At 38.0% G+C, this 58,927-nt stretch overlaps 6 protein-coding genes and 1 long non-coding RNA gene across 12 annotated transcripts; 1 reads left to right on the forward strand and 6 right to left on the reverse strand.

Moving 5' to 3' along the window:
- Nucleotides 1–4,202: 4,202 nt before the first annotated feature.
- On the reverse strand, nt 4,203–7,493 carry LOC116213448. Its single transcript, XR_004158090.1, has 2 exons — nt 7,387–7,493; nt 4,203–4,463 (listed from the first exon to the last, which is right to left on the reverse strand). It is a non-coding gene; the product is annotated as an uncharacterized LOC116213448 (long non-coding RNA).
- Nucleotides 7,494–21,222: 13,729 nt separating this feature from the next.
- Nucleotides 21,223–31,101, reverse strand: LOC116213443 (disease resistance protein At4g27190-like). Of its 5 annotated transcripts, none has more exons than XM_031548391.1 (9): nt 30,833–31,101; nt 28,985–29,241; nt 28,444–28,611; nt 28,187–28,286; nt 24,006–28,017; nt 23,783–23,843; nt 22,902–23,521; nt 22,061–22,137; nt 21,223–21,615 (listed from the first exon to the last, which is right to left on the reverse strand). In XM_031548391.1, exon 5 carries the CDS (start codon nt 27,992–27,994, stop codon nt 24,041–24,043), a length of 3,954 nt encoding a protein of 1,317 aa, XP_031404251.1. In that variant the 5' UTR covers nt 27,995–28,017; nt 28,187–28,286; nt 28,444–28,611; nt 28,985–29,241; nt 30,833–31,101; the 3' UTR covers nt 21,223–21,615; nt 22,061–22,137; nt 22,902–23,521; nt 23,783–23,843; nt 24,006–24,040. The 5 variants fall into 5 exon arrangements, with proteins under 5 accessions (XP_031404251.1, XP_031404249.1, XP_031404246.1 ...); XM_031548389.1 differs by having other exon boundaries at nt 22,061–22,176; XM_031548386.1 differs by lacking the exon at nt 22,061–22,137.
- Nucleotides 31,102–38,217: 7,116 nt separating this feature from the next.
- LOC116213445 (protein AGENET DOMAIN (AGD)-CONTAINING P1) lies at nt 38,218–40,255 on the forward strand. The gene is made up of 3 exons (XM_031548393.1): nt 38,218–38,763; nt 39,326–39,778; nt 39,872–40,255. The coding sequence occupies exons 1-3, from the start codon at nt 38,293–38,295 to the stop codon at nt 39,884–39,886; spliced, it is 939 nt and encodes a 312-aa protein (XP_031404253.1). The 5' UTR covers nt 38,218–38,292; the 3' UTR covers nt 39,887–40,255.
- Nucleotides 40,256–40,386: 131 nt separating this feature from the next.
- Nucleotides 40,387–41,101, reverse strand: LOC116213447. The gene has a single exon (XM_031548395.1). It carries the CDS (start codon nt 41,040–41,042, stop codon nt 40,548–40,550), a length of 495 nt encoding a protein of 164 aa, XP_031404255.1. The 5' UTR covers nt 41,043–41,101; the 3' UTR covers nt 40,387–40,547.
- Nucleotides 41,102–43,280: 2,179 nt separating this feature from the next.
- Nucleotides 43,281–48,626, reverse strand: LOC116214732 (intermediate cleaving peptidase 55, mitochondrial). Of its 2 annotated transcripts, none has more exons than XM_031550170.1 (14): nt 48,332–48,623; nt 47,961–48,035; nt 47,600–47,863; nt 47,200–47,292; nt 46,825–47,031; nt 45,979–46,082; nt 45,762–45,828; nt 45,568–45,675; nt 45,255–45,347; nt 44,965–45,061; nt 44,746–44,816; nt 44,070–44,125; nt 43,850–43,910; nt 43,281–43,741 (listed from the first exon to the last, which is right to left on the reverse strand). In XM_031550170.1, the coding sequence occupies exons 1-14, from the start codon at nt 48,401–48,403 to the stop codon at nt 43,628–43,630; spliced, it is 1,482 nt and encodes a 493-aa protein (XP_031406030.1). In that variant the 5' UTR covers nt 48,404–48,623; the 3' UTR covers nt 43,281–43,627. The 2 variants fall into 2 exon arrangements, 1 of the variants encoding a protein (XP_031406030.1); XR_004158329.1 differs by having other exon boundaries at nt 43,719–43,741; nt 44,070–44,203; nt 48,332–48,626.
- A 304-nt stretch (nt 48,627–48,930) lies between these two features.
- Nucleotides 48,931–49,814, reverse strand: LOC116214733 (Werner Syndrome-like exonuclease). The gene is made up of 2 exons (XM_031550171.1): nt 49,406–49,814; nt 48,931–49,324 (listed from the first exon to the last, which is right to left on the reverse strand). Exons 1-2 carry the CDS (start codon nt 49,745–49,747, stop codon nt 49,043–49,045), a joined length of 624 nt encoding a protein of 207 aa, XP_031406031.1. The 5' UTR covers nt 49,748–49,814; the 3' UTR covers nt 48,931–49,042.
- A 4,594-nt stretch (nt 49,815–54,408) lies between these two features.
- On the reverse strand, nt 54,409–55,300 carry LOC116213206 (Werner Syndrome-like exonuclease). The gene is made up of 2 exons (XM_031548055.1): nt 54,886–55,300; nt 54,409–54,804 (listed from the first exon to the last, which is right to left on the reverse strand). Exons 1-2 carry the CDS (start codon nt 55,225–55,227, stop codon nt 54,523–54,525), a joined length of 624 nt encoding a protein of 207 aa, XP_031403915.1. The 5' UTR covers nt 55,228–55,300; the 3' UTR covers nt 54,409–54,522.
- Nucleotides 55,301–58,927: the final 3,627 nt, after the last annotated feature.

Here is a 58,927-nt window from a genome sequence, read left to right on the forward strand (position 1 = left end):
TAGTTTCGTAAAAGTTTTTAAGATATAGTATCAGTATGTAGTTTCCTATTAATAAAATAGAGTTTCCGCTATTAATATACATATGAAATATATTATTCACGATATTTTCGTCTATTATTAAATAGTTGTCTTGTAAGATTGTGAATATTTTAATTAGGTAACTATATAATTTAATTGTGAATATAACTTGTTATTGTTTATACAGTTGAAGATGAAATATTTCAGTAATTTAAAGAAATAGTATGCACAAAGTGTTTGATATTAATTATATTATCACATACAATTTTGCACAAATGAGAAACATGTATTATCACACATAGAGGGTTTTCCGTATTTAGAGGAATATGCAACATATATTATATGCCTATAGACATTATAATTTTTTAAACTTTACATGTTATTTAAATTAATTAAATATTTATAAAATTGAGAATAATAGGAACGTTTATCTGTGCAATATTACCCTCACGAAACGCAAATATAAGCATAAAGTATCACATCCAGCCAAAAAAAAAGCATAAAGTATCTCAATTTTTCGAAAAGGTGTCGTGTGTAATGGGTATATCATTTGGCATTATGTCATAAGACACATAAAATAAATTTATGTTTATCAACTGTAATTTTTTTTGGTAATATTATTAAAAATCAAGAGACACTGAGGAACTCTATTGACTTGTGAAATATAAGACTTTATCCAATTTTTCAAGGTAGTATCTCCGGCATTACAAAGTGAGATTAGATGAAGAGGTCTACGAATTCTTCTCAGCACTATTACACGCGCAGCAGTACTTATCCTCGGCTTCCCCGTCTTTTAATCTATCCGCGATCCACGAATATCCCAAGAGCAGCAAGTTTTAAGAATCAGATTCCAGAATTTCAGATTTTGGTTAGCGAACGTTATGGCGTGATGACTCGCGAACAAAACCTGAAATGGTTAGATTGTTCAATAATATATTGTCATATATATATATATATATATATATATGCATCGGCACTATTGTCTAGCTACTTCTTAACAGACTAGTAAATGGTATGCGACATACGAAAATGTCGGCATTCCTGCTTGTGCTCGGCAGAGAGAAGAAGGCATCATATTAGCCATTGATGATTGCAGAAGACATGAAAAATGAAAATCACCACATCGAAACTACTAAAATCAAATAAAAGATGGATGATGGAAGGGTCAGGACAGGAGTTCTCACCTAAATAGGCAATGTGATGATGATGCAATGTTATTCTTTGTTCGACTTGAATGAATCCACCTCCCTGCAGAGAATAACATAGTGTTATTGATTAATGGTATGGTCGACTATGAAGCCATTTTCTATATTAATTCCTTTGTTGCCTTACAAAAATAGTTACCTGGACTTGTACCACTATTCTGTTGGGTCCCGTTAAAACTGTAGACTACGACGCCATTCTTGAATATGGATTTTGGGGTGCCCCACATAGGATCTGATGGAGACAGGGGCAGAGCCAATGAAGGAGTAAGGGGGCAATTGCCCCCTCTAAACTTTGAAATTTTTAAATTTTACCTTAAAATTATGAGATTTTTTAATGTAAAATAATTACTTTGTCCCCCTTGAACTTTGAATTTTTTTAATTTTGCTCTAAAAGTATAAGTTTACCCCTTGGATAAAAATCTCGGCTCCACCCCTGGGTGGAGACATAAGGTAGGAGGGCAGTCTTGGCCCCAGGGTGGTCCCACCACAGAGATTCCCACAATTCTCCATTTCCATCTCCAATTAGTGGTATCTTAAGAGAAGGGGGAGGAGAAGCGAATATTCCATCTAGAATTTCAATCCTCTTCAGCTTCGGACAGTCGCTTATATCAATGACTGCATATGCTCTCAAGTTCTTCAAGGAAGTGCAATCTTAAGGTCAGCTGCCTTGCCCTTGATTGGTCAGCAGATGATGCATCGGGGAACAATAATAAGTTGCTGGTGTTGTTGTTTTCGACCATGGCTCCACCTCCCCGCTCTAATTCGTTGCCTATCACCTCCTTCATCCGTTTACAATTTTTAACAGTGATTTCCTGGAGGTTAGGGAGGAGCATGAATAACTCAAAAGTTATCACCCTCTTCATCTTAGGACATTGATCAACCCAAATGTTTGTAAGAAAAGGAAGGAGGACAGACGTGGCTGCAGGAAATGGTTGTGGGGATGGCATTACTATTATCTCCTCCATATTGGAGGCGAACCAAATTTCAACCCTCCGTAGATTTTGGAGACGAGGAAGCAATTGTGGCCCCACCACATTCGTCATCTTTGGACAATCCCTGATTTCAATTGATTCGAGCTGGGAGAAAGCGTTAGGTGATTCTCCTGCTGCTGCTTCTGCTCCTATTATACTCTCCATTTCCTAGCAACCAAAAATTTCGAGCGATCTTAATCAAAATAATCCTTCCCTTGTTGGATCAAGTCCTTCAATTCCTTCTTTCTCTCAGCATCATTCGAATCTCCATTTCCTGGAAAACCGGTAGAAGTTTCTCTAGTTCAATATACATATCGGGCAAATTCGCCCATAGGAAAAGTTGCACAAAACACATTTTGTTCATTTGATCTCCCCCGACAAATGAAACTTGGACAATGAGAACATGAACAAAAACAGAACAAAAGGTAGAAGAATGAATCTGATAGAACGACGGACTCATATCACACCAGAAAAGAAAAGATCGCCCAAGCAAGGATTAGTTCCGAGTTCTGGCCAATAGGCTGAGGACTCTGCACTTGAGGTAGAGCTCCCTAATGGGCATGGGCCAGGCTCTGTGGCCCAATATTTACGCGAACCCGGATTCGATACCGACTTGCTGGAGCTAGTTCTCTTCTTATTCACAGAGGGGAAAAGAGCGAATATGAAGCCACTCGAATCTCTTGTTTGGAGGTGTAAAAAACTTTAGTGTGTTTTGCAAGAACCTACTTTTGACAGAAAAAGTCTAATTTTTTATTATTAGTCCATCCGTGAAGTAAATTTAAAGCAAGATCGGTAAAGTCTGAGAATTTTCATCTCTGTCAATCAATATCACGATTATGTTGGAATACGGCCCATTTAGTTTGTATCGTGCCTTCTTAGATGGGTCACTGCTCACTAGTGCTAGAGATTCTAGACATGGAAGATACAGTTATGCACATCACGGGTACATGTCTGTGGACATGGAATTGTGTTGCTGGCCATGGTACATTTCGAGCGATCTTAGTCTCGTAAGGTGCAACACAAATCCTCAGAGGGAATTCTTTCCGACAAAATTCATCTTCCTCGCAGCGAGAGATCATTTGATGCCGAGAGATTTCTCCGATTCGACGCGATTTTGTCCGCTGAATAGCCCCTATCGGCTGTCGCGTCATGTGAAATGGATCCGAACCAGGTGAGTTGACTCGTCCCGCATTCCCCTGTTCGCCACAACTTCTTGTTATTGCCTCTTGATGCCGCGGAAGATCGATCTTGTCGCGTCATGCCTTTGTCTTGCGACTTTGCGTGGTTTTGATTGGTCTGAGCTGCGAGAGCTTGGCATAGGCGATTAGGAGATCGGCGTGTAGGTGGTGGCTGTTGGTCGGTGCTGAAGTAGCGGGCTTGCATTCTGTGTGATTTCGATGATACGGCTAGACAAGAGAGAATTGGAAACTTCTGTGCTAATATAGAGGCAAAAAAGATATCAGTTTCAGCTATATTCAGTAGAGCCAAGTAAAGCTAGAGATCCTTAATGATAATGCTTAGTCTATTGATGTGGGAACTAGATGTCTTGAGTTGATTGAGCTGGAGTTTGGGAATTACCTCGGTTTGTTGAATCGTTTAGTGCGTCTTATGGGCTTTGTCGTCCAAGAGATTGACTTAGAAACATGTTAAATATGGGGGGAAATGAGCTTGAATAACTCTTCCAGCATAAGACGCATGCATTTTGTTCAGCTAAACATAAAGATTGAAGCCATTGTATTTTTGCCCGTGATTGATATGTTTGTGAAAGAAGACTTGCAGATGGATTCTATAGTTCTCGTAATTGTTTTACCACTTCAGGAAGCTTAAGGGGCTTTATATGTAGCATTGAAGTTTTCATTAAATAGTCGTACGAAGAAATCATGCCTGCGCTGCTTAAAGGTTCATTTCCTAGCGCTTCTGCTTCTCTTATCATTTTGTCACGACCCGAAATTTCAATAGAACTTTTCCTAAATTTCAATAGAACTTTTCCTAAATTTCATCGAATCCATTATCACATAAAAACTTACTTCTCATAAATTTCCAAAGTATATAACCAATCCATCAACTCTAATAGGTATATACACTTATCCAAAGATTTCTTTTCCGCTCTCACATCAGTGATACAACTAAACAAAATCTTCAGGTCGGAACATTCTAAAGTCCATTCTATACAGAAAGGATATCTATTAAATAACTAAGGTTCCTACCAAGTCCTCCAAGCTGATCCCCGATATTAAAAAGTGGTTCCTCCGCGCAATTGGAAACTTATCTGGAAAATGTATGCAGTGTGTGAGCTGCATCTCAATGAATACTTAATTCCAAAGCAAAATGAATTATGATAAAATAAATATTTAATTGCAAACAATCTAATATTCAAATAATTAATACAATCACATCCAATTCAACTATCAACTCATCGCACACATATACGGTATATATATATATATATATAAACTATATTAATAATTACATCCAATATAGTAATTAAATTTAAGTCCTACTAACAAATTCACGCAACTCTTCCAACCATTTCTCTAATATCCAATCTCACATAAACATCAAATATCCATTTATTAGCAATCCATAGCAACTCACAACACAATGACTGGACAGATCAACTTTAGAAACAACACGGATTTCACAGAATAACTTCAGACAATCTCAGTAATCATCATATTTACAACAATCAAACCAAACAACAATAGACAACACAACCAACGTCAATATAGCCATAGGGTTGCATTTCCTCGCAACAGAGTTGTGACGGTACCGTGACCCCGCACATCTCATTCATATCATCCTCATCTCTCAATATTCATATCTCATAAGCGGGGGCCGCCTATTAACTTCTGGTGGTAAGAGTTGACCTCAATTTGTATTCCGCCGGGTCTTAGCGGCCGATCAAGTTCCTTTTTCTATTCCGCCGGGTCCAGCAGCCGATCAGGCCCCTGTTTATATTTCGCCGGGTCCAGCGGCCGATCATGCCCCTATTTATATTCCGCCGGGTCCAGCGGCCGATCAGGCCCTATTTGTATTCCGCTGGGTCCAGCGGCCGATCTGGCCCATTTTGTAATCCGCCAGGTCCAGCGGTCCCATGGCTATAGTCAAACCACAATCACAATCACGATCAATTGTAACCATACCATCTCACGTCATACATCATTATACCCAAGCATAATCCCAATCACATCACAATGGCAGCACATTACCATCACATATCTCATACACAACCAGTAAACACAATCACACCGCATTATCTCAAATCAAAGTGAAACATACAAGACAATACCTCTCAAATTCCATCACGGAACATAGCACGACCAATTCCTTAATCTAACTATCACAATATTCATTTTAACAATTTATATAATTAGAACGCATCATTTCACAAAGGACTAGAATATTCACATAACTCACATACATACTAATATATATATATATATATATATATATATATATATATCTATATATCATTTCACAATGGAATAAAGTACTCACCGATAACTCTCAAAAATAAATCACCAAGTTGAAGTCTTCGAGATACATGGCTTTGATATACTCTATCCTTGACAGGTATTAAATTTAACAAGAAACCAAAATTATAAGCCTATATCACACCACCAAGTAACTAATTAACCTCTTTGACGATACGTTTATTCTCCAAAAAATTATAGATTATACTGCAATCAAGTTCTTCATTTCAATGTAACTTTGAATAGTTTTTCATGAAAAGCAATCCAATATTAGTCTCTAGTATGCTCATCTAAAAATAAAAATAATGAAACTAGCACCTCATTAACCCCCAGTGATTCTCTTTATAATTTTATCGTAGATAACTCTACAGAATAATGCTTCATGGAATGGTACAAGTTAGTACCCAACCCTTCCTATTACTCAATCTACCCTTTGACGTCCTCAGAATTAATTCAAAAATCTGAAAATATTCCCAAACAAAACCAGATCAATAGTAAAATGTCCAAATTCATAACTAAAATATCAATAATCCTCTTGCAATTTTAAATCTTTGTTCCTTCCATCACTGGTGGATTTCTGGTAATCCTATTTGCAGTCCATTGTGCTAGATGTTTTAACTACTTAATCGCCGATCGATACCCTGATCCACAGAACGCATGGATTGGTGCAATAAACCCAACTTCAAAGAGGACTCTCTCTCTGAGACAGATATGTCACTCGTTGGGAATATGACAAACCTTTGTGGTCCACTGGACAAGCCGCACCAGAAACTTTGTATGGCCCCCTTCCAATCATTCATTACAATTTTACGTTAAAATGCAACTTGCTTGTTTTGATTAGCAACGAGTGAATTTCTCTCTATGTTTGTGCTATAATAAGAAAAATCTGTTGTCGCAGAGGGATACGGTCAGGGCTGTTTTACAGTTTGTAGCACGGAATCAATTGCCCCCTTGTATATAGGATCAGATGCTATCGCACCTTTGTCTTAAGTTGAAGACTGAAGGACTGAAGCGGCAAGAGACCTTAAATGGCCTCCCAAAAGCCATCCGTGCAAGCATACCACAGTATCTATTGTTCCCCATTGTTCAGAAAGCCTAACTATTCCAAAGGCCTTCTCATGACTTCCTATTCCAATTGGTAATGCTTGAAAATACCCTATCTAGGCATATCTTTCGACTTTTGATTCGTGTTCCAACAACATTTTAACAGATAATGTGACAATATAAAGTATCATTACTATATTATGCATCTCATGACGAAAGAAAAATAAAATAAAATAGATTGACTGCACTTAAAGTGCTCTTCCTTTTATCCTAGGTTCCACAGATGGAGGCAGAATATTTCCCACCAAAGCAGGATATGCTATTGCAGAACAAGGCCCCAACAGATATCTATTTACTAGTCTCAAGGACAGCGGTGAGGATCTAATTCTCTGTTTAGCATCCCTTGCATCCATGTAATTTGAAATCTGACTGTGCCTTGATCTAAAATAAACTTTTCAGGATGTAATATCTAAACATAACGGGCATGACTAGGTAAGAATGCAAAAGCTACCTCATTTTCCTTCTTTTTTTTTTTAAGTGTGCCTACGAAGATAGGCATCTAATGTATTAATTTTCTAAGCACATAAGTATGTAATGCACTCATGTAGGTTATTAACAAGACAATCAATCCAGATTTAGCAAATTGATAAAGTAAAGTTCCAGTCCAGTCCTTACCTTTGGGTGAACTCCAACCCGACTCTCGATCGAGTTCTCTATTTCCCTTTTCTCTAGCACATCCTCTCTCTGTCTCTCTATACCTCTCTTTCACTCTCGCTCTCCTCTCATCCCTCTCAGTTTCCTCTGTTCTTCCCTCCCCGAAACAGAACAGAGAAGAAAAGAAAGAAAAAAAAAAACAAATGAATGAAAGAAGGATAAGGCGGTGGAAGATGAGGGGAATAGCTTGGGGCCCCGTGGAGCCCATGGCTCCATTCCCTTCATTTATTTATTTATTTATTTATTTTTGCCCCAGCATCTTCTACATAATATATATATATATAAGCATATATATATATATATATGTATGCAATTACCGGGTTTGACGATCTCCCCTACTAGAAAAAATTTCGTCCTCAAAATTTGTTTGAAGGACCAGAAAAGATTAAAGGTTCATAGCACTCTTAGATTACTCAATAGAAACACGAGGTCATAAAAATGTGGCTTCAGTTGACTAAAGAAATATTAATTAGTCAAGCAAAAGGAATTTAAACGTAAGAACCAAACTAAACTATTCGCTCTAAACTTAAAAACAATTTTGGACTTCATGTCCACATTCATTGCATTCCGGACTTCGTGTCCGTGTTTACTGCATTCCGGACTTCGTGTCTTCATTTACTGCTTTCCGGTCTTCGTGTCCGCATTCACCGTATTTTGGACTTCGCGTCCGCATCTACTGCATTTTGGACTTCGTGTCCGCATTTACCGCATTTTGGACTTCGCGTCCGCATCTACTGCATTTTGGACTTCGTGTCCACATTCATTGCATTCAAGACTTTGTGTTCGTGTCTACTGCATTCTGGACTTCGGGTCCTCATTTATTGTTTTCCGAACTTCGTGTCCGCATTCACTGCAATATGGACTTCGCGTCCGCATCTATTGCATTTTGGACTTCGTGTCCACATTCATTGCATTCCGGACTTCATGTCCGAGTCTACTGCATTCCGGACTTTCGTGTCCTCATTTACTGCTTTCTGGGCTTCGTGTCCGCATTTAATGTCCTTCAAGTATGCGTCTACATTTACTAATTTATGGTTTGTACTATTTTGCAACAGGCCAAACGATCGTCAGGACCAAACGACGTGCTTCTCATAGTCTTTGGCTGCATCTTCTATCCGAGCACGCAACCAAAGAGGAGCAAGCAGTCAGCACCCAATTTCGGTCCATCGGCTCCAAGGGGGGGCAAAATTATCATTTTCCAATTTATCACCTTTTCTTAAAAAAAAATCAAGTCGGTCAGAACCGGTCAAAGCCGGTCTGACCGACAAGACGGATGGGCAGGGTCAGTCAGAACTGATCTGACCGACCGCTGCACCACCCCCCCCAAAAAAAAAAAAAAGAAAGTCAAACGAACCCTGTTCTTCTTCCTCCCCTTCCTCTTCTGCACTCCCGAAATTTCGTCTTCCAGTTGATTCTTCGAGGATTGGCCGGATTTCCCTCAACGGCCGAAAAGGAAAAAATAAACCCTAGCTCTCCCTCTCTCTATCTCGGATTGATATTTTAAGGAGGATCAGACTCGATCGGGATGGGAGGAGCTCACAGAAAAAAGAAAAAAAAATTTGAGCTGAAGGCCCCCCCGAAACCGCCAGCTCTCTTTCTCTCCCTTCAGCTCACGCATCCCTTTCGGTCAGCCCGAAATCCCGAGATCCGGAGCTGGTTCATCCTCCTCCACGGGCGCCTCCGATTCGCGATTCGCTCCTTGTCCGACACACAGACGCGGCTTGCTCCCGCCTCAGCCGCGTTCAGTGACCTTCCGGGATCGGGTGCAACCGCACCGCCACCCGAACCGCATCCCTTCTCTTCGGCTTACCTATCGGCACTAACCGGGTCGATTCATTTTTTTTTTCGGGTCGCATAGGCAACTCGGAACAGACACACCAGCCCTCAGTCGGTGTCCAGCAGCCCAACCGGCCCGGTAGCCGCGATCCAGCTCGGCCCAGTATACGCCATCCAGTCCGGCCCAGTTTCCGCGATCCAGCCCGGCCCACTAGTCGCTATCCAGTCAGGTCCAACAGCGGCCCATCGACCCATTCGGCTCAGCCCCAAATCTCAGTGGCCCACAGCACGGCCTGTCACGATTTGGCCCAGTCCGGCAATTTTTTTTTTTTAAAAAAAAATTTAATTTTTTTTATTTTACAGAGAAGCCCCTCAACTTTCCGGACTAGGTAAATTCTCGACTTAGTAGCATGATTTGGGCTCTTTCCTAAATATTATTGCTTGCTTGATGGATATAATGTGAAATGAGTGTTCTTGGGTCGCGTGGGTGATCGGATTTGTCCCAAACTCGATTTACGAACTTTCTGTTTTGTCACATTTTAGTCCCGGGACCATTTTATTTATTTATTTGTTTATTTTTTAGATCTGCCCCGAATTCTAAAAATTATTTCAATCAAGTCTCGGTCATTTTACTATTTTCTAATCAGTCCTTGGATTTTTCAGAATTTTCTAAGCATCCCAAAGAACTTTTCAAGTTGTTTCAGTTTAGTCCCGGGGCCATTTTTCACCCTTTTCAGATCTGCCCCGAATTTCAAAAATTCTCTCCAATCAAGTCCCAGTCATTTTACTATTTTCCATTCAGTTCTGGAATTCCCAGAATTTTTCAAGCATCCTAAGGAATTTTCCAAGTTGTTTCAGTTTAGTCCTGAGGCCTTTTTTTGTGTTTTCTGATCAGTCCAAATTTTCAAATTCATTTCAAATAAGTCCTAGGACATTTTCAGCAATTGTTTTTACACAGTCCCCAAATTTTAGAATTTTCAAATCAGTCCCCAATTTTTTTTATAATTTTCAAATCAGTCCCCATTTTTTTTTAGAATTTTCAAATCAGTCCTTGCCCTTTTAAAATCGTTCAATTCAGTCCCCTGGACATTTTTCAAAAATATTTGACCCTTTTCTACTTGGATCACCCACCGACAACGTATGTGCCCCATTTAAATATTTTATTTTGTAATTATATGTGATAAGGTCGGAAATTAGAGTTTATCGGGCGGTCAATTAATGGCTATTCTGACGACTCGAAATCCGTAGACTAAAGCATTCGGCAAATTTCTAATTAACCTAAAAGATTCCACTCACGGGGTAATTAAGACGATGAATTTGGCTAAGTTAAAATCATTTGACCTCTTTTAAGTGAATTGCACGAATCGGTTAATAATTTATAATCGCGTTGACAGTTCAAAAACTATAGTCATGCTCTTTTAAAATTCACAATTTCAAAAACACCGAGATACGTGTCACGTAATCTCGACTTTCCATACACACACATATTTTCCGTTTCAAGGGCATGATTACCGGTTCTTGATCTGTCATCACCCTAGGGTAGGTTTGTGCTTAGAATGGGTCAAAACACGAAAAAAAATTAATCACAAACTCGGCTTAATTAAATATGGGCAAATAGTTGAGCAAAAGGCTAGGATTCGGGTTTTAGACAAAAACACTGTAAAAGCTACATTGTCACAATACATAAAACTCTAAAAAAAACAACACACACATCCGAGACTTGATTACAAACATTGTGTTTGTCGAGTTCACAAAATAATACCGAATGCTACATCCCTTTTTTATCATCCTGTTTGCTTGTCTTAGGGTAGGATTTGCATGCCAAGATACCCCGGTTAATAATCGGTTAATTCACGTAAATTCGACAATAACAAAACCACATTGTCTGTTTATTTGTGCCCACTTGTTACATTCTCGCACTTGTTTGTTATGCGGATCGAGCCCGATCCTAAGATACGATTCACATGGGGTCCAACGCCCCAATCGTAGATTACGAGATCTAATCCCCTGAACACCGAGTGCACACCTTAATTTCAATTTCAGTCTTTTCAAACCACACGGTGAGCATGAGTGGAATAATGACCGAATGCGAATCGACCGGGATTCAATTGTTGTAATTTGTATTTCATTTATTTGAGAGGATAATGTAAGGATTTATGTTGTACATTTACTCATGTAAGAATTCCGGTCAGAGAGCGAACGGTCGGAGTGTTTCTTCGAATTTACGGTGTCAAAACGCGTAAGATGAGCGGAACTTAATTAAACGGCAATTAAATAAAAATGGCAAGCCTAGACAAGCTAGAGTACCGATATGGCATGCGAGATATAGGCTCGCATGTAACAGAACCCCCGAATTCGGAACCTCAGGTTTCGCAGACCATATGCCTTACTAATTAGGTGTACCCCGTACCCCTAGACCCGGGTAACTTGCCGGCCCTCGACCTTCGGGTCGTAAAATGGCAAGTGGCGACTCCTTCTCACGTGCGTCCGTCGCGCGTCCTTGGGAAGGCGGACACTCCCAAGCCGCGTTGCATAGGCACGCGCATGCGTGCCCCGACGAGATGAAAATTCGGGTGCGCACAGAGTTCTTTCAGACTCTTCCCCTTTTCTTTTCTTTTCTTTTGCATGTCTTCTTTTGTTTTCTTGAACATCATGTACTCCCTTCGGCCTATCATGGGCTAAGTTCCTGAATAAATCTTCCATGTTGATCTTATATTTATGTTGATATTCCTCGTATATCAGATTCTTATTCTTTCAGTACTCTATGGTTATCCATTACGATAGATCTTGGGTGTAAGTGGTATCAAAGCCAAGTGGGGATAGGATGTATAGTCACCATAATCCCTGGTGGGGTTATTGTTTTTGAAATATGGATTGGTTTAAAGCAAGCACTTTGAGTACATGCTCTTCTGAAAATAATTTCGATAATGATTCTGTTCTTAACAGAGAAGAGGTCAATTTGGAATGTTTTGATAAATCTATCGATGATTGGGAGATCCCAAGAATCGCTTCAAAACAGATTTATAAAAACTCAAAATTCCAAATATTTTCAAAAACAGATTACACCATAACCACTGAAGAGCGGGACATTCCCCTAAAAAACTCTTCACAAACCATAAGACTCTTGAACCAAGAGTCATTGAAAAAACATGAGGGAAAGAACAATTTCATCCATATAGGGCTTGTCCAAGTGGGCATAAAACCCCTAACCAGAGAAGGCTTAGATACCTTCGTACTCTTAGTACTTAGGGATGCTAGGCTTTTGAATTACCATGAATCCATCCTTGGGACAGTTGAGACTAGTCTGTGTGACGGACCAGTCTATTTTAATTGTTTCCCAAATTTCACCATGTCCCTCAAAGACCAAAACATAATTCATGGCTTAACATTGCAGATCAAAACGCATAATTACAAGATTGCTTTAGGCTCCATCCCTTTAGCCCTTGTATACCGAGTCCATTACAAGACGATGGTCTCAGCGTTTGCAACCAAAGCTTTCAACCATAGCCCCAGAGGAGAAACCCTCCTTTTCTAGACAGACATTGCCAGGTCAAACACTGTTGTCCCCAGACCAATTAGGAGGAATGAGGTTACTCTTCCTGAAGAATGGGTCTTAGAAGACGCAGTTGCCCCTGAAAAAATTCAAAATGAGGAACCTAGTTGAGTGAGTCAGTTCCAAGATGGGAGAGTTTCCATAAGCTTTCGCCATAGGAGATCAGTCGACTTACAGTCATCCTCGAACCCTTCGATAAGTTATTCCTTTGGAAGCCTCGAGCTGAGAAGGAGATCATTCAGTGTAGCCCCATCGGCAAACACTTTCCAAACAGCTACTGAAACCCTTCCTAGGTCTGCCAACCTTAGAGGAATAAGTAGTGTCGCCACCGATATATCTAGGCCAGTATACTCTGTCCCAAACACAGAAGAAACTGAGTCTTCACCCCCTTCACCAACATTTTCATCCATAACTGATGCCACCAGAATCAATCCTAACCCTGAGATCTATGTGATTGAGAAACCTTTCGCATTAGCGTCCAACAGCCTTAGGAATGATTTCTGCTCCAAAGAAAATGAAAATAGGAGGAATTGGCTGCATAATGTCTTTACAAAAAAATACGTAGAGACCATAATGCATGATCAGTGGATAAAATTCATGAAAACAAAAAGAAAAAGTGTCTTTTTCTGGGACTGGTTTAGCCAAGTCTACATGGAAGAAAAAGCCATCAAATTCACTGAAAAAATCATAACCTGGAAACTACCCTTCAATAGAACCATAGTTTCCCCAAAACCTCCTCCAAAATATGTTGAGCCAAAAGAACCTGAGCAAACCAAAAACCTTAGGTTACTCAACACAATGATCAAAAACACCCGCGCCTTAGAGCATGAAAACCGGGAAAGGGAGAGAAGACAAACAGAGTCAGAACTTCGCCAAAAACTCCATGAGTTGCAAAAAGAAGTCAAAACTCTAAAAAACGATGAAAAGCTGGTTCAGACTTTGGACAATGCTGAACCCAAACCTGAGTGTAAAAGCCAGGAATTCACCCATCAAAAATACCTCCTGAAACCCACAATAAGAGTACACGACTTCCAGATGGAAGCAACTGCCTTGTTGGACACAGGTGCAGACGCAAATTGTGTGAGGGAGGAATTAATCCCATTAAAATATTGTGAGAAAACCCAGGAATCATTACGATCTGCTAGCAATAACAAACTGAAAATCACCCATAAAATTGCAGAAGCAGAAGTCAAAAATGAAGATTCCACATACAAAACAGGATTCCTAGTTGTCCAAGACTTAAAAAATGAAGTCATACTAGGAACCCCATTCATTCAGCTCATCAAGCCCTTCCTCTTCACCAACTCTAGCATAAAGACGGTGTATTTAGGAAGCAAGACCATTTTCCCCTTCATCGCAAAACCTGTAACCAGAAATCTGGACATAATACAGGCAACTGAGAGGCAAATTGGTTGGGTAAAAGATGAGATCTCACACCATAATGTTGAAAATCTGCTCCAAAAACCAGATTTGAAACAAAAATCGAAAATCTCAACAGACTGATCCAGCAGTCAGCTTGCGGAGAAACCCCAAATGTTTTCTGGGATAGGAAGCAACATGTCATTGATCTACCTTATGAAAAGGATTTCGATGAAAAAAATATCCCAACAAATGCCAGGCCCATTCAAATGAATCAGGAGTTGGAAAACCACTGCAAAGTAGAAATCCAAGAACTCTTGAACAAAAAATTAATCAGACCTAGTAAGTCTCCTTGGAGTTGTTCAGCCTTCTACGTGAACAAAAACGCTGAACTTGAGAGAGGAGTCCCCAGGTAGTGATTAATTACAAGCCATTGAACCAAGCCTTACGGTGGATTAGGTACCCAATACCTAACAAAAAAGATTTGCTCCAAAAACTTCATGATTCAAAAATATTCTCAAAATTCGATATGAAGTCAGGTTTTTGGCAAATTCAAATCACCGAAAAGGACAAATACAAAACTGCATTCACAGTTCCGTTTGGCCAGTACGAATGGAATGTAATGCCTTTTGGGCTCAAAAATGCCCCATCAGAATTTCAGAAAATCATGAATGACATCTTTGGTGCATACTCTGATTTCATAATTGTATACATTGATGATGTCCTCATATTTTCCAAAACCATTGATTCTCATTTTAAACATGTGAAACATTTTATGAGAATCACATCAAAAAATGGCATGACTGTGTCTCCGACCAAAGTCTGCTTTTTTCAAACAAAAATTCGATTTTTAGGGCATAACATCAGCAGGGGCACCATAATCCCCATCAACGGGTCCATCCAGTTTGCTGATAGGTTCCCTGACCAAATCCATGATAAAAAGCAGCTGCAAAGGTTCTTAGGAAGTCTAAACTACGTTGTAGATTTCTTCCCTGGCCTAAGTAGACTCTGCAAACCCCTCCATAACAGGTTAAAGAATTCTCTTCCACCATGGACGGATGAACAAACCAACATTGTGAAGCAAATCAAGCTTCAAATCAAAACTCTGCCTTGTTTACACTTGGCAGACCCATTGGCAAAAAAGATTGTTGAAACGGACGCCTCTGAAGAAGGATACGGAGGAATCTTGAAACAATCCAAAAATGGACATGAACAGGTTGTTCAGTTCACTTCAAAACATTGGAACCCAACCCAGAAGAATTACTCAACCATTAAAAAAGAAATTTTTTCTGTGGTCCTTTGCATTTCGAAATTTCAATCTGATTTTTTAAACCAAAGGTTTTTACTTCGGATTGATTGTAAATCTGCAAAAGAGGTTTTTCAAAAAGATGTTCAAAACATTGCATCAAAACAGATTTTTGCCAGATGGCAAGCTATCTTGAGTGTATTTGATTTTGACATCGAATTCATAAAAGGTGAGACTAATAGTCTCCCTGATTTCCTGACAAGAGAATTCCTGCAGGTACCACCATGAGCATGAGGACTCGTTCCTCCACAAAAAGAGGTTTCGGCCTCAAAACAGCTGGCTCCTAATCAGTCAACTAAAAAAGAGGAGCAATCCTCACATCATAAGGCCTTTGGCCAACCCTCCATTGGACAGATCACCGTTTATAGCCAGATTAAAACCTATCGACAGACTCTCCAACAGGAGATCGATAAGCAGGGCGGTATGCAAACCCTGCCAGGTAAAATTCCTAAACCTAAAAAGGAGAAACAAACTCTTGAAAAACAGAGTTCATCTCCTCAAAATCTCGATAATGATGCCGTAGTCCAGGAATGGATTACAGTATTAAAAGATAAACCAGAATTAGCACAAGTGCTATCTGGGATATCTCCTCCTATGCTGGAGACTAGCAAGGGAGAGAGCTCTAGGCAAATCGCAAAAAGAGCAGAAAAAAGTCTCACAACTTTTTCTGATAAGGAAACCAGCTCTTCAAAAACAGCACCTTAGTTTCCAAAATCTTCATTTCAAACTGTTTTGATTATGGAAGAAGGTTTTTATCATGAAAACCCCTTCTTCGCAGCATCAAAATTGTTTCCTGAAAATTGGTATTTCCGGCCTATGGATATTTCAAAAACCCGGGAATATTATGAGAAAATTTTGAGTGATACAGGTTCAGTTGAGTTCAAACACAACATTGTCCCTGGATCCTCAAACACCATATCCCACTCTACAGCCAAAATACTGAGAGTGATCCTCCCAAGAGAATGGAATGATGGAAAACCATACCAAATCCATAAATTCCAAGGCAGATTCTCGTCTGATCTCCCCATAATGCCATGTATTCCTACTGGGATTACTAGCAAGCTTGGTACAATGCATTTTTGTACCAGAATCATGAGTTCAGACACACCTAGCTGATCTTTTTCCATTCCAAAACACCAGCCATATTCCCCTACTGGTTTGCCCATTGGTGGTCTATCTGGGGTCCAATTCCAGACATTCTACCCCCCATAATTCATGAGGCATACGTCATGTTTGCTTCTAGATTCAAACCTCAGGGGAATCAAACCATATTTCCTGTGTTTCTCCAATTCTACCAAATCTTTGGATTATCATGGGTTCATAATTGGTCTTTCGGATACAAGCCCGATCAACAGACAGGCTTGCAAACACTGGCCAGGATTTTCAAATGCAAATGGTGGGTTAAGTTGAAGGTAGACCATCTTGACTCACAATTTGTTCTCAATTGGTTCCGTAAAAATGCTCTTGTCTCAGACAAAGCACAAGTGGACCATCAAAGTTTCATCCAGGTCAAAGCCAGAGCTTCGTCCTTCCTTTCAGCAGCAAAAACTGATAAGGATTACATTGGACGGCTAAGCCAGGTTCTCCTGGAACTCAAAGATCTGAACACCACTGCCTCGTCGGCATCAGAATCCCACAGGGAAGACGACGGTAGTGACTCGTTTTCAGAATAATTGCTAGCCTCAGCACCCGAGAGCGTCCGCCCACAGTCTCGATACGTGGATCATTACCGGACAAAAAACCTTTCGGCTCACAGGCTATGCCCCACATAATCAGCGCAATCCCCGGAAGCGTCCCACCACTTTTCATAGTGGTACCATAACGGACAAAAAACCTTTCGGCGAGCGTGCCCGACATAAAGCAGCAATCTGTCACTATTTGCGACAAAAAAGCACTGTAGCTACAGTTCTTCCACTGGGCTCGACAGTACCCCGCATGTGAGTGTACAGTCCAAAGCTGCAGAGCGACAAGGCATCCACCACTACCTATAAGAAGGATTCTCCTCCAGCATCGAGGATAGGACATCATCCGCCACAATACTATCTTTCTCTCTTTCTTTTCTTCTCATATGTAAACATCCGGCTCCCATAACCCGGATCCTCCAACCCCCATTCTGTGTGTAAGTTCCAGTGTAAGCATGGGTTGAGTTCTTTCAGACTCTTCCCCTTTTCTTTTCTTTTGCATGTCTTCTTTTGTTTTCTTGAACATCATGTACTCCCTTCGGCTTATCATGGGCTAAGTTTCTGAATAAATCTTCCATGTTGATCTTATATTTATGTTGATATTCCTTTATATCAGATTCTAATTCTTTCAGTACTCAATGGTTATCCCTTACGATAGATCTTGGGTGTAAATGGTAGTAGGAATACATGGCATTATGGGGGAGATCATACGAGAATCTGGCTTGGAATTTATGGATTTGGTATGGTTAGCGTTTTTGTTCACGTAGAAGGCTGAACAACTCCAAGGAGACTTACTAGGTCTGATTAATTTTTTGTTCAAGAGTTCTTGGATTTCTACTTTGCAGTGGTTTTCCAACTCCTGATTCATCTGAATGGGCCTGGCTTTTGTTGGGATATTTTTTTCATCGAAATCCTTTTCATAAGGTAGATCAATGACATGTTGCTTCCTATCCCAGAAAGCATTTGGGGTTTCTCCGCAAACTGACTGCTGGATCAGTCTGTTGAGATTATCGATTTTTTGTTTCAAATCTGGTTTTTGGAGCAGATTTTCAACATTATGGTGTGAGATCTCATCTTTTACCCAACCAATTTGCCTCTCAGTTGCCTGTATTATGTCCAGATTTCTGGTTACAGGTTTTGTGATGAAGGGGAAAATGGTCTTGCTTCCTAAATACACCGTCTTTATGCCAGAGTTGGTGAAGAGGAAGGGCTTGATGAGCTGAATGAATGGGGTTCTTAGTATGACGTCATTTTGGACAACTAGGAATCCTGTTTTGTATGTGAAATCTTCATTTTTGACTTCTGCTTCTGCAATTTTATGGGTGATTTTCAGTTTGTTATTGCTAGCAGATCGTAATGATTCATGGGTTTTCTCACAATATTTTAATGGGATTAATCCCTCCCTCACACAATTTGCGTCTGCACTTGTGACCAACAAGGCAGTTGCTTCCATCTGGAAGTCGAGTACTCTTATTGTGGGTTTCAGGAGGTATTTTTGATGGGTGAATTCCTGGCTTTTACACTCAGATTTGGGTTCAGCATTGTCCAAAGTCTGAACCAGCTTTTCATCGTTTTTTAGAGTTTTGACTTCTTTTTGCAACTCATGGAGTTTTTGGCGAAGTTCTGACTCTGTTTGTCTTCTCTCCCTTTCCCGGTTTTCATGCTCTAAGGCGCGGGTGTTTTTGATCATTGTGTTGAGTAACCTAAGGTTTTTGGTTTGCTCAGGTTCTTTTGGCTCAACATATTTTGGAGGAGGTTTTGGGGAAACTATGGTTCTATTGAAGGGTAATTTCCAGGTTATGGTTTTTTCAGTGAATTTGATGGCTTTTTCTTCCATGTAGACTTGGCTAAACCAGTCCCAGAAAAAGACACTTTTTCTTTTTGTTTTCATGAATTTTATCCATTGATAATGCATTATGGTCTCTACGTATTTTTTTGTAAAGACATCATGCAGCCAATTCCTCCTATTTTCATTTTCTTTGGAGCAGAAATCATTCCTAAGGCTGTTGGACGCTAATGCGAAAGGTTTCTCAATCACATAGATCTCAGGGTTAGGATTGATTCTGGTGGCATCAGTTATGGATGAAAATGTCAGTGAAGGGGGTGAAGACTCAGTTTCTTCTGTGTTTGGGACAGAGTATACTGGCTTAGGGATATCGGTGACGACACTATTTATTCCTCTAAGGTTGGCAGACCTAGGAAGGGTTTCAGTAGTTGTTTGGAAAGTGTTTGCCGATGGGGCTACATTGAATGATCTCCTTCTCAGCTCGAGGCTTCTAAAGGAAGAACTTATCGAAGGGTTCGAAGATGACTGTAAGTCGACTGATCTCCTATGGCGAAAGCTTATGGAAACTCTCCCATCTTGGAACTGACTCAGTCGACTAGGTTCCTCATTTTGAATTTTTTTAGGGGCAACTGCGTCTTCTAAGACCCATTCTTCAGGAAGAGTAACCTCATTCCACCTAATTGGTCTGGGGACAACAGTGTTTGACCTGTCAATGTCTGTCTGGAAAAGGAGGGTTTCTCCTCTGGGGCTATGGTTGAAAGCTTTGGTTGCAAACGCTGAGACCATCGTCTTGTAATGGACTCGGTATACAAGGGCTAAAGGGATGGAGCCTAAAGCAATCTTGTAATTATGCGTTTTGATCTGCAATGTTAAGCCATGAATTATGTTTTGGTCTTTGAAGGACATGGTGAAATTTGGGAAACAATTAAAATAGACTGGTCCGTCACACAGACTAGTCTCAACTGTCCCAAGGATGGATTCATGGTAATTCAAAAGCCTAGCATCCCTAAGTACTAAGAGTACGGAGGTATCTAAGCCTTCTCTGGTTAGGGGTTTTATGCCCACTTGGACAAGCCCTATATGGATGAAATTGTACTTTCCCTCATGTTTTTTCAATGACTCTTGGTTCAAGAGTCTTATGGTTTGTGAAGAGTTTTTTAGGGGAATGTCCCGCTCTTCAGTGGTTATGGTGTAATCTGTTTTTGAAAATATTTGGAATTTTGAGTTTTTATAAATCTGTTTTGAAGCGATTCTTGGGATCTCCCAATCATCGATAAATTTATCAAAACATTCCAAATTGACCTCTTTTCTGTTGAGAACAGAATCATTATCGAAATTATTTTCAGAAGAGCATGTACTCGAAGAGCTTGCTTTAAACCAATCCATATTTCAAAAACAATAAATCTTCCAGTCTCTCAAATATTTATCAAGATATTCAAATAGCATATCAGTTCCTTACCTTTTCAGTACACTAACTATTCCTAGATGAAGTTTCTAGAGATCTATGAGACAATAGCTAAGTGGTTTGAAGATGCTACTCCGTATACAATTCTCCTACCCAGCTTCTCTCAAGATCAAGATCTAAGACATACCTGGACGAAAGGAAGAAGCCTCACACTGTGTTCATAGGAACCCGGGGGGAGTCTTAAGGTATTCTTGTTTTGTCCGTCTACTATTATTATTAAATCCAGGTATAGCAGTTGGGTAAGGTATGTTCTGGTTGCAAACGCTGAGACCATTGTCTTGTAATGGACTCGGTATACAAGGGCTGCTGATAGGTTCCTTAACCAAATCCATGATAAAAAGCAGCTATGTTCTTCCATATATATATATATATATAAAAATATCAAATCCTCGAATTGGCATTTCACGATGTCAACTCATCAAATTAAAATTCATTCTCTTACGCTGTTATATCATTAAAATTCTAAAATCTCTCGTCACCATACCCTCATTTGATATTTTGTAGTTTTCTAAAAAAAAATTAAGATATAATATCAGTATGTAGTTTCCTAATAATAAAATAGAGTTTGCACTATTAATATACACATGCAATGTATTTTCCATGATATTTTAGTCTATTATTAAATAGTTGTCTTATAAGATTGTGAATATTTTAATTAGGTAACTATATAATTTAATTTTAAATATAACCTGTTATTGTTTATATGATTGTACATGAGATATTTCGGTAATTTAAAGAAATAGTATGCACCGGTGCTTGATATTACTTATATTATCACATATAATTTTTCACAAGAGAGAAATATATATCATCACATGTAGAGGGTTTTCCATATTTTGAGGAATATGCAACATACATTATATGCCTATAGACATTATAACTATTTAAACATTACAATTATTTAAATATTACCTGTTATTTAAATTAATTAAGTATTTATAAAATTGAGAATAATAAAAAGGTTTATCTTTGCAATATTACCCGCTCGAAGGACAGATAAAAGCACAAAGTATTCCATCCAGCAAAAAAAAAAAGAAAAAAAAAGCACAAATTATCTCAATTTTTCAACCAGCAAATTCTCCAATTCTTCCAGGCAGTATCTCCGACATTACAAAGTCAGATTAGATGAAGAGGTGTGCCAATTCTTCTCAGCACCATCACACACGCAGCAGTACCCTGTCCCTAGCTTCCCCGTCTTTCAATCTATCCGCCATCGAGAAGTCAATCTATCCGCCATCCAGAAGTCTCCCAGCAGCAGCAAGTCTAAAGAATCAGATTCCAGAATTCAGATTTTGGTTAGCGATCGTTACTGCTGTGATCAAGGTTTTCAAAATCGCAATTCTACCTAGAATCGATCGAGGGTCGTAGAATCGTGAATCGTAGAATCGTAACGTGAATCGTAAGATTCAACCTATAATTAAAAAAAAATAGCATATATATATGTATTATACTTTCCTGAGCAAAAAAAGAAAATCAATCCTTGATTCCTTATATTAAGAAAAGGACTAAAAACCAGCAAACCAACAATAAGTAATAAAAGAACAAAATATCGTTACAAATTATCGAAATTCAAAGTCTAAATCATAACTCAAATTCTCAAAATAAACTGTTAACAACATAAGTCATAACATAAAATGTCAAATCTCATCCAAATCTTTATCGTTACCAACATCATCATCATATAAAGTATCAAATTCATCATCGTTACCAAGTCATCAACCGTGGCATGTTATTGGGTGTGCATATTCTCTGCATCGTCATTGCCAATTTGGCTCCCTCCACTTTCTTCATAGCAATTCAGGTCAAAATCAATGTCCAAATTGTCTGAGTAGAACTTGCCGACGGTAAGTCGAAAGCATTATGCAGAGAAATAAATCAATCGATCCTCACACAACACACGTTGAACATACCATTTACCCAAAAAAAACACACGTTGAACATGGCTCTCACAAAAAAAAAATACCAGAGTTCTGCACTCGAAGAACGATTTCTTTATAATAGAAAATCTAAAATTTCAAAGTTCATAATCGAAGTACCGGCTAGTTACTCATAGCTGCTAGATCAGCAAATTGGCATCTCATAATCATAGAGTTGAGCAACGGCTTAACAGAGTAGAAAGGGGCAAAAATGATCTAATCCTCAGAAACCTCCCCGTAGCTAAGATTAGCTCATATCGACTGAAATTGAGGTCTTACCGAGAGGAATCAGCTAAACTAATCTATAAGCAATACGAAAATCAGCTCAACTTTTGACATCTTCAAGCTCGACTTTTAGAAATGTCACCTCAGCTCAGACCAGCAGCTCGTATCGAGCTCAGATCGTCAAAGTCCAGATTGCTCAGGAAGAAAGGAACTGATACCACTACAGATCGACGATGATCGGAACTTATACTGGTATAAGTTATAACTAGACTTCCAGTTTATAACTTCTAATGTTCTATTTGCTAGTATAGAACCATATATTTATATAGACACAGTCACACACATAATCACAAACATACTTAGTTCCAGCTACCACAGACATACAGTATACATTCAGAAGTTTGATACCTTTGATACAGATCAAAGAGACTCGCGGCTCGCAGCGCTCGCCGATGACTGTGGACACTCTCGCTGATGAGCTATCCTTCGCAGTTGCTTGGGAGGTCGAAGCTCGGGCAGATCAACTCGGACGAATCGAAGCTCGGAAGTCGAAACTGCGAAAGAAATCGCGGAAGTCGGAACTCGAAACGGCGGAAGAATTCGTGGAAGTGGGAACTTGGAATCGCGGAAGTCGGATTTGTGAAGAACACGAAGAGGAGGTCCAGTGGATTAGGGCACAATGTCGAGGAGATCGGGGAGAAAGGGAGCGCCGGAGAAGAAAGGGAAAAGGGAAAGGGAAGGGGGGGGGGGGGGGGGGGGGGGGGGGGAGAGATTCTGTCGAGCCCATTTTAGTGCCAATGGGCTGGGCTTTGGCCCGAGGGTCCGAATCAGGCCTGGCCTTCGCCCGAGTATGGGCCGATTCCGGAATCGCAGAATCGGCTTGATTTCTTGATTCCGCGATTCACGGCCCAATTCAAGTGCGATTCAACAGTATCCAATTCAGCCCATAGTATCGGAATCGCATAACAAGATTCTACGATTCGAATCATGATTCTAAGAACATGGGTGTGATGACTTGCGAGCAAAACCTGAAATAGTTAGATTGTTCCATGCTATATTGTCATATAAATGTATATGCATCGGCACTATTGTCTACTTCATAACATACTAAAAAATGGTACACAAACATATGAAAATATCGGCATTCCTGCTCGTGCTCGGAACAACAATAAAGCATCAGATGAGCCACTGATGATTGCAGAAGACATGAAAAATGAAAATCACCACATCAAACCGCCAAAATCAAATAAAAGATGGATGATGGAAGGGTCAGGACATGAGTTTCTCACCTAAATAGGCAATCTGATGATGATGCAATGCTACTCGTTCGACTTGAATGAATCCACCTCCCTGCAGAGAATAACATAGTGTTATATATTAATGGTATGGTTTTTCTCAAACACAAAAATCTTGACCGAAACAATCGCAGCAACTTGCACGCCATGTGCAGATGGTTGGCCAGGAAGCCATTTTTCTATATCAATCCATTCGTTTTCTTACAAAAATAGTTACCTTGATGTGTATCATTATTATTCTGTTAGGATCCATTAAAACTGCCTACTGCGACGCCATTCCTGGATAGGGGTTTTGTGGAACCCCGCATTGGATTTGATGAAGACGTAACGTCGGAGGGCAGTCTTGGCCTCAGGGTAGTTCCACTCCAGAGATTCCCACCATTCTCCAATTCCATCTCCAGATAGTATTATCTCCTTAAGAGAATGGGGAGGAGAAGCGAATATTCCATCTAGCATTTCAATCCTCTTCAGCTTCGGACATTTGCATATATCAATGACATGTATGAGATCCCGAAGTCCAGTCCCACTGCATATGCTCTCAAGTTCCCCGAGGTCACGCAATATTAAGGTCAGCTGCCTTGCCCTTGATTGGTCAGCAGATGGTGCATAGGGGGACAATAACAAGCTGCTAGTGGTGCTGTATCCGACCATGGCTCCTCCTCCGTGCTCTAATCCGTGGCCTATCACTTCCTTCATCTGTTCACAATCATCAACACTGATATAGTTGAGGTTGGGAAGGAGTGTGAATAACTCAAAAGTTAGCACCCTCTTCATCTTATGACAGCGGTCGACATTTATATACGTAAGAAGATGAAACTGCAGGGTGCAGGTGGCTGGAAGTTGTGCTGGCATTGCTATTATCTCCTCCATCTGATCACAATCATGAACACTGATGCAGCTGAGGTTGGGGAGGAGCATGAATAACTCAAGAGTTAGTGCCCTCTTCATCTTATGACATCCGTAAACCCTAATTTCTGTAAGAGAAGGAAGGAGGAGGGCAGACGTGGCCGCGGGAAATGGTTGAGGGGATGGCATTACTATTATCTCCTCCATATTGGCGACCCACCCAATTCGAATACACCGTAGATTTTGGAGACGAGGAAGTAATTGATGCCCCACCACATTCTTCGCCTTTCCACAGTCACTGATTTCAATTGATTCGAGTTGGGAGAAAGCGTGAGGTGATTCTCCGGCTGCTGCTTCTGCTCCTATTATACTCTCCCCTCCGTCGCAACTACAAACCTCGAGAAATCTTACTCTCATGATGTGCGACACCCCTAACAGATGCTTCAGTGGTGGCTGTCCCTCTATTAGCTCTGGCTGTCCCCCTTCTATCCGCAGCCTCTCTAGTTCTTCAAGACGTGTTAAACTGGCCAAAATATTATTCCACATCCAACTGTTAAACTCAATCGACAATTCCTTCACGTCTCTTGGGAGATGATACGATCTAATATTCTCACCATCTCTACATCTATCACGTAAATTCACAAACCGATCTCCCCAATAATTGAGACATCGAGCTGGACCTCCTATGAAGATACTATACGAGCGGGAGTTTCTCATTGTCTTGTTATGTGCCTGTGTGTACTTGTTCAGCTCTTTCACATTTTGAAAACAACATTGGATTAACTCCAACTTCTTTAATTTTCCAACTTCTTCTCCCTTCACTTCTATATTATCCGCTATAAGATGTTGTAGCTTCTGTAACTTACTGATTACTCCATATGGAATCCTCTCAATTCCTGTCCGTGAAAGGTCAAGATATGTAACATTAACCAACATCCGCAAACCATCTGGCACTTCTTTAATCTTAGTACACCCTTGGAGGTCCAACTTCCTTAACGATGTCAACTTCTCCAGGGAAGGAAGAAGAGATAAGTTAGAGCACCCGTTGAGTATTAGTGCCTTTAACTTTTCCAGGTTCGTGATAGATTCTGGCACTCTTCTGATGTGAGTAAAGCTCAAATTAATAACTTTCAACCCCCCTATCCGGTCAAAGAAACATCCTGAGATTTCACGCAGTCTCGTACAGCGACTTAGCAGCAGAGTTGAAAGCTGATGACAATTTGGTGATATGGAGGATGGAATTACTTTTATGTCATTTTCCATCAGCGAGACCTTTTGCAGATCAGGGAACCATTCATCCTCATCATCCGGCACATCATCCAAATGCAACCCAGATTTCACCCTGCAGTATGTTCTCATGATGCTTATGGCCATGTCTCGAATCACATCATGCATCCTCACCCCCCACCCCCCCGACTGTCGGAAATCACCAGTATTACACAGTTCAAGGAGACATGCCTTTTCAAGTTCATCTAATAATCGGTGGCCTTCATTGCGCATCTTCCGCCTGTTATCCCCATGAATCACCCCCTCATCAATGCAAAACTCTATCAATTCTTCTCTGCCGATTTTCTCATCCTCAGGATAGAGAGCACACCGTAAAAGACATTGTTGCTTCTTTGGATCTAAGCAGCTATAACTGTGTTGAAGGATTGGGAAAACACCTGTTTGCATGTCCTGTTGTAGAGCTTGTGGTTGTCTTAGTTTTTCCAGGGTGTCTGCCCATCCATAATCAGACTGCACTCCCCTCATGCTTCCAGCCATAACAACAATAGCAAGAGGCAAGCCTTTGCACTCCTTTACAATACACCTCGCAAAACGTTTCTGCCTAGGAGATGGCTTAGAACCAAGCGTATCTACAAACATAGTCCATGCGTCATTATAAGGTAGGGGCTCGACCTTGATTTCCTTTTGACACAGCATCTTCTGACAAACAGCACGATCTCGAGTTGTCAAGACAACTCGAATGCAATCCTCCGGAATTCCCACCTCATGGAGCTCAAAATGCTGCCACACATCGTCTAGAATAATTAGAGTATTCTTTTTCTTTCTCAAATGTTCGAATAAAAGACTTGACCTTTTCGCTTCATCTTTATCCCTAAAAAGATCTTGAGCCTCTGTTCCTTTTGCTATCTTATTTTGCAGCTCATGGATGGTGCAATCTTTTGATACGGTGACCCAAAATACACCACGAAAAGCTGCACGCGTTTTGTTATGAAGGTGCTTTAGGACCGTTGTTTTGCCCACTCCGGCCATTCCATAGACACCAATGCGTGAAATATTATTCGTTAAGCAAACCCAAATCTCATCCACGATTCTCCGAGACTGCCGCCCCACTAACTCTCGTACTATGAAAGTTCCACCTACTGCATCTCGTGCTCCGCCAGCTGGCCCAGTAGAAGGCTGCCCGATTGGTGTAGCACTGGGTCCATCAACCTCATTGCATGGATCTTGGTTTCCCTCCTCTGGCAAATGAAAGGACGGAACAGCTGGCAATGACATTCTTGAGTTCTCTGGTCTATCGGTTTCAACGTGTAGACCACGTATCACAGAACTGACGTGAGATTCTGACAAAGTTGCCGTGCCCAATGGGATGGCATCTGGAGGATTCCTCAATGGATCACCTTCGCTTGTGTGAAAGCCCGAGCGTGGCATAATACCTCGGTTATTGATGTGCCCTGGAGCATTTGATGGACCTTCCACCTCTGTTTCACCGCAGGCTTCTTGCAATAAATTTATAGTAAATTCTCCAAAACTCCTCGGACAAATAGAGATATCGCCTGGATCCCCCGGTGCAAATTGCCAAGGCAGGCCCACTGCGTTATGACTCCCCCGCATGAGTCCATCAACCTCATTGCATGGATCTTGATTTCCCTCCTCTGGCAAATGAAAGGCTGAGCATGGCATAATACTTCGGTTATAGATGTGCCCTGGAGCATTTGATGGACCTTCCACCTCTGTTTCACCGCAGAATTCTCCTAAACTCCTCAGACAAATAGAGATTTCGCGTGGATCCGCCGGTGCGTCAGGACTCCTAGGCGGTGGTGCATTGTGGTTGCTTTGGTCAAAAAATGGCGAAGGGTTCCGCAAATCTGGCAACTGCGGCTGTGTGTTCACTTGAGCTGAACTGGTTCCAGTCTCTAGCCTTCTTCTCTTTGTGTTAGCTATTTTCTTCGTTGCTTCATCAGCCTTTTCACAAACTTTAATTCCTTGGCCTTCAACATTACCCAAATGTGCCTTTATTCGGGAAGCTCCCCCGGAAAAAATTTCGTCGCAGCACCTACACTGCCAGCGACATGCTTTACCTTCATCCAATATGACTTTGACGTAATTCCAAATGGGGTCCCTTGGCTTGCCCATGCTAGCTACTGACGCTGAGGAAGCTGTAAAGCCAAAACACAGATCTTGAGTTCAGAGACACTATGTAATGTGTCGTAACTCCTGCAAACAGAACTTATCCTACGAATGCAATCATCGTATCCACGACCAAAACTACAGGAAACAAAATGAAAACTGGCAAGGAAAGATCATCGTAAGTTGAACAAACTTTACCTTGAGTTGTCTATGACTGATGAATGAAGATTGGCAATAGCAGAGCTGTAATGCGGGAAAAGCCTTGCTAACTTCTCTTATCCCAAAGGCTTATAAATATCTGCAGAGAACAGAGACATATTACAACTCCAACAACATGCTCCGTTGCAGGCAGAAGACACGTTCGACTGTAATAGACAGCTTTAAGCGCCTTCATGAGCGACTTAACCACTTTTCCCATGGGATAACAGTATTACCGTAAGGTTCATGTTGCTTACCATAAAAAGTTGTTCCGATCTCCATGATCTTGGAACTGATTGCCTGTAAAAAGTTTCCAAGCGAAGTGGATGAATCCAACAATGAAAAATGGATCCACTACTACATAGTTCCCAGTCATCCTTGTTCCATCACCACCATCCAATAGTTATAGGGCAGACCTCTCCCACCTGAAAAACCATTCAAACAGAATCAGACCATGCCGACAAAGTTCTCATCAGATTTTTTTACTATTTTTATATACGAGCATTTTAGTACATTCACTTTGTTTAGCTTGGTTCCCTTAAGAATGACCGGTCATACCATGTTGTCATTTACCCAACAAAATGGGAGTATGCTATGCTATCTGCGTTAAAAATGTATGAAGTGGCCATCCTAGTGACTTAAACGCTCTCTATCTATGATTTAACAATATAGTTTAATTGAACTACTGGTGGCTCCCTGAATAGCACATCAGCTGTCTGCAGGTAGTTGTCCGCAGGCAGCATAATAAGGAGCTAAACATAAAAGTAGCATGAGACGAACGAAGACAAAGCACCTTACCTTCAGCATACACTCTTTGATTGATGATATCAGGCTTCGTTACATCAGCTACGATGTTGAGAATCGAGGCTTATAGTTTCCATAGATAAACATCGAGACGCCTGAATATGCAGGAATATTGGACCCGAAAAGACATTAGTACCACCAGCAGAATTCATGCACTACCGAACTTGCCCTTTTCGATGGTGAGGATAGGTTCAGTTCCAATATCATAGAACTCTCCAACCTCTAGATATAGGTTCAGTTCCTACCTGGTCCTGCATAGTCACACAAAGAAACATAAGGAAAAATAATTGAAAGTGCAGCTTCATGCACACTAAAACAATCCTTTCCTTTTGTGCTGGCGGAATTGCGAGTTTATTTTGATGCGTCCACAGTTAGACTTTCGAAAGTGGGCTCTTTAGTCTTTTACTTTCTCTCACATGAACTTTTGTAGAATTTTTGAGTTGTCCAATTTTATGTATGTGATTAACATAAAACACAATATAAACACCATATAAATCTTGACAATCTTGAAGACAAAAATTTATCGTGTCATGGTTGCAATTTTTCCTCTTAACTTTGAATCATAATTTTGACTATGTTAGATTTTTCAAGATTTATATTGATTTATCTTCTTTAATATTTTATGTCATTTATGAAATTAAATTATCATTAGCATTAATATCTAATAATATATTGTATGTTATCTATTGTAAATTACTATTTTTAACAATTTGGAGTACATATTTTATATAATAAAATTAGCGAAAAGAGGATCATGTTTTATCTCGAGCAATGCACGGGATACGTGACTAGTATATAATATAAAACGGCATTGTGGCAGGTCCAACCAAATGCTCTCAGAACGCTCGGTCTTTAAATGAAATTTTCTCAGCCAAACGGAGTGATGGAATTGTTCATTACTTTCTCAATTTTTTAAGGTTTCTTCTGAAATTTTTAGTTGTTAAACATATAAATATAGATTTGGGGGAAAGATCGTTATTTTTAAGATTCTTTGAACTTTTTAGAAGACAAAACTTTTATTTTTAAATTTTTTATGACGTATAAATATAGAATTGTGGGACCAGTTATTATTTATTCAAGTTTTTTAGCTTTTCTAAGAAATAATTTTAGTTTTTTCAAATATATTCATATAAATCTATAGGACTGGTCAGTATTTATCATCTTCTATAATTTTTAAAATTATAAATATTTTATGAAAATATCTATATTATATTATTATGATACGTTATAAGTAAGGTACGTACCGCACATAACTGTGACTGATCCATCAATGAAAAATATTGATACCACAAGAGTATTTCAATCTTTTGCATAATCTGATCTAATTTTATGTATGTGATTAACATAAGACACGATATGACACCGCATAAATCTTGACAATGTTGAAGATAAAAGTTCATCCTGTGATTAGAATTTATCTTTGTAATTATTTATCTTTTTTTTGCAAAGTCTTGATAATAGTTGATTTTAAATTATGATACTGATTTAATTTTCTTCTAATCTTATTTGTGAAATTAAATTACCGTTAGTCTTATATATATAATAGTATATTGTTATTGATTGTATACTATTTGTTAACAATTTATAACACATATATGGTAAAACATTCCTTTTCTCTTCTGCGGTTGGAATTGCAGTTCTGCCGCGAGCAGGGCAGATCTATCTATTCCTGCTTACTTTGGAATGACTAGACTGCCCTGCTGAAGTAAGGAAGCATAACAACGCCCAACTTCAAATATTTAGCCCTACTCCTTGTTTGTTCCATCACCGTATCCATCACCAACCCAAAGTAATGATCAAGCCATATACAGAGAGAGAAACTGATTAAAAAGAATCACGTACTCATAATTTCCGGGGAGGCAGGACAAGTCAACCTCCAAGATCTCGCAGAGATGGGACGATCACCAACCGAAAGATTCCCAACAGGCTAGCAGATCAATGAAACTCGGCAAAAGGAAAAATCTTGCAAGCAGATGAGCTGAGTGAAACCGGGTAATGACTCTGCAATGCAATGCCGTAGAACAAAAAAACCATACCCACATTTCTACAAAGAGGAAAGAGAATTGTTCTCGAAGTCAAAGTCAATTGTTGATTCTCGAAGTCAAAGTGAAATGGAAACTTGTGGGGAAATTGCTAGGAAATTGCTCAGTCCACGCCTAATGGGAATAGATGAATTTTTTTTTTTCCAAATGGATCAAAAATAACAATTTAGAGCAGGGTTGTATTGATTAAGTCATTGATTGCAGAGGACTGCCCACACCAAATAAATTTTGTGGAATCACCCTTCCTGTTTGAGGTTGTGTTTAGTATTAGAGTTATAGTTGAGTTGAGTTTTGATTTTAATTGATTTGTAATGATTGTATTGTTAAATTATGAGAAAAAATGCGAAAAGGTAATGAATAGTTGAGAGAAAATAATGATTGTCTTGTTGAATTGTGGAAAAAAAATAAGGAATAATTAAGAGAATTTAGTATAAAAAATTAAATTAAATGATTAAAAAATTTGAAGAAAAATGAAAAAGTAATAGTTGTGTTGTTGAGTTGAGTTAAAAAAAAAATTCTAAAGCCAATTGAAGATAATTGTGTTGTTGAAACTTGGCTCTTTGGCCGGACAGGATTCCGATTTTACCCTCCTGATCGATGCATTTGGACCCTCTGGGGTTTTGATCTCCAATAATACAAAGAAAAATTGAGATTTCTCGTGGACCTGCGAAATCTTTGTTCAAAACAAGCAACCGAAAGAGAAACTGCTGCAAAGAATCCTTTGTAGCAACAACATGCTCAAATTGCCCGTTTGGTTTAAAAAATTTGTTAACTCTATCGTACTTAACTCCACTTATGTTCAAATCAATAACACAATTATTACTTTTTTTTTCTTCTAACCATTCAATTCAATTTTTAATACTAAATTCTCTCAACTATTTTTTTTCACAAATCAACAACACAATCATTATTTTCTTTCAACAATCCATTACTTTTTCCACAATTTAACGACACAATAATTATTTTCTTTTAATTATTCATTACTTTTTCATATTTTTTCTCATAATTCAACAACGTATTCAGTATAAAACAATTAAAACTAAATTCAACTCTACTCAACTTTAAATTCAACCACAACCAACTCCTCCTTGTCGGTCGGCAATTTTGAACTTTAGGTGCGCAACGTCTCTCTCTCTCGCCCCTCTTGGTTGTTCTTAATGTTATTTATTACTTGACCATATCCCACGCATTAATCGGATGCATCTCTTTTTTTTTTTTCTTTTTTCCTTCCTGTCTTTTGTTATTCCCATACTCATTTACATCCTCGGTCTCAGAGACCGGGGAAGTAGGTGAGTTTAAGCTCAAACAAAGGAACATAAATTTGATATCAAATAGGCTAATATCTAAGGTGGCACGAGAAGTAATTATTATGAATGTGATCATCCCAATAAATGTAGATGATCGGCATTGGTGTCAGGTCCAAGTAAATTATACAAGGTTTACATCCAGAAGAATACATACCCCATCATCCAAAATGAAAATAATAAGATCAAATTAGAAAGGTTATCCTTAACCCTTCGCAATTCTTGTTTGGTTAGTATTAGGAAATGGATGGGGTGGAAAAATCTAAAGATACTATTTGACCATTATACCCCTTTTCTTTTCTCTTTTGAAGATTGTGTGCCACAATTGTAACTAAATTGCACATTTTTCTCTCGAATTAAATGCTCGTGACCGGAAGTTTATCCAGAATTATTTTTAATAAGGTTTTAAACTGGTGCTATGTACTCTAATTATGGCGTGAATATGAGGGTTGATTTTATATTATCAAAAGTTGTAAGAATATCAATAACTTAAGAAAAATGCATAAACATTATAACATATCTATCTATTATTATTATTATTATTATTATTATATTGGAGAAGAGTGTAGTTGTTGTGGAACATTTTTCTTCTGGAAACACCCATACTAGATATAATCCAATAATTTAGAACCATTGCATGAAGGATAAAATTGTAAATTTGAGAAGTAACCGTCTCACCCACTATCTTCTTCCCATTTCTCTCTTTCCAAATTTCTCTCCAATTTTTGCTCTTTCCCTCTCCCTCCTCACGACAATGTTTTCTTTTCCTTTTACCCTCTCTCTTCTCATTCAATATCATACTATTTTTTTCCTAAAACTTTATTATATAAAAAATTTCCTATTTTAAAATTCTAAGAATTATTCATGATTTTTGGATATAGTGAAATAGGAGATATAATTACTAATCAAAGAAATGGGAGATATTATTTTTTCAAAAAAACAGTAATGTACATAATATATTAACATATGAAAAAAGTAAATAATAATAATAATAATTAAGTGATATTGCGCGTAGCGCTGATACGCAATCTATAATATATATAAACACATGTGAATATATATTCATATATATATTGACTGTAATTATCTTTAAAAGTTTCGATAGAACTTTTTGGGAGGCATTAGAGTTCTAGAAAATAAAAGAGACAGGGAGTTTCAAAAGTGAGAAAATTGGTCTCTCTTTCCGGGTAGTGACCCTGCAAAGCAATGCTGTAGAACAGAAAAACATACTCACATTAATTTTTGCAAAAGTGAAAGGGTTCTCAAAGTCAATGGTTGTTTCTTGTTTGCAAAGAGCAAAGGCAACATGCGGGAAAATGACTAGGAAATTGCTCAGTTAACACCTATTCGTAGTGGTCTATTCATGCTGACTGGTTTTTGTTTTTGTTAGATGAAATTTTCATGAATTTGACTATTTAACAGAGAAATTAGATCCGTTTGTGCTGGACTTTGATCTGGAGAAAGTTGTCTGTGTCAAACTTGTCAGGACGTCATTTTCTAGTTATCCAAATGGATCAAAAGAGAACAATTTAGAGCGGTATCTTGCGATTGCAGCATTAGTCAAATAATTAATTCATTCATTGATTGTGAAGAATCGCCTACGAACATCACACCAAAAAAATTTGTGGAACCGTAAATTAATTCGCGGTGTTTGAGAAACATGGCACTTTGGGAGGACTTGTTTCCAATTTTGCATTCCTGTTATGGTGGTTTCTTGGCATGAATGGTTGGCTAAATGATATGCCTCAATTCGAGATTTCTTGTGGACAAGAGAAATATTTGTCCGATACAAGCAATCGAAAGAGAAATTGTTGCAGAGGATCGTCCTCTGCAGCTGAAACATGCTCACTAGTTATCAGTGCAAGGAGGTTCAGTCTAATTACTTTCCCTTGCACGACTTCGACTATGTACCATCACATTTGAGGGGTTGGTGGCCTTGCCAGCGGCCATCGACCCCCCTCCCCCTAGGTGAGCTCGCCGGAGACCTCCGTGCTCACCGGCGATGTCACCGCAAAGGAAGTGGGTGCCGCCGGACCCCCAAATCAAAAGCCTACTGGGTTTTTGATTTTCTTCCTCCCGGATTGGGGTAGTTTGCCGCATTTTAATGGAAAAGAGAACGACGAGTACTTGCCATATCGGACTTCAGTTAGGAGATATACAGCTTTGTATGACCCCTTTTTCTTATAAAAAAAAAATTATTTCCCATGGTCTTGGTAATAAATACTGGGAAATTCTACTGATGGATCTCCATTGTTTTCTTACATGCCAATCTAATTTGGTCAGCTGAATCATCTGATCTCAATATCATCGCCATTCAATCAAGGAGAATGCTTTCGGTTTTCTTGTATGGAAAATGCCCCATGTTTTGCTTGCTAAATAAAGGCAGGTTGTCATGCTTCAACATCGAACCATATGTCCATGTGACTAGACCATTCGCCAATGCTCAAGTGATTGCGGACAACCTTGCGGGGTTGGTGATCACTGACAATTTAAACTGTACGAAATAATTTGAATAAAGTAAATTTCATTTCGCACTCATTATACCGTGCTTAATTTAGAGCAAAAATATATCAAAATTAATTAATTAATTAATTAAAATAAATAAAAAATGAGAGCGGTGTGAGACCATCTCCCAAGTAGTTTTTTTCCCCTTAAGTTTGAACATGCGCGAGAGAAATTTAAGCAGGGCTTAGAGGGAAGTTAGAAGAGAGAGGAGTTAAATGATCAACTATATCATCATATTCCTTTTTTTTATTGGCTAGAATTAATTTTATAGGGATAAAATCGGGAAACTAAAAGTAAGACATATTGTCCTCAACTCTGCCTTTATATATTAGTATAGATATTTCTTATTTTATTGGCTACAATTAATTTTATAAGGGTAAAATCGTAAACCAAAAGTGGACCAACTGTCCCAGCTCAAACTTTATATATTGGTATAAGTATAGATAAGGTATATTTTCCTATTAATAAAATAGAGTTTCCACTATTAATATACATAATATCTCTTCCATGATATCTTAAATATAATCTATTATTGAATTGTTGTCTTATAAGATTGTGAATATATTTAATTAAGTAATCATATAGTTTAATGAGTACATAGTCTATTATTGTACCCTTTTATACAGATGTACATGAAATATTTTGGTAATTTATAGAAATAATATGCTCAAAGTATTTGATATTAATTATATCATCACATACAATTCTTTACAAAAGAAAAACATATATTATCAGATATAGGGGGTTTTCCATATTTTGAGGAATATGAAACATACATTATATGGCGATATCGACATTATAATTATTCAAACATTGCCTGTTATTTAAATTAATTACAAATTTATATAATTGAAAAATAATGAAAAGGTCTATATGTGCATTACCCGCATGAAGCACAGATAAAGCACAAAGTATTCCATCTAGCCAAAAAAAGCACAAAGTATCTCAATTCTTCAAGCCAGTATCTCTGGCATTACAAAGTGAGATTAGACGAAGAGGTGTGCCAATTCTTCTAAACATTATCACATAAGCAGCAGTACACTATCCCCGGCTTCCCCGTCTTTTAATCTATCCACGATCGAGAAAGTTATTGGCGTGATGGCTCGTGAACAGAACCTGAAATAGTTAGGTTGGCATTAAACCGAGATGAGCTCAAATTCTCCACCCAGCGAATGATAGCAGGGAGAGGGGCATAAGATTCAAGACTAATATAAATTGTGTCATGTTGGTTCAAAACTATATTGTCGTATGTATGCATCAACACTATTTTCTCACCACTTCTTAACACATTAATAAATGGTATGCAACATACGAAAACATTGGCACTCCTGCTTGTGCTCGGTACAGAGAATAAAGCATCAGATGAGCCATTGATGATTGCAGAAGACATGAAAAATGAAAATCACCGCATCTAGATGAGGTAAAACAATCTCTATCAAGATGATAGACCCATTCTCTGTACTATCAATAGGATCCATTATAACAAGTCACACACTCATATTCCGGAAATACAGAAAGAAAGAAATTCCACGATCGAACTATCACGACTTGTGTATCTAGGGAATAGTCGCTTTAAAGTGAATTTTCCCTAGATACATCTATTCTGTTCAATTCTAAATTTATTCCGAATATATAGATTATGCTAAAGATTCAAAGCCCATTTCATCTTTTTTTCTTTAGTTTATAAAAAATAAAAAAAATAAAAAGATGAAAAAATACATTTCAAATTTATTGTTCGGTAAATCGGTTGTGAAATACTTTTTCTATTTCTAGAATGTCCAATATTTGTTTTACATCTTCTCTACGAAAATGTTTAATTTTCATAAGGTCTTCTTGACTCTTATTCAAAAGGTCCAATAATAGCTCTACCCTATCTTTTGTTTACCAAAAAAAAAAAAAAGTTGGACGATGGAAGGGTAAGGACAGGAGTTCTCACGTAAATAGGCAATCCAATGATGATGTAATGCTATTCATTGTTCGACTTGAATGAATCCACCTCTCTGCAGAGAATAAGATAGTATTATTGATTAATGGTAAGGTTTTTCTCAAACAGCAAAATCCTGACCGAAACAGTCACAACAACTTGCACGTCATGTGCAGACGGTCAGTCAGGAAGTCAGTTTTCTGTTTGAAATGAATGATTTTTTTAAAGATATTTTATGATAAGAAACCCTTTTCTTCATCTTTTGAGTTTTTTTTATATTTTTAAAAATAATTCTTAACAAAACTATTTTAAGAAAATATTAAAAAATATTTTTCTAACTTTCTAATGAAATATTGTTGATTATTATATTTAATAAATTACATATTTTTGAAAATAAAATGAATAATTTTTATTAGATATTCAAGTAACAATATATTTCTAAACTTTTCTTTAGAATATTTTATTATCTATATGATATTTGAAATTTTGTCCATAGTAAAAGTCCTGAATTCTTTGTTTAAGATACAAACTTAATACCCACAAAAATATTATTAGCAGTAAAAGAAGTATATATATTATAATATATAGTCATATGACTATCTTTAATATATGCCTTCACCAAGTTTTTGAATTTTTAAAATTGAATTACATTTTTTTATTAGATATTGAAGTAATAAAATATTTTTGAATTTTTAAGAGTAGATTTTATCATCTACATAAAATTCGATACTTTTGAACTTTTTATTTAAGATAAAATTAATATCTAGTCACATCTATATTAAAATTAATATAAATTAGTATTTATTTTCTGAAAAGAAATATATGTACAATAGATATCACAATTCCTCTCAGCGTATCACACAAGCAGCAGTACACAATCTTCAACTCATTGGACAAAGTGATATTATACTAAAATGGAGGTCTCTCTCGTCAATTAATTTACCTGTGATTTTAGGTGAAATAAATGTACTAAATTGTTCTTTCAATGGCTCATTTACTTTGTAGTGCCACAGTCTCTAGCAAAAAATATAATAATAAAGAATGTTATTGTGTAAATCAATATTAAAATAACGAAATGCTTACAAATTCTTCATTTATATAATAGTATAGATTGATATTTTCTAAAACCTTGAAACATGATCGCTTATTTAGATGGTGAGTTATGAAAAATTATGGAGCGACGTACTGTGAGGTTATTATAATTTAATTGCATAATCTTCTTTACCATACAATCCAATCAAGCAAATAAAAGTAAATGATTTTTTGCAGCTAAAAAGAAGATTATTGGTAAATAAGATAGGTGACGAAAACCTAATTCCTTTTTCTCTTTTCTTTTTAGGGCTGAAAATAAAATGAGACTATTATTATTATTATTATTTTGCTGAGTAAAATTAGTTTATTATTGATATCGCATTTATTGCGTAATGTATAATTTTATCGTTTGGAGATTGCACCATATCATATGACACTGTACCCGCTGACAGTACTTCCGCCCTCTCCCGCCAACGTCAGCCCATCGTCTCCAGAATGCCTCCAGCCGCCTCATTCTCCCCCGGCGACGCCGTCGAGATCGCATCAAACGACGACGGGTTCCGCGGCTCGTGGTTCACCGGCATCGTCATCCGCCTCCTCTCTGCTCCATCCTCCTCAGGCCGCCGCAAGACCGCTGGCAAAGCCACCCTTAGGTACCTAATTCAGTTCGACACGCTCTTCGAGGACGAGGCCGGGACCAAACGGCTGATGGAGGAGGTCGATGAGTATCAGATGAGGCCCCTGCCTCCTCGCGAGCCGAGGAGAGCGTTCAAGCTCGGGGAGGAGGTGGATGCGTACTACAACGACGGCTGGTGGGAGGGCTCGATCACGGCGGAGCTGGGCAGCGGGAAGTTCGAAGTCTACTTTAGGGCTTCAAAGGAGTCTATACAGTTCAAGAGCGAGAGCTTGAGGCTCCACCGTGAGTGGACCAATAACGCTTGGTTCCCTCCTTTCGATGAGGAAAAGGTCAGTAAGATGATTTCTCCCTTCAATTCTTCGCTCAATTGGGTGGCTTGCCGGTCTTGTCCGATCGAATGTTTCAGCTGGATGATGAAAATGAGCGTGTTTTCGTAGATTGCCTATCTTCAACCTGTAAATTGTTCACTCATATGATGTATAGAGGGACTTAATGAGGAAATTGAGAGCTTAAACGGTCGAAATTTGCCGAAGGATCGTCAATAGTAGACAATCTCAGGTTCGACAGTGAAATACACGGCCAATTGTCATTGTGATTATACTGGTTCCTGTTACTGTCTCGTGAGTTCGAGTTGCTTGTGTACTGAATTTGTAGTTCTGATTCTGATTGACCAATTTCACAAAAGTCGTTTTGCTTAGTCAAATTTGCTATGGGAAACGACGTGATTTTCGATATTTATGCAACATCTGAGAATAGATAGTTTGGTTCTGAATCAAATAGGAGGTCCCCGACTACCCCGGGCTAGTGTTTCCAGATAAATCACCTCTCAGCTTTAGCTTGTTTGAAGAATGAGTTTGTCGAGCTTATGTGTAAAAATAATTGGAGTTGCAGAGAGGGTCAGCAGCAGTGGAGGCTAAGGTTGCTGGAACAACGAACCAGAGATTCAAGAAAGGGGCATTGGTTGAGGTGAGTAGCGATGAAGATGGGTTTCGTGGTGCCTGGTTCTCTGCAAAGATTGATAAGGAGATTTCAAAGGGAAAGTACCTAGTACAGTACCAAAACTTCAGAAACGATGATGATACAAACTTCCTATTGGAAGAAATTGATGCTCTGCACATAAGGCCTCGTCCTCCCCAAACTAAAGCAAGTGGTGATTTCAAGTTGCTCGATGAAGTAGATGCTTTGTACAATGACGGATGGTGGGTAGGCGTGGTCTCTAAAGTTCTCAAAAATTCGAGATTTTTTGTCTACTTCAGAGATACCAATGAGGAATTGGAGTTTAGCGGATCCGAGTTAAGACCACACCAGGAGTGGATCGGCGGCAAATGGATTATCGCCTCACAGGTAAGAGCTCGATGCATATAAAGTTCTAATCTCCCGTCACATCGAGTTTCTTATTGACAGTTGACTAACCTTGAAAATTACCGGTTGATCCAGTCTTTGAAGTTGTAAGTGCCTGTCAAATGAGGTGGTCCTTCCAGCACTTTGCCTTGCCTGCATTTTCTGCTAAGCGAATATCGGCCCGACTTTACTATAGCCAGCAGAAGCAATGTCGAAGTGGGGACAGGAGTTTATGATGTTGTGGTTTTCCTTATCTTTCTAGGTACATTGCTTTATTACATATTCCAAATTTAACTTCTACAATTGCTTCCTAGTTTAGTTGCTAGTTCATTTTCATTGAGAAGGAAGTCCGATCTTTCTTGTCGTGCTGCTTGGTTCAAAGTTTAGGTCGTGCGGTGGTTGCTTGCTTGCTAATTCATATGTTTGAATGAACTTCGCTGACTCGGTCCTCAAATGAATGCCTCTTGGGACAATCCTAAATTGTTTGCCTCTTATCATGCTTCCTAGAATCGCAGAATCATAAAAATGAGTCTTAGATCCGAGTAACTCTTACGCATCCCGAATTTCATTTTCAGGTCTACTCTAGATGTTTCATTGGATATCCTGCACCATTTTTTTGAACAAGAAAGTTTATTTTTTTCTCATCATAGTAATAATACAAAATCAAGATAATATGTGTTCGAAGCATTAGTGAAATCTAAATGATCCATCCTTATCAGTGAAACCATAAGCAAAGCATTCACTACATCGTTGTCCATCGCCATATCTAGCTTCATAATTCCTTGACTTCCACAGCTGCATTTGCTTCTTTGACATCACTCTCCTCCTTCACATCCTTAACTTCCTCCTCGATCTCAAAGGCCGAAACCGGGAACGACCGCGACAACCCAGCGGGAGTCTTAAAAGTGATCTTCCCGGTGGGGGGATCGTCCACGTAGATGTCGCTCAGTGAGATCCAGATCAAGAGCTCCTTGGTCTTCACGCCGGTGAGCTTCTTGATCCGGTTCTGTTCCACATAGGCCGTGACCTCGGGAGCATAGGACACGAGCCTCCCAATCTTGTCGAACTTGTGGTCGGTCTTCTTCTTCTGTTTGAGCCACACGAAACCGGTCTCCTTCACGTACCCGCATTCCTCTATATCCTTTAAAGGCAGGAGCCCGTTCGGAAGACCGATCTCCTTGAGCAAGAACTTCGATTTCTCTTGGCATAGATCGTCTCCGTGGTATACCTCGGCATTAGCTTTGATCTCATCTATGACAAGAGACATCTTTTTCACTTGCTTTCTCGTGTACTCTCTCAAGCTCAATAATAGTATGAGTTGCAATGTTGAGGGACGACATAAGATGCATGCGGGGTTATATATTAAGGAAGCAAAACATTTGCCCTTCTTGGCTAGGGAAAATTCCGAAAATGCCACTGAGGGTCCATTGATCTCTGGGGCCCATTATCATAGCTTTCGTGTGGTCAGGGTCAATGTTGGTTCAATGCATATTTTCCACGACAGAGATGGGAAACAAAGAGAAATGTGCGATCTGGTAATTTTGGTGCAAAGTTAGGGGCATTTTGAGGATATCAGGTCGCCTTTTTTGCTTTGATAGGTGTCCACTTTGGTGCAGTTGGAAATTTATGGCGAAATTTAAGATGGCAAGCGGTGGGGTTGGCGGTGGTTAACCGATAACGTCCCTCCACGTGTCACTTTCGTATGGTTGGGAGTATTTTTGACCGACCTTAGCCTAAGGCACGGCTAGTTAGGGAACTCGGAGTTTAGGGTTCCAAGTCGATGGCAAATACATGTTACATCGAATCGTTATCTCATGTACCTATTAGAGATGTCGCGCCCACTCTCATTGACATGATGCACAATCGCATTGCCGTGTGTGGACAATGCTATAAGTATCAATATGGGACTGGACCGGCTCGGGGACAGATAATTCCCACGGCAGAAATATGACTTTTGGACTAAAGTACTAAGTAGAGTCACCTCTGCACGTCACTTCGTATGTGCTCGAACCGATCTGCCCCTCGACAGGAGCCACCCACCTAAATTTGCAGGTGGATGGAATGGAAACGAGCATAACCGCAATCAATGAATAGTGGCATCATTTATCATGCTCGAGGGGCAATGAATTTTTCTTAAGGAGATAGGTGGGACGGGTGGTAGTTGACCGCTAAACTAAAAAGGTACTCTCCTCAACTGGAGAAACTGAAGGACAACCCGCCTACAAATATATGTGTGGATGTATGTATGGGAAACTTGCCAAACTTTTGAAGCCACCTTCAATTCGCATTGTTAGGTTAATTAGGTCCGGCTTTAGTAACACGAGGACGATCCTTCCATAGCTTTATTTGGTACAATGGAATGACACGATGCATAAAATGAAAATAATGTGGTGGAATCCTATCAATTTTGCAAGAAAAGTTTGTTTATGTGACCGTAACGAGTACCTTTTGGTTGGTCACACCATGACTGATGTCGGGTGTGACCCTGCAATAGATTCTATTAGAATGCTTCATTCAGACCAATGGTTTTGGCATGGATTGCTCGTCTCTAGGGCTATTAAAACCCACCTTGAGTTCATCGAAGGTGGCCTGAGATCACATGGCCTCGAGGCCGAATGCTATGACCTGAGATCTTCAAGCCGGACGGTAGCTGGCTGATTACGATCGTCTGGTCCCGGATATCACAAGTCTCCTGCCCGATCTCCATATTAATTCCTTCGACGCGGATCCATAGGCAAATCAATGCAGCTGCTCAACTTGCAGCTGTTTATGCATATCCTCGAACCTTGTACATGACATGGCCGGTGGTCCAGTCCTTGGTGGCCGCTCATATACCTTTTGATTTTTATTAATTACGAACGACCTTGACATTTTTTTATGTCACAGGAAAAGATTAATGCGATAGCAATTCCTCCTGAAGTTAACAAGAAAATAACCAAATCCAAAATATGTGCACACTTTGTGGACAGTCCACAAGATCATATGTTTGACTCCCTCATGCAGTCCACAATATCATATGTTTTGACTCCCTCATGCACGCGCATCTCTCGGTGAGGGAGTCTATGCCGGGGTGGTCAAAGACTCACTTGTGCTAATTAATGAATGTCACCATAGTGGGTGCGACCCTCTGACCAACGTCTCAACTCCAATTACCAATCAGACAAAGCCCGTACCTTCCTAAGGTAATTTGATGGTTAAAGAACGGGACGTTCTGCTGACCTGAGGGATTCGATACCAAGGGGCTTCCATCACCATTCGATGATCGAGCATGCCTTGTTTAGCGGGAGGCAAGTTTCACTAATCCAATGGTTGGGAAGCCTAAGGTACCATACCCATCAGGTTCAGAAGAATTCCCCCTAAGGACCTTCAGTTTTCCCTAAATTATCCTTTGTCTATATTATCAAGGTTCAAACTAATATAGAGATGAGCCGAACCAAGCCACAGCCATAAACGGAACTGAGGCACACGCAACGCTAACCATAATCGAGTTGTAAGTGGAGAGGAATTTGGCAAACCAGAACAGGCAAGAGTTATAACATAAAGACAACTTACAAAACTCCTGCTCCAAAACAAAAATCCATCGGGGCATATGATATTTGAGCTGAGAAATGAATCATGAATGCACTAATCCTATTGTAGATTCCCGGAAGAATTGGGAGAGAATGGTGATACAATGGTGAAAACTATAAGAAGGAATTCACTGTGATGGAAGAAAACCAAAATCTTGGATGTGAACTAGATGCTCTACAGTGAAGGGATTCTTATAAAAGCAGGTACCCCAGATGAGATCATGTGTCGGTAGAGAGAGAGCCTGCATTTGATGGGGCACTCTGATGAATCCGTGTGGAAGTATTAACTTGATACAACTCTTGCATCATTGAATAATCCCTCAACACCTCCTCGGCTGTAATTGTTCAGTAATGCTTCAATGTGCTTAACCTCTTTGGGCATTGAGCCTGTGAGGACCTGTTCCAATTTTGATCCATAAGAATAGTCATTATCATGGCTTTGGGTCAAGAAGGTCCTCATTGTCGTCGGTCTTAAAGGAGAAGACAGGTCATTTTCAACTCATACCTCATAACCTGTTTCTGTAATTAGAACCTCATCCTCGATCCTTATTCCTGTGCCTCGATACCTGCATCATGTTCCCCTTGGTAATTAATCAATCCATTTAAGTCCCACAGATGAAATAGCCATGTAATGTTGAGTTCTTATGCGACTTTCTGAGGAACTTCAAGATGGGGAATCTGAAAGTAGTTGCACAATTGGACCAAGAAAAAACCTTGCTTCATACCTATCAGGACCATCAAAGTCATCTGGGATGTAAACTCCTGGCTCAATAGTTATTACCTAAAGGCAAATAGCACATTAACAATTGCAGAATAGGAAGCAAGAGGAGGGATTTGACATGTTCAAGTAAATATCTTCCTGCAATTGCCACAGAGCAAGGCCAAAAAGAAAAAAAAAGAAAAAAAGAAAAAAAAAAGAAGTAGATCAGTATGAACCAGACGTGTAATATTCAAGTAACAAGCTGCTTGCGTAGATGGTATCATGGTACAACATAATTGAAAGAGAATACTATGAAATCAATATAGATAATCCAGGTTTATACGTCACTCCATTTCTACATTTATAAGTGAATCTCTTTTTCTCCAATAAAGAGCAAGTACCCCAGTAAATCTTTCATTTCAGTCACAAGGTATGAACCCCTAGAGACCTGCAAAACACTCCATCCCCAAGCCTCAGGAGGCAGGCAGCCCAATGGACTGCGTGCCGCCTTAAGGAAGTAATGGCCAAAGTAATTTGAGTCCAGAGCTGAATGCTCAACCTACGAGCAAAGCTCTGTGATGGGAGCGAGCACTGGACCACTGCTGCTAACCCCTCGGGCGACGCGGTACTAAAAGGTATCAACTTTACAATGTGGGATTCTGAGGAAAGAAATTTGAGCAGCTTATTATGTCGAAACTTACTACACCAGGCTCCAGAACACGGTCATAGCTAATTGTAGAACAATCATGCACATCCATGCCGAGATAGTGACCTGGGGAATCATGAAAATGCAAACGACGGCTTGGATAATCAAAGGGAGAATCAGATCTCTCATCACAAACAATTGAAATTCAAGAACTGGAAATGTCCAACAGTGTGGTGCCAAACAAGATTATATGTCAAGGGATAGACAACAACACCTATTGAAGTAGGGTTCAACTGATCGTATCTAAGGGAGTTGGTTCCACCATTCTTAAGAAGCCCAATTTCCTTGAACCCTTTTAGAAGCATGTCCACCTACATAGCAACACGACATCACTATCATCAGCAGCTGAGTGGAACTCTTAAAAGTGCGTTATGATTATCGAAAATTTGAAGAGAAGGGCACAGAAGAAGCTGTATTTTGTGTTTGGCCAATAAGCTGTTCTCCAGAGGAGGTGAGAACAGATCAGTTACATGTTTACCAATAATATCGATATAATAAACCTACCGAGTACTTGTGTATTTCACGAATGGTTGTGCCAGGTCCGCAGAGCTCCATGGATTTTTTGTTTGTTTGTAGTATAAGATCATAGAGCTCTTCCTGCAGAAACCATTTTTCTGATGTAAGGTTCAACTAAATGAAGATATCAACCAAGTTATAAAAGATGAAAAGAGAGAGAGAGGAAAGAATGGGGGTGATTGGGGATGCCAGGTTAAAAAAAATCAATAAAGACTTATCCCAAAAAAAAAAGGGGGCTTGATAGATGAAAAACTTAGACAAAGTGAGGGAAACAAAGAGGAGGGAAGGAGAGAGTGCAAACTTGAGCAGATGAAAAACTTCCAGAAGGAGGCCATGTACGGGTCAAGTCGCTGACATAACCATGCAACTCACATCCAATATCCATCAAAACAAGATCCTGATCCTTGATCTGTACAAGAGCCCTTACAGATTATAATGAATTTCAAGATTAGAAGAAGAATTGGAACAACTAAAGGAAGATGCATCTTATCTTACTTTCCGGTCATTCCGAGAATAATGTATAACACTGCCATTTGAGCCTCCACCAACAACAGGGTTGAATCTAATCACCAAAGAGATTAAGCATATCTTCTGAGTTGCAGAGGATCCAGGTATATAATCACAAAATCATAATGGTCCTCATCACAAAAACCCACCATCTGATTGAACAAGAATAGAACGTCTAAAGCTTCTGAGAAGGAGAAATGCTTACGCCATCCTCTGGGCACCTCTTATTCTGCATTCATATTCTATTTTCGCAGATAGTATGCCCTCATGAGGGTACATTTTCGAGTGCATCATTGTCTGCAATAGTGCCTAAAATGGAGAGGAAAAACTTCAATAACAAACGAGAGGGATAATGTCTATAGAAGAAAAAAAGACTGAACATCACTAGGAATTATAATTTGGTGGCATATACAACATCCGACTGCAGAAAATGGTATGCAGATAAGAGCTGACCGTACATGGAAAAACTTGTCATGCTGATCACAGCAAAGGATACTTGAGCAACAGAGATTTGTTATTATAAGTTAAACTCACACTTTCTTTAGAACATCAGTTATATAATGCAGGGGAAACTTATAAACGTGATTGTTCAGGTCTCGAAATGAATGAAATTCCATGTGGTACTTCGCATAATTAAAATTGGGGGATGAGACAGATTGAAAGTGAGTCCTCCATGCCCATAGGTAGGGTTTGTCATCATCAGGTAAACTCCCCTTTTCAGTGTATCATATTGGATTTATGTTACAGAGAAAGTTTTTTTATTCTGTTTCGTGGCAGAAAATCTGTTATAATGCAAGATCAATAATGAGGAGCAAAAACAAATCATCCTCTTGATGGGACCATCAAGAAGCAAATATTGCCAGAAAATTTTTGAATTTCTATCACATGAAATTGGGAAAGGTGAAGTCACATTACTGTGACTCTTTAACAACAAAATTAGTATGGACCTTTCCTGCTGAGCAATTAGCATATTCTCTTACAGATCATAAGAATGGATGACAAACATAACCATCTCCTGAAGCTAAGACTTAACTTTGGCACATGAAAGTACCTGGCAAGCAATTGATGCTGATTCTCTCATCAGCTTAAGCTCTGCAGGTGATTTTTTCCACCGTAACTCATGTGTGTAAATAGAAAGGTCTTTGACTTTGCCACCGTAAGCTGCTCTCTGATAAGCCTCCAGATTTGTATATGCTGATGTTGCAGTATAACCATTATGGAACAACTTGGAGGATTGCCTAATCATTTCTGGAAGGACCTGGCCAGCAATGACAATTTGTATTAGAAAATAACAAGAAAGGAAAGTCTAAAAGGGAATTGAACGGATGGGTCTCAATCATAACTGGAAGTGTTTCTTTCTTGACAGCGTCTAAAACCTACACAGGACATGGTATATAGCCAATGAAAAAGTCCACAGAAACATTACCTCACGCAATTTGCTCATGGGAAATGCTTTATCAGCCTTGAAACTTTCCAATGCTGCATCAACTCCAGCGATTTGGCCTTGCCAGAGGACATCCTATATAGTCAATGAAAAGTGAATCCATCAGAACCCAAAATGCAGTTTCATCATTCCATAGGCGTCGATAAGAAATCCCTAGAGGTCTTATAACATTTACGAAATATGTACTCAACAGAGTCCTTTCTCTCGCGACCGTCTCTGAACATTGATATAGATAAGATGGCTCAGTCTTTCAAGGATTTCAACCGAGCTAGAAAGATAATAGAAACAGTAATTCCTGAAGCGTTAAGAGCACATTTTTCAAATGCCCTCCAGAGGAATCTTAATAATATACAATCATATCAGTCTAGGATTTACGGCATACATGAGGTTTGGCTTCGGGCATAAACATGCACAAGCCCCAGTCACGACCTAACACCGCAACGCCCCCCGGTTGTTGACACCCAGTGATGTACGAGTAATCCGCATCTTGTCGGAAAGTGTAAGGCACAACATCTGTCATCATTTTCACTGGAGCAGATGCAATAATTGCTAAGCCCTTCTCGGGGAGAAGCTCGATCAATCTGTTCCGCCTCGAGATGCACTCTTCTGTGGTGATGCCAGGTGTGATCTCTCCATCCTTTAGTAACTACACAAGGAGATAAATATAAAGTCCTTCAGCACATTCTATACAACACATTTAACGTTTTCATCAATAGCAAAGAGTTTAATGCACAAACCAGCACCTCAGGGTGAGTAGCAGGAGTTGGCTGTCCAATGTCGACGGCTGTTTTCGAACAAAATGCTCGGCAACCATTTATCTGAAACAGACAATAACAGCATTCTAGATTGACGATGAAAGTTTTCACCAAGTCCGTTGATCAAAACGAGAAGACCCACAAAATTATTCGAACATTGCTCCATAAAGTCCCCGACTTTCATCAAATTCAATGAAACATTCCACAAGAACTCCAAGCATTTACAACAATTGCTCACGATGGGAAATTCATTCAGCTGAGAATCAACTGCCATCGACTAAGCTCACCAACACTCTTTTCATCAATCAGGAGTCAAGATAACCGGAGATTCAAGCGTACAATTTGAACCAAAGTATGACCTTTCCGGATGAAATTCTCTGAAGAAAGTTCGCCCCTGAAATCCTCCGCACTTTACGGGCCAATTGTGACATCTTCCGTCCTTAAAATGGAAGTTTTCACCGGCCGTGGCGTGAAACGACCAATATCCTCGGATTGTTCGAACAATTGAACGTACTGGTAATCGATTTTCAGTTTGTTCCAGGGAGGATCAGCTCAGTTTTCACCGGCTCTGCCGGAAACAGGGTTTAGGGTTTACGTATCAGAGGCTCAGCGGGAGTCCAGGAGATCCGGGTTTATCATGAGCCCAATGAAAAGTGGGTGAAAGCGTGCCAGTGGGTTAACTCCCGCTGGGTGCATTGTGCACCGGGAGCAGTTCCTGAAGCGCCGCATCCATCGGAATCAGCTGTATTCACTAAATGGGCTGGGCCTTTCTATTCGATGTTCAGTTCTGGGCCTGGCCCGAAAGTACTTTATGTCTATATATTTTAATTCGATATATATTATTTTTCTAATGTATAAGCATTATCTTCTTTTCTTTTTTACTGGAAACTAATATTATAATGTTATATTATCATATATAATTATTATTATTATTTCTAAATGCAGGGACTTGCATAAATTAAATCAACAGTAGCACATTTTTTTTAATAGATTAGAATTCACATCGCTGGTAGTATCGAATAGCATAGCACTTCGTAGCATCGCACATACATATTGGGAAATTATCATAATTAGTTCTCTATGAGAAGCTTGTGGCCGATCTTGTAAGAGGCATAGGCATCGACACAAGCATACTCGACTTGACTGTCGTTGAGATTCCGGGCCTCCCAGTTACTCATGACGACGTGCCTGGGCTTCTTCATGTGCAAGCCTGCCACTTCTACCGCTAGATCCTTCAGCCCGGGCCTCCTAAACCTTCCAGGCCACTTATTCTTCGCCGCCTCCCGAACATCTGCATGCTTTCTGCAATTGAGGCCGTACTCGTCCCTCAGCTTTGCAATATCATCGCCAACCTTACATCAATGAGCAATATTAGTATTCATTAAAGAAGTTAGTGACATGGCATCCATGCATACACGTATACAAATAGAGACCTCAATGCCCACAAAAGTAAAGTTCGGATCCATCAAGAAGTTCTTGAGCGAGTCGGGGATGTAATCCACGTAGAAGAGCTGGACAATGAGGCACTTGCAGTCGATACAGAGCTGGAGCGTTGCGGATTTGTTGCTCATAGATCGGATGATGTGAGGCCTCCACTCGACATCTAAACCGACCACCATGGGTTTTCCTGCATAAATGGATTGTATCTCCATAACCCATGAATCAATCACAGAAGCCTTGTCGGTCACAACTGTTTCGATCGTTTTCCCAGCAAACAAAACCGAGTACTTCGAGGTGGCCGGGTTGAACGTCACAGTCCTGCGAGATCCCAACATTTTTATTGAACACGCAGATATATGGAATGTCAATTTGATGTAAGATGGAAGTATACAGCCACAAAGCCACGTTCTGTATATATAGGGATGAAGATGCAGTCAATTAAGATGACACATTGAACCGATTACGCAGTCACCGAAGAGATTTTTAGTGAAGGATGAGGTATAGATTGATCATGTAATTAATCTTTTTGGTGTGCACTTTAATATTCGGAAGTATATCGAGTCCTTATTAATTCAGTTCGAGCCATATCGGCTTACTAGAGGATAAAGTTTTTCTAACATAAATTTTTTTTTTTTTCAGTCACAATACTCTAATATTAAATCTTGAAACATAAATGTCGAATCCATTAAACCAACCTGTGTCGATAATTATATAATTAATTTAATATCTTGAGATTCGATGCACTTAGATTAGCTCCGTGATTGTTTAGTATCCTCTGTGGATGGTCAACCACGGAGCAAATTCAAGATTAGTTACGGTCTTAATCAAATTCGAGGGGTAAATTAGTATGTTACATAAAAATTGAATAATGCTAATTATTATTGTAATTAATAAAATATTTTCAGAAAAACATTAAAGAAGAATTCTAGTCACTTATTATTATTTTGTCAGTAGTTGGTATTTTATTAGTAAATAAATATGTATAATTTTAAAGATATTAAGAATTATTGAACTTTACTTAATTAATTTTAATAATCTTTATTAGCCCTAAATCTATCTATATCTACATATATATAGTATCTACATATATGTAGTAAAAGAAACTATATCTTGCTTTAAATAGGCTTATGTTAAATGGGGTTAGAATAGTATTTTACAAATAAAATAAGTTTGATGTAGTAATTAATGAATGAAACTAATTAATAATGTAAATAAGAAAGCATAAAAATTAACTAATAAATTAGACAAAATAATTAAATCAAAGTACCTTTTGTTCGGGATTGAAATAAAAGAACTAGTTGAAGGAATGCGACTGTAAGTGCTTATATTAAAGTAAATAGTTAAATTGGCCTTTATCTGTATATATATATATATATATAAAAAAAGTTGTATCATACCCTATATAATGGGGGTAGAATTGTAAATATCTAATAAATTACTATGTTACATAGAAATTAAATAATGCTAATTATTATTGTAATTAATAAAATATATCCAAAAAATATTAAAGAAGAATTCTAATCACTTATTGTTATTTTATAAGTAATTGCTATTTTATTACTAAATAAATATACATATATATATATATAATTGTACCAAAGGTTACAATTGTAAGTGTATAATAAATTAGTATGTTACATACAAATAGAATAAATGCTAATTATTATTGTAATTAATAAAATATATCAAAATAACGTTAAATAAGAATTCTAATCATTTATTGTTATTTTATAAGTAATTGCTATTTCATTAGTAAATAAATATATACATTAAGAATTATTGAACTTTACCTAGTTAATTTTAATAATCATTATTAGCTCTAAAGGTTAAAGTAAGTAAATCTCTCATCAAGCTGATTAGTTATTTTATCTAAAATTATTTAAATTTGTAAAATCAAATAGATGAAATATGAGTGAGAAAAATACAACTGCGAATAATTAATGTTAAAATTTTATAGGATCTATGATAGTTAATCGATCTTTAATAATAAACCAGCTAGGAATTTTGTTTTTTTTGGATTTTATAATTATTGTCCTATAAATTGTTGAGATCATGTCTATGAAATATTTTATACGAATTATTTGCTTACGAGCTCTTTAATTAATATTATCTACCGCGTGTATGAAATTTATATAGTATAAGAAGAAATTTTTTATTTTCTACATATTAATTAAACTATAAATCAATATTAATAATTATCTCAATATCTAAAGTTTTTAAATAAATTTCTTTACAAAATCCGTGCAACGCGCGAATTGAATAGTCTAATTAGAATAATTTTGGCCGGGATCATTTTTACCCCAATTTTAACTAATCCACTCCCCTTATTGACCATGGTATCAAAATGCACTCACCACCAGCACGGTGATCTAGTGGTTAAGCTCCAAGTACTCTACTTGAACATCACGAGTTCGAACCGCACTAAACACGTAGAGCTCGTCACTATGTAAGTGTATTATGGGATGGCGGTGGTCAACCCATAATGCTTGATCCAATAGGCCTTAGACTTAATTCGCTAGTGTGTTGGTAGGGCTGTGGTGACCAAGTTGAACTAAAGTCCTAGCCAGCTATGGCGAAGGAAACATTCCGTGACGATTAAGTACCTTAGTTAGGGCAGTCACAATGGACTAATAACTCGATCTAGCTTTTATATTCAACAAAAAAAGGTACCAAAATACACTCAACAACACATTTATAACTCTAATTAGATATGGATAAACCCCATAAATCACTCTTTGATAAGTAAATAACATATCCACTTGTCTATAATATTACTTAAATAAAATTTCACATTTCCTATAAACTATTGATAAGTAAACAATTTTATACCCATAAGTCCTAAATATTTTTTTAGCATAGTATCCTATTACTTGGTTGAAAATCTTGACGCAGAAAAAATAGAAATATAACGAAATATATATATATATATATATATATATATATATTTGCACAAGCAATTTCTTTACTCAAAAAAACCAAAAAATGAATATTTAAGAAAATGTATACTTCTTTTAAAATGGTGTTCTCGCTCCTTGGCCAAATATTCAAGGTAGAAAAATTTCCAAATGAATTATCAAAAGACAATATACGTGCTGGATGCTTTTTTTTATTATCTTACTTTGGTTGTTTTCTTTATCAGCATGATATATAATATTAATTTTCATGTAATATAGTTAATTTAATGCCAACGTATTATTAGAATTTAAACGCTCCGTTTGGTTTTATAATCATGTTTTTAATATTTTAACTCTAACTTTAACTCTACTTACTACACAACAAAAATCAATAACACAATTATTACTTTTCTTTTTTTCTTCATTGTTTTAACCATTCAATTCAATTTTTAATATTAAATTATCTAAACTATCTATTACTTTTTTCACAATTAAATAGCACAATTATTACTTTTTCTCAACTATTCATTCCTTTTTCACCATTTTTTTTCATAATTCAACAATACAATTATTACAACCCAATTAAAATCAAAACTTAACTCCACTTAATTCTAAAACCAAACACACCAATTCATGAATATTACTTAATTGACATTTTCACAATTTAAAAGGTTATCTAACTAAATTTTTTTAAGTAAATTAAAAAGTATAATTATATTAGCACAATTGTGTAAATCTATTATTTAAAAAAAGACGAACCCTTCACTTGCAACAATAATCAATAAGTAAATAAAAAAAGCCATGCTTAACGAATAATCAACAAGTAAACAAATGATCTTGTTTTTGTTTTCTCTTGAAAAACATTTTGTTTAAATATGAAGATTTGGTTATTGGGGAATTTGGTTGATACCTTCTCTTACAAGTTACAACACTCCTCTACTTAATACACTGAGAAAAGAAAAGTCAAGACAACCGACATATTTCACTTTTCCTACTTTGCAAATGGATGAACGAAGATAAAAGAGATCCCATAATCACATGAAAAGAAATCTTTCACTTTGCCTTGCATTATTACTCTTCTTTTTCACATGAGCTTCGCACTGGATAATCTTGCATAGTCCCCGACTTTCATCAAAATCAATGAAACATGGATCCCACAAGAACTCCAAGCATTTACGACAATTGCTAACGATGAGAAATTCATTCAGCTCAGAATCAACTGCCATCGTCTAAGCTCACCAACACTCTTTCATCAATCAAGAGTCAACATAACCGGAGATTCAAGCGTACAATCTTAAGCAAATTAAGTGTGACCTTTTTGCATGAAATTCTCTCAAGAAAGTTTGCCCCTGAAATCCTCCGCCACATTAAAATGTTAGTTTTCGCCGACTGTGACGCGAAACAACCAAAATCCTCGGATTCTTCGAACAATTGAACGTACTGGTAATCGAATATCAGTTTATTGCAGGGAGGATAAGCTCAGTTTTCACCTGTTTTGCCTGGAACTGGGTCAGGGTTTATGTCTCAGGCTCCATTTGGATTGAGATAACTGATTTTAACTTTTAACTTTAACTTTTTAACTTTAACTCAACACACTACACAACAAAAATATACATTTTCCAATTCAAAAATTTTAACTTTAACTTTAATTTAACACACTACACAACAAAAACACACGTTTCCCAAGTCAAATTTATAATCACATCTCATTTATCCTTTTCCACAATCAAAATCAAAATTAAAATCAAAGTAACTTTAACTCTGAATCCAAATGTCCTCCGTCAGAGTCTGAGCGAAATTCTACATACTCCGGGTGTACAGTGAGCCCAAGGAAATGGGGGACAGCGCCGGATCAGGGCCAGTGGGCGGGGGTCTCGCTGGGTTCATCGTGCTCCGATCCACTGAAATCAGCTATATCTCTAAATGGGCTGGGCCTTTCTAACCGATGCTGAGTTCTGGGCCTGGCCCGTAGTTACTTAATGTCCATATTTTTAAATTCTATTAGTTCTAATAAATAAGCATTATTTTCTTTTCTTTTTTGCTGGATACTAATATTATCGATATATAATTATTTTATTATTTATAAATACAGGGACTTGAAGAAATTAAATCAACAGTAGCAGATTTTTTAATAGATCAGAATTCATATCATCGGTATTATCGAATAGCATAGCACTTCATAGCATCGCGCATAACATATCGGGAACTTATCATAATTAGTTCTCTATGAGGAGCTTATGGCCGATCTTGTAAGAGGCATAGGCATCGACACAAGCATACTCGACTTGACTCTCGCTCAGATTCCGAGCCTCCCAGTTACTCATGACGACGTGCCTGGGCTTCTTCATGTGCAAGCCCGCCACTTCTACCGCTAGATCCTTCAGCCCGGGCCTCCTAAACCTTCCGGGCCACTTATTCTTCGCCGCCTCCCGAACATCTGCATGCTTTCTACAAATGAGGCCGTACTCGTTCCTCAGCTTTGCAATATCATCGCCAACCTTACATCAATGAGCAATATCAGTATTCATTAAAGAAGTTTCTAACGTGGCATCCACGCATACACATGAACAAATAGAGACCTCAACGCCCACGAAAGTAAAGTTCGGATCCATCAAGAAGTTCTTGAGCGAAACGGGGATGTAATCCACGTAGAAGAGCTGGACAATAAGGCACTTGCAGTCGATACAGAGCTGGAGGGTTGCGGATTTGTTGCTCATAGATCGGATGATGTGAGGCCTCCACTCGACATCTAAACCGACCACCATGGGTTTTCCTGCATAAATGGATTGTATCTCCATAACCCATGAATCAATCACAGAAGCCTTGTCGGTCACAACCGTTTCGATCGTTTTCCCTGCGAACACAACCGAGTACTTCGAGGTGGCCGGGTCGAACGTCACAGTCCTGCTAGATCCCAACATTTTTATTGAACACGCAGATATATGGAATGTCAGTTTGATGTAAGATGGAAGTATACAGCCACAAAGCCATGTTCCGTATATATAGGGATGAAGATGCAGTTAATTAAGATGACACATTGAACCGATTACGCAGTCACCGAAGAGATTTTTAGTGAAGGATGAGGTATAGATTGATCATGTAATTAATCTTTTTTGTGTGCACTTTAATATTCGGAAGTATATCGAGTCTCCATTAATTCAGTTCGAGCCATATCGGCTTACTAAAGGATAAAGTTTTTTTAACGTGATTTTTTTTCAGTCACAATACTCTAATATTAAATCTTGAAACATAAACATCGAATCCATTGAACTAACCTACGTCAATAATTATATACTTAATTTAGTATCTTGAGATTCAACACACTTAGATTAGCTCCGTGATTGTTTAGTATCCTCTGTGGATGGTCAACCACGGAGCAAATTCGAGATTAGTTACGGTCTTAATCAAATTCGAGGGGTAAATTAGTATGTTACATAGAAATTGAATAATGCTAATTATTATTGTAATTAATAAAATATTTTCAGAAAAACATTAAAGAAGAATTCTAGTCACTTATTATTATTATTTTGTAAGTAGTTGGTATTTTATTAGTAAATAAATGTGCCTAATTTTAAAGACACTAAGAATTATTGAACTTAATTAATTTTAATAATCTTTATTAGCCCTAAATCTATCTATATCTACATATATATAGTATCGACATATATGTAGTAAAAGAAACTATATCTTGCTTTAAATAGGCTTATGTTAAATGGGGTTAGAATAGTATTTTACAAATAAAATAAGTTTGATGTAGTAATTAATGAATGAAACTAATTAATAATGTAAATAAGAAAGCATAAAAATTAACTAATAAATTAGACAAAATAATTAAATCAAAGTACCTTTTGTTCGGGATTGAAATAATATAATTAGTTGAGGAATGCTACTACAAGTGCTTATATTAAAGTAAATAGTTAAATTGGCCTTTATCTATATATATATATATAAAGTTGTATCATACCCTATTAAATAGGGGTAGAATTGTAAATATTTAATAAATTACTATGTTACATAGAAATTAAATAATGCTAATTATTATTGTAATTAATAAAATATATCCAGAAAACCCTAAAACCCTAAAATATTAAAGAGGAATTCTAATAACTTATTGTTATGTTATAAGTAATTACTATTTTATTACTAAATAAATATACATATATATATATATATAATTGTACCAGAGGTTACAATTGTAAATGTATAATAAATTAGTATGTTACATACAAATTGAATAAATGCTAATTATTATTGTAATTAATAAAATATATCAAAAAACCATTAAATAAGAATTCTAATAATTTATTATTATTTTATAAGTAATTGCTATTTCATTAGTAAATAAATATACATAATTTTAAATACATTAAGAATTATTGAACTTTACCTAATTAATTTTAATAATCATTATTAGCTCCAAAGGTTAAAGTAAGTAAATCTCTCATCGAGCTTATTAGTCATTTTATCTAAAATTATTTAAATTTGTAAAACCAAATGGATGAAATATGAGTGAGAAAAAATACAATTGCGAATAGTTAATGTTAAAATTTTATAGGGTCTATGATTGTTAATCTTTCTTTAATAATAAACCAGCTAGAAATTTTATTTTTTTTTGGATTTTATAATTATTGTCCTATAAATTGTTGAGATCATGTCTATGAAATATTTTACATGAATTATTTGCTTACAAGCTCTTTAATTAATATTATCTACCGCGTGTATAAAATTTATATAGTATAAGAACAAATTTTTTATTTTCTACATATTAATTAAACTATAAATCAATATTAATAATTGTCTCAATATCTAAAGTTTTTTAATAAATTTTCTTTACAAAATCCGTGCAACGCGCGGATTCAATAGTCTAGTTAGAATATATTTTGCTCGGGTCATTTTTACCCCTATTTTAACTAATTGACTCCCCTTATTTGCTAGTTTCACCAGCCGCAACGGAAGCGTAAAAAGAACATAAATTCAAAATTTCCTACCCGTGAAACTAATTCCAAGACCTACTAGAAGAATAAGAGTAAATAAAAGCGTACTTGGAATATTTAAAGTTGTCGACCGAGCGTCCCACGCGTGACGCCTCTATTGGTATCCACACCGACTTTGTCGACGAGTTTTCGAGATCGGCGGTACTAGCGACCAATACTCGAAAGAAACACCGATGCGACACTCGAAATTTATTAAACTAGTAGGATTAATTAAAGTTGAACAATTCAACTTTGACTTTTCCTACAATTATATGCTCATATGTATACACATATCATATATGTATATGAATATGCCTGCACGTATATATATATCTTAATACACTTATTGCCCCCATTCTTTTATAAGGAATAGCGGAGCCGAAACTTCAAAGTTTCACCGATGTGGGACAAACTTTGTATATAAGAGCATATATGTACAACACACACATATATATCCCTGCCGATCTATATATATCTCTATATATATATTACATACATACACATTGCATCGTGTGTCAATTTGGTCCATTTAATCTAATAAATCGAGTCTAATTAATCGACAAATTTAATCTCATTAAATATCCGATTAATCGGTCGCACCATAAATCATCTAATCTCTATTAGACGATTTTATTGTTTCAAAATATCCCGTCGATTTAGTCGTAGTGTGTGACCCTGTAGGTTCCCAATTACGTTGATAGTAATATCGAAATCTCTATTTCAATATCACAAACAGTGAGCGGCATCTAGCAATACATCGCTGTTACTCAAGTAATCGGAAAGTCAATTTCTCGACGAACCTTGTGACTTACGTTACCGTGTAATATAATCCCTTTGTCCTCTATATCTCTATTGAGCCCAAGGCATGGTCGATGACATTCTTGTATGGCTCAATATCTCTTTTTCTTGGTTTACCGGGTAAGTCTATCAGAACAAATGAGCTCGATATCATTATATCGACTCATTTGGGTATGCATACACTTTTAGACTTAACCACCAAGTGGCCGTGAGATATCGCTCCCGTTTCGTAGGAGGGACAAATCCTATCTTGGTCACTCACATTCTTTTCCATGCTTTGTGGCATACCCAATAACTATCTTTATAACCAGCCTGTTACGGTGGCGTTTGACAGTATCAAAATATACGACATTACACGTAGGAATCCATGGTGACCTCAAGTCAAAGGACCATTACACTATAGTCATTTTGAGATATGCTAATGACAGTCACGTAACAACCCATGTAGCAATCTCATGGCGGGTCAGTCCAATACACATTACTCTTAATGTATACATGTGGTGTGATTTGATATCTCCATATCCATGACCTATGAGATTTGGTCATCAATCAACACTCACACTAGTCTAACCGTATTATCGTTGTCCTAATTAACGATAATACTTTGACTATGGACATTTAGGAATAATGTTCATTAATTATAGAATCTCACAATCAAGTCACACTTGATGCCTATTGAACCTACTATTCCAAGGACATTATTGTGTAAAATCATATTTAGCGCAATCTACACAATAACAGATATGCCTCGTAATATAATGAAATAGATATCATATTACAGAACTGATTATAGATTGCCTCTAGGGCATACACCAATTCCCAACATTATTGACCATGGTATCAAAATGCA

The sequence above is a fragment of the Punica granatum genome, chromosome 7 (genome assembly GCF_007655135.1).
Source record: "Punica granatum isolate Tunisia-2019 chromosome 7, ASM765513v2, whole genome shotgun sequence".
In the NCBI taxonomy this organism is placed as follows: domain Eukaryota; kingdom Viridiplantae; phylum Streptophyta; class Magnoliopsida; order Myrtales; family Lythraceae; genus Punica; species Punica granatum.

Coding starts and splice junctions, on each gene's coding strand:
- LOC116213445 (XM_031548393.1), top strand. CDS start 38,293: ATGCCTCCAGCCGCCTCATTCTCCCCCGGCGACGCCGTCGAGATCGCA. Junction 38,764..39,325: donor CTCCTTTCGATGAGGAAAAG/GTCAGTAAGATG, acceptor TTGGAGTTGCAG/AGAGGGTCAGCAGCAGTGGA.
- LOC116213443 (XM_031548386.1), bottom strand. CDS start 27,994: ATGGGCAAGCCAAGGGACCCCATTTGGAATTACGTCAAAGTCATATTG.
- LOC116213206 (XM_031548055.1), bottom strand. CDS start 55,227: ATGTTGGGATCTAGCAGGACTGTGACGTTCGACCCGGCCACCTCGAAG. Junction 54,805..54,885: donor TTACTTTCGTGGGCGTTGAG/GTCTCTATTTGT, acceptor CATTGATGTAAG/GTTGGCGATGATATTGCAAA.
- LOC116213447 (XM_031548395.1), bottom strand. CDS start 41,042: ATGTCTCTTGTCATAGATGAGATCAAAGCTAATGCCGAGGTATACCAC.
- LOC116214732 (XM_031550170.1), bottom strand. CDS start 48,403: ATGTCACAATTGGCCCGTAAAGTGCGGAGGATTTCAGGGGCGAACTTT. Junction 47,864..47,960: donor CTCCTGCTACTCACCCTGAG/GTGCTGGTTTGT, acceptor CTCCTTGTGTAG/TTACTAAAGGATGGAGAGAT. Junction 43,911..44,069: donor GACTTTGATGGTCCTGATAG/GTATGAAGCAAG, acceptor AACATGATGCAG/GTATCGAGGCACAGGAATAA.
- LOC116214733 (XM_031550171.1), bottom strand. CDS start 49,747: ATGTTGGGATCTCGCAGGACTGTGACGTTCAACCCGGCCACCTCGAAG. Junction 49,325..49,405: donor TTACTTTTGTGGGCATTGAG/GTCTCTATTTGT, acceptor CATTGATGTAAG/GTTGGCGATGATATTGCAAA.